Source organism: Cupressus sempervirens, chromosome 10 (assembly GCF_028749045.1).
Source record: "Cupressus sempervirens isolate cs-2001-9-10 chromosome 10, ASM2874904v1, whole genome shotgun sequence".
Lineage (NCBI taxonomy): Eukaryota > Viridiplantae > Streptophyta > Pinopsida > Cupressales > Cupressaceae > Cupressus > Cupressus sempervirens.
The window spans coordinates 918,694,408-918,766,496 of NC_143127.1; the positions used below are offsets into that span (position 1 = coordinate 918,694,408).

At 35.2% G+C, this 72,089-nt stretch overlaps 1 protein-coding gene across 2 annotated transcripts; it reads left to right on the top strand.

Annotated features, from left to right (window-relative positions):
* Nucleotides 1-26,817: 26,817 nt before the first annotated feature.
* On the top strand, nt 26,818-49,371 carry LOC149537005 (disease resistance protein RUN1-like). 2 transcript variants are annotated; one of them, XM_089806814.1, is made up of 3 exons: nt 26,865-26,984; nt 27,116-27,199; nt 46,814-49,371. In XM_089806814.1, exons 2-3 carry the CDS (start codon nt 27,144-27,146, stop codon nt 47,301-47,303), a joined length of 546 nt encoding a protein of 181 aa, XP_089662940.1. In that variant the 5' UTR covers nt 26,865-26,984; nt 27,116-27,143; the 3' UTR covers nt 47,304-49,371. The 2 variants fall into 2 exon arrangements, with proteins under 2 accessions (XP_089662939.1, XP_089662940.1); XM_089806813.1 differs by having other exon boundaries at nt 26,818-27,199.
* Nucleotides 49,372-72,089: the final 22,718 nt, after the last annotated feature.

The window sequence follows — 72,089 nt, forward strand, 5'->3', positions numbered from 1 at the left end:
AGGTACGATTGCATACACCTTACTTCTTAGTATGTAATGGCAAAACTTCTTTACTGCCTTGATCAAAATGAAAGATTGTTTGTCAAGATTGGAATAATTCAACTTGACATTTCTCAAGGGGCAACTCATGAAAGAAATAGATCTTTCATCTTCCTTTTCCTTCTTTTGTGTTAGGATCCCAGCACACGAAGGTTCTAAAGCAAAAGATTATATCTTAAAAGGTAGCTCATTGTTAGGACTTACTAGTATTGGGGTCATGGAAATGGCCACTTTGATATTCTCAAATGATTTTTTAATTTCTAGAATCCATTCTATCTTAGCCCCCTTTTGAGTAAATCGTTAAGGAGATGAACTATTTCTACAAATCCACTTATGAATTTGTGCAAAAAAATTTCTCTTCTCGAAGAAAGACTTGAGTTCCTTCTGACTGTGGGGAGGTGATAGCTTCATAATAGCCTCAACTCTATCAAGATTGATGGAGATCCCAGCTTCAGAAATGACATGACCCAAGAGCTTTCCTTTAGTGACCCCAAATGAACATTTCTTGGGATTGAGAGATACATCATATTTACGACATCTATTGAATACCTGTCTTAGATCAGTAATGTGAGTGCTTTGATCCTTTGAAAAGACCATTAAGTCATCCATGTAGATAACTATACATTTATTAATCAATCCCTTAAAAGCTTCACCTATGGATCGCTAAAATGTAGCCCTTGCATTAATCAGTCCAAAAGGCATTCTTTTGTAGGCAAAAGTTCCCCATTTAGTTGTAAAAGCTATCTTTAGTCGATCTTCTTCATCAACCATCACTTGATTATATCTTGAATATCCATCCAAGAAAGACATCATCTTTGAACCATTCACGATTTGAAAAACCTAATCTAGTGAGGGTAAAGGATAGTTGTCCTTTTGAGATGCAAGGTTTAAGTTATGAAAATCAACACAAAGATGAATCTCCCCAATCTTCTTCCGTACAGGAACCAAATTGGCCACCCAAATGGAATGACAAATAGGGAAAATGATCTTGAAAACCAGTAACTTCTTAACTTCATTATTAGTGGTTTAATGATAGGATTAACCGATCTTTGTCTTTGCTAGAAAGGTTTGGCATCTAGTTTCAATGAGATATCATGGGTAATAATTTTAGGATCATATGTCTTTAGCTCTTTGTACGTCCGAGCAATAGCATCTTTATACTCAGTAAGAAATTTAAGCATATCTTCCCTTTCCTATGCACTGCATGCTTTTCTTATCTGTACCATTCTTGGATCTTCATCAATCCCTAAGTTGTATGTATCACATTCCTCGATCCCCTTTTCTTGGGTCATTCTTCTATTAAGCACTAATTCATCACAATAAAAATGTGTTCCAACTCAACCATCCCCTTAGGGATTGTGTTGGTCTTTAAGTTTAGGATCCCATCTTCATCTTCAAGTTCATCATCCTCAGGTTTGTCATCCAGAGTGTCATCAATTTCTTACCCTTTAAAGTGGTCATTACATGTGATAAACTCAAGTATGTGTTGATCATCCTAAAAGACTTGAAAGTATGTAATATTGTGTGGAATAGATGGAGCGACAACCAATTCTACTAAAAATCTTTCTAATTTTATTCTTTTGACTAGTTGTAATGCACTTGTTAAAATAGCGAGAGCATCTGCTACCATGTTCTTCCTTCTTGGAATGGATTTTATGTTCAAGGCTTCAAAATCATCCATTAAATTCCATACTCTCTTCCTATAAGCAAGTAACCTTTTTTCATTGCAAGAGTATAATGATTTCACTTGCCAAATAACCAATTGAGAATCTCCCTTGATTATGAGAGCAGTAATTCCTTTCTCTAGTGCAAAGAGAAGTCCTCAGATCAATGCTTTGTATTCTATAGCATTGTTAGTACATCTAAATTTTAATTGATATGTTGCATAGAAAGACTTACCTTTTAAGTTGACCAATTCAATACTTGCATTGACCCCTAATTTGCATCTAGAATCATCGAAGCGAAGTGTCCAAATCAGATCCTCTTTGGGTTTTCTAACCTTGTGCGTGTTCATCCTTAGCTTCTCTTTTACTTGAGCTTGGAATGACTATTTCTTGGGGACCCATTGTAGCTTCTTGTGGGGTGGACTTGACAATTCTCTTTTATAACTTCTTGATAGAGAAAGTGTATGTCTTTCTTGTTTGTCTTGAATTTCCCCTATCAGTTCTTTGATTTTGTCAATTTTAGGTTTAAGATTAACGATGATTGAAGTCCAACCTTGACCTTTTATGTAACGTCTTCTTCTCTAAACTTTGATCATTCTTGGGGAAGGAGAAGATAAACCTCCACCATTTGAAGAGGTATCACTATATGAAAAATTTAGATCTTTGATTTCTTCTTCAATCCTTTCCAAAGATTCAGATGAGTTTATATGGCTTTGATTTTCCATGAGTCCCTTTCTTGGAATTTTACTATCCTTTTCTCGCATCATGTGTGTTTAACACCTTTGCAACTACCTCTTAGCATGATGAGCATTCAAACTGTGAATGGCTAACTTTATGTAATTGGCAAATTCCTTAGAGGAGTAAGATATTGGGGTCAACTTCTTCTCCTAAGCATTGTAAATTAGCCACCATACTATCTATGAATTGTGTTGTGATCTCATCCTTTGGGATCGATATCTTGAGTTCTTTATCTAGATCACTTGATATTTTGGTGGGAATCGTATCAAATGCCATCACTTTGTGTGAGCCCAAATCTAATTGTAGGAATGCCACCTCATTTAGAGCGTTGTATTCTATAATCATTGTTTTTAATTTGGGTTTTGCATCTATCTTGATTTGATTGTTCAATCCCTTCCATGGTAACCATAACTGAGTGAAATTCATAGAAAACCATCCTCTTAGGCATTTCATCCATTCTCTACTCAGGAGTAACCCATATGTCTCTGGAATATCAACCACATGTATATCAATGACATCTTGAATCTAGGGATCGATTGTCAACTGTATCCAAACATCTTTCAATACGTCAATGACTTTCACCTTCGTTTTGTCCAATTGTATTACTATTTGATTGGAAGGTTGAGGATTGACCCCTAACCTTTGTGATATTGATAGTAGCATGACATTACATGAGGCTCCTAAATCAATCAAGCAATTGTGAAGATTCTTCCCATATATTCTAATGCTGAGCAAACACGGGGGCACCTCAACCTTGTCTTTAAACATAGTGGGCATTGTTTCTACAATACTAACCTATTGAGATATTATTTTTTGAGGGACAATATTCATGTTATGGGAAGTCTTCATACAATCTAGAGTCTTCATGAGAGCTTCTAATTGTTGTGGACAATTTTGTAACATGGACATATTAGCCTTAGTTCATTTCAAGTCAAGCAAGATTTTTTAATATTGTTGGTACATTTTCTTGGTTTTTATTTTGCTGTCCTCCATATGGTGGCCTAATTGGTGCCAAATTGTTACTCACTCTCAGATTGGGGGGAGTTATTTGTAAAGCTGGAGGAATTTTGTCTGTCATGGGTTCTTTTCTACTTCTCAAATTGTACGTATTTCAATTGTCATTGTGAAAAGAAAACATCTCTTCAGGCTAAAGGTCAGGTTCCTGGCTAAATGGAAATGAGAATTCTTCGTTGGTTGGTTGTTCTACTTGTGCATTATTTGTAGAATCGTAGGATTCAAATAGCATAGCGTTAAATTGTACAAGAAGAGCATTGTCATTTACTTGTGAACTTTGAATCATCTCTTGATTTCCATTATAGTACGAACCATTATTGTTAGATGCATTTTGACCATCATCATACTCATTAATATCTGCATATTGAACATTGTTATTGTTATTGTTGGCAGGAATGCTTCCATTATTCGGACAGGTGTTCCACTATCAGTTCTGTCTTGGAAGCCATTATTATGATCAGGAGGATTGAAATTGTCCCCTCCATTGTTGTTTCTTGCATTGTTGTTCCCATTTTTGTTGTTGTTTCTACTGAAGTTCCTATTATAATTTTGGCCATAATTGTTGTTGTAAGGACCAGCGTTGTTCCTTTGGAAGTTGTTATTCTACCCTTTTGACAATCTTAAACGAGTCAGTTTTTTGTTCATTTGTGACATAGTCTTTTTCATCTGACCAAATTTAGAAACAAAGCTATTATTTGCTTCAACGAGCACTGTTGCCTTTTGCTCAAAGAAGATAGCTTTTAGAGGTTCATACCCTGGATATGTTAGAGTGGGGTTTTGCAAAGCAGGTGCCTATTATAATGGAACTGGATTCATAGGTATGAATTGACTAGGCATTGTGGGAACTTTGACAAGGTATGTTAACATTGCACTGATAGATTGAGCTAGAAGCATTAATCCTCCTCAATTAGGATTAGCTTTCTTAGTGAAAGTAATTGCTTCTACGAAGACTTTATCTAATGTGTCAATATTTTCTGCAAGAAGTCTTCTCAGAAAAATAGCAGTAAGATGGTCCATAGCATTCAAATAAATCTTAATAGTAGCTTCAACTAGCATAGTATATGGCACTTCTAGCTTGCGATATGCCATATGGAAGCGATGGTTGAAGCGTGAAATCGTCTCAGCTGGGTCCCTTTTGATTGATATGAATTGTTGATGTATCACAACTAGGTTGATCAAAGTTTTGAATTGTTCCAAGAATTATTTTTTGAAAGTATCCCAATATCCAATACATCCAGGTGGCAAATTAACAAACCAATTAAAGGCAATTTCCCCTAAGGAGTAGGGGAATAAACAAAGAACCACATCCTCATTGGTAATCTATTTTTGGTTGCAAATTTCTTTGAATACTTTGATGTGATCTTTGGTAGTTTGTGTTTCTCCAAAAATGAACCTTGGGCAAAACTTCTCAGGATTCTTAGGAAGGTCATGGAGTGCACCTCTCAAGTTTATTGGTGAATCTACAACGTTTGCAAAAAGGACCATTGGAGGATTTGGAAAACCTAAAGGTGGTTGTTTTGGAAGTGGAACTATTGGAATATTTGGCAGTCCACGAAGTGGTTGGAGTGGAGGCAGAGTTGAAGAAGATGATGAAATGTTGAAAGGAAGTGGTTGAATTCGAGATATTCCTTTGTCACTACGTGGTTTGTGAAAATGGGTAAGCTCAAGAAACTTGTGTGCACTTGGTGAAGACCTTAAAGCTCACTAAAATGGCGATTCTGGATCAAAATCCTCCAATTTGCATCAACTCTAGAAAAAGTGCACCTCTAAAGAAGTACACTTTCTCACAAAATGAGGTGCACCACAAAATTCAGCTCACCAGCACACCTAAATTTCTCAAAAACTCAATTTTTTTTTTAACTTTGTAAAAAGTACAGAATTTTGAAACTTTGACAAAATTTTCTTCTATTCTGAAAATCAAAATTAGGCCCTCCTTCTAGCACCACTTTTGTTGAGTTGTCATTTTGCACAATGCTTAACAGTAGGAATCCTTTCAAACTTCTCTCTTGAAAAGTCAATCTTGGGGATCAAATCCAAGGTTCTGGACAATCTTACAACCTACTGGAATCCATTCCATTGAAGATAAATGTTTTTCATTCATGAAGAGGTCTTTGCTAGTTCATTTGATTTTGGATGAGATGTAGAATTTGTTCACTGTTTCAAAATAAAACACACCAAAAAGAACTATGTTTTTGTATTTTTTATGTTTTCCAATGAATGGAATCTAATCATGCAACTAATATGAATTCCTAATTTAACAAGGGGTTAGTAAAGAAAATAATAAGTACTTTAAAGGAACTATCATGAAAGTAAAATCCTAATGGACATAAACTACAGAAAAATAATGTGTCTGTGAGTTAAGCTTTCGAAGAAATCGGTAGGTAACCAATGGAAACAAGAGCAACACTTCCTTGATTCCACTGATGCAAGTGTCGATGGCAAACTTAATAATCATATGATATTTCACTCTTCATCAAATTGCAAGGCCACAAAAAGTGCACTCATGGGAGACAAAGAGTTATGCAGGCACAATTTGGTGATTTCTTCTTGAGCTAGATATGTTAGCGGAATTTGTCAAACCATAGCAAACACCGAAATTAAAAGACCGCACAACAAAAAAAAAGCAATAAAATTTTGGCTCAATCATAATTCCATGAACATAAATTCACAAAAAAATGACACATTTAGGTAAGAATCACTACATTCCAAATGCGAGCACCAAATGCATAATATTATTGCAAAATAACGGTGGCCTTTATTACATATTACAATCTCGTATTTATAAGAAATTATCTCCTTAATTTATGTTGAGAGTGAGAGATATCTTCATGCAATTATATGCTTCTAATTTAATAAAACAAACTAATTATATACAAACTGACTATCAAATTGGTGCTAGGTAGGACTCCATCCATTTTTATATCATTAATTAGATGCATGAGCCTTTACATGTCATAAAACAAAGAAATCACAAAAGAGAAAGAACAAGAAAGCCTTCAGTCGATGTAGAAGTGTCTGGAAGTGTCAAAAATAGAAGTTGATCCTTCACGGGGCATCTGTCAGAGTTAAACTGCTGCTAAAATGTGTTTTCAATGCATGGAAAGCTGTAATTTTGGAACTAGTAGTTAATTGTCAGTGCACCTCTAGAAAAGTGCACCTCGAAAGAAGTGCACCAGCTCACCTATGCACCTCTAACTTCTTCAAAATCCTTCCAATACTTTGTAGCCAAAAAGTGGACCAGCGCACCTCAAAGTTCAAAAATGCAAAAATTTCACGAAGTGTCAAAATTGAGATTTTGGCTTCTGGGTTTTGTCCCCCTTCCTAGCAGAGCTATGTCTAGATGCTTGCCCTTGAATTTCTCAATAATCTCGATGATTTTTGCTACATCCGATAAATATAAGGCATCATACTTATCCTTGACCTTTTGTCTATAGTTGTCTACTTCAATACGGGTCTCAGAAAAATCCCTAAGTTTGATATCCAACTCTAGCAAGGCTTCTTCTGTTCTAAACGCCTGCCAGATATCCTCATCACTAGAAGGTTCTTCAAAAATCCTCTTGAACTTCTTTACCACTACCTTTACTGGCATTAATTTCTCTCATTCATCATCCTCAAAAATGTCAAGACATGCATCACTGTAATGTTTCTCTACCTGCAAAATCTCCTCTCGGGCTTGGTCCTTGAGTTGATGGATCTTTGCATGTAATGTTTCCATTACTTTATTACCATCTGCTATCTTTTCAATTCAATCATCAATTAAATCTAACTCATTTACTATATATACATTTACAAGCATTCTATACCTCTGCCCCTTTATGGCCTATAGTACTTATAAATCATTTCCCCATGCATGTACTTCATCCATAATACTGAAATCCTACTTCAAAATTGCTACCATTTTATCTACATTTTCTTGCATAGCATGTAGTAGCTTTAGATTTCCTATATGATAAACACATCCTTTTCCTCATAACTTTCTTGCCATTGCTAACAAGCCTTCAAAAATGGATCCAAACAAACTCCTCCCCCATCTCTTTTGTCAAGTGCAACATTCATAGTATCCTCGGGGTGTTCAAGATCCAAGGGATCAACAAATTTGGCTAAATGTCCTTTTAGGATTTCATTTTGCCTATGAAGTGTCATTAGTTATGCCCCCTTCTTGCTCCAAACTTTTGAACTCCTCCTTCATCCCCATTGTGACCATCAACTTGGCTATATCTAATGTGGGCTTCTCGAGCATAACCTCTCTGATTTGATAATCTTATGGACCCAAATCTTCTACATCAGCATTAGGAGGAGGAATAACCACTTCTATAAATAAATCTTGATTTCGATCAGTGTTGATGAATGCCAATGCTCTTGCCTATCTTGAGGGGGACTTGGGTTTCCTCAAAACCTCAATCAACTCAATCATATTCTCTTCATTGGCATATAATTGTGGCCTTTTACTTCTTATCATTTCTTTGTGTAACCACCTTGGGACTCGTTCCACCGAAGGCTTGCCTCTTAAGTGATGCAGGAGCATCCAGTGGTGTAAGGGAAATCCTGCATCACCTTTTGTTTAATGTGTTTTCATTTCTGGATACCCATTTGGGGCAAATAAAGGTTCCAACGCTCACAGTTCTACCATTAGTTTTCTGAGTTAGAGTTTTATTAGTTTTTAAGCACCTTGGGTTATGTTTAAATGTAGAAAATTAGTTATTTTGTAATTGAGAAAAAATTATGATGAGTTAGAGGGTGTAATTTTGAGGGATGATTGTACTTATAATTTAAAACGCTTCAAAAAAAGAATCAAGTCAAAAGGATTTACGGTTAGAAAGTTATTACAGTTTTAATTTTCTTGGAGACCTCCTAAGAGCACTTCAAAGTCAAATATGGGGCACTACATGGCCTTGTACAAGGCTAAAAAATGGGGAACAAGAGAAGATGGTCCATAGGGCTATAGAGCACTTCTAGAGCTTTCAGGAAATGTACACGGTTTGTCAATTGGAGTTATAGTTCAAAAGTTATGCCTCCCGGAAGTTGGACTACCATTTTTGGATTCTTCTAATTTTACACTGACTTCTAACGTGATTTCTAGAACCTTTTGTTTTGGCAGTGGATGCCAACTGGCATATTCTAGAATGTATTCCTAACACTAAACTGTTTGGGGCTTATTTAAGAACATTTTTGGCATTGTAAAGGCAGCTCTTAGTGGAGTTAGAGAGAAGGTACTATGTGGAGGATTTCTTTCTTTAGAATCATAATGTTGTAAGCCCATAGGGCATTTTACATTGATAATAATATTTCCCTTTTCCTATGTTTTCATTACGGTCCTTGGTTGTGTCTCCATCATTGAGGATGATGGAGTTTGTTCTGCCACCCCTTTTCCCTTGTCGCTCCTTTGCAGGGTTCTTTCCCTTTGTGATGGTTCTCCCTCTATAGTTTTTGTTTCGATGGAACTCACTATTCTTACCTCAATGTCCTGGGGAGCTTGTTGAGGATATTGAACCATTTGCCCTTCCCCAAATACTTCATCAGTTGATGTTTGTTGTGATTCTTCCTCTTGGTCCTTTTGAATTTGTTCTTCTTTCATACTTGGAGGTAGGGGAGTAGCAGAGCCTTTGTCTATAGCAATCACTTACAATGGGGATAGAGGAAAAAGTTCAAGACCTTGTGATTACAGGAGCATTTGAGTCCAATCTTCTTGTTGAGGCTCATTGGTTGGCGTATCCCTGATTTGGCCTCCCTCTAATTCAGTCCCTATGAACATGAAATAAAAATCTAACATCTTAAATATGTCAGTGCTCTCTACATCCTGCTCATCAATCCATTACTACATTTTATCCTCTGATGTAGTTGTTTGCAGAGGTTCTTCTGTAATTGATGGTGGTGTAATAGTGGAACTTCTTCCTCTTTCTTATTTCGTGACTCTAGCTAGTCAGGTTCTCCTTTTTAATGGCACATTCTCCTCTTCATCCTCATCCTCCTCCTCCTCCTCTTCTTCTTCTTCTTCTTCTTCTTCTAAAATTGGCTTAGGAATAAATGGGGAAGGCACTACTCTCCTAATCACCCTTTGCCTTTTCTTGACCAAAGTCTTAATCTTTGTTTGTTTGTTAGGTGCAAAAGGGGATACATGTTCTATTTGTCAAGGTGGAGAGAACTCTTGGACTTCAACTTCTATCTCTATTTGGTTGGGTGCAACAACTGGTGGCAATTGTGGGTCATCTTGAACTTGTGATGCCCTAGTATCCTTGACTCCTTGTACATTTTCTTCTTATTGTGGTGGTGCCGAGATTTCACCTTCCTCTGGCTCACATCTTTGAGGAGGACTCCTCTTTCTTTTGCCCTTTCCTTTTCTCTCCTAAGGATGATAGTATCCAACTGATCGGTCAAGTTGGTATACCGTTTTAGGCCTTATTGGTGACTAAGCTACAAAGGTGGGGATGGTGACTTTCTGCCCTCTACCTTTGGTTGGGCGGGCGTGTGCATGGAAAATTACTGTCTAAAGTATTAGATCAAGTTTAAATGGTTTCTTGATCCAATCCTACATCATTTTGATGACATGCCTCGCCCGATGGTTAATATCATCATTCTCTTCTGTCTACCTCAACATTCATTATGGGTTGTTCCCCAATTTTATCTACACTGAACAAAGGATCAAGCAGATCCCCTAAGTCTTGTTCCAATATCTACAATGGAATCTTTATTTTTAAGGCCTTTTTCACCAAATACAAAGTCATCCTATAATATTCCTTGATAAAAACATCGTAGTCATTTGTTGCATTCATCCAATGGTCTTCAATAGCTTCTTCATGTGTGAATTCTTTTCCTATTAGATACTGTAGTCTCCTGATATTGTCAAAACATGGTTGTGGAGAATTGTACTCTTCCAAGGGATACTGATCCCATTCACACTCAAAAGAAGGAATATCTTGCTTCCATTTCACTTGAAAAGGTCCTATGATCAGAGGCTATGTCCAACACAGTTTATGTTGTTTCCTAACTATGTCACATGCAGACTCAAGTTGTCACGCAATGTCGAAAAGGATGAGTCTATCACAAGGGTACCTTGGAAGCTTCTTTGGGTTGACAGTGATACTAGCTACCCTTAGATATGTAAATGTCTTGAACTGAATGTAATATGCTCCAAGAACTGTTATCTATGCCATTACATCATCAGATAATCTCTTCGCATAATCTCCCTCTATGAATCAAATGATGGCAAATATGAATGCATCATTCATCATTCACGATTCTATATTCTTTACTTTTCTCTAAGAGCTTCTTCTTTACCAACTAAGGGTAGATGATGTATGGCCATGCATTTGGATCTTGCATGCTACCTCTTCTATACAACCCTGGATAATCTATTGCCCTTGCAACTAACAATTATACTAGGTAAGATGTCATACAGAACATCCTTTTATCCTTTACCACTTCCAACTGTTCACATAAATTTTCACTCAAACTAGAGGCCCAATCAAGTGGTATCTTTGTTGTCTTGATGGTCTCAATAAAGTGCACCATAAAAATGTTCAAATGCCTAGCTATTGGCAAACCCATAACTCTACTCAGAAGTATGATTGAGTACCCAATGTCTTACTTCATATATCCTCTGGTCATATCTATTTTGTTGCTTACCTTTCCCAGAGGAGTCTTCTCTATAAGGTAAGAAGATTGGATGATCTCAAAAGCCTCTTTTAAGTTTTCTCTATACCACCTTTTTGCTACCTCATAGGTTATTCTGATAAATTGATCCACACGTGCGAGATGGAATACCCTCTCAATGTTGTTGGGTCATAGATTGAGAACGATCTCTCCTATAACGCTCTTAATAACTCTCTCCTCAGGGACAAAGTGTTGTGCAAGTGTCATAATGAGCTCTGAAGATTGTACTGACATTGAGTGAGATGTTGCATTCACTAAACACAAATGAATCAAAGTGGAAACCATAGCAAATCTCTCAGTGGGTTTGTTACATATCTTCAAGAATCCTCCCAAATCTATGTCCTAACTCAGTATCTCTGATTTCAAAGTTGTCATCATGAAACCTTTATTTTGCTAGAGGAATGCCTTGGAACTTGAAAACCATCAGTTTTAGTGTCATTTTCTCGCTCGAAGCTGATGAGGATACCATAATATCTACACAAAAGGACACCCATTAGTTCAAAATTAAGAATGAAAAAATAATGCTTAGTCCTATTTGAACAAAATTGTGAAATTTGTTTGAAAACACAAAAAAAAAAACCATTTTTAACCTCTCAAAGAAAAATTGCACCAAGAAGGTGTGCCTAATGTGCAATATTGAAATTTCTTTGAAATCTTTCTGAAAATATCAAGTGCGATTAGTGCACCTAGTTAGGTGCACTAGTGTGCACTTGATATTTTGTTTGTTTTGGTTTTTTACATTTTTTATTTATTTTTTTGTATTTTGGGAGGTGTAGAGTAGCGCACCATACAGAGTGCGCTACTGTGCACCCATTACTTAAGGGTCTTGCTTGTTTTAACATTTGTTGTGTTTAAGGTCAAGAGGGATTGTGCGCATCTGACACACTTGAGGAGGTGAACCGATGTGCACCATCACTTATATTTTTGTGTGGCATAGACGAAAAAGAAGATCACACCTCAATGTGTGTGGAGTTGCAGAGCTGGGAGGTGCAAGAGGTGCAGAGTTTTGGAGATGCAAGGAGCAAAAGACAAGTGTTTGCATGAAGTAAGGAGTGAAGGGGAGGTGGGATTTTATAGCCTCCCTAAGGTAACCTTGGTGGGAGATCCACATCTCCGCAACTATGCAGCTGCGCCACTGTGGCTATAAAAATGTCACCTCATTTTGGTGCATCAGCACACCTAAACAGGTGCGTTGGTGCACCTATTTTTTGCAAAAAAGACCTTCTAAAAAAATGTCTAATTTCTAAAGAAAAAAAACTTCTTGGGCAAGACTCAAAGGTAGACTAAGGGGACCAGGAAAGACTTCCAAATGGCTTGACTCCTGGACTAGGAGTCCAAAAGGCCTAGAATTCCAAAATTCCAAGTAGGGGTCCCCCATTTTTTTTAGCAAATGGGGCATGCATTGTGTAACCACAACAATAAGCATTCTCATTCCCTACTCTTGGTCTACTTGGTGGTTTGTTACTTGATAGGTATAGCCCATTATTTCTCTCAGGTGCATTATGTATATGCTTGTCTTTCATGGATATGGATCTCGAGCTATGATACATGAGTTAGTTCTCTAGGGTTCATTTGAGAGATGGTTTAGCATTGGTTACCTCCATTTGAATATGTTGTTATGTTGGTTGAGTTTGGGAGATGGTTTTATATTGGGCATATTCCTTTGATTAGGAATGGTTTATGAGTTTGATCTTCTTGTCAGAGGCTTACATCCATGATTAGTTATATGGTATGTTTTTGGTGTTGTTGAGACTTCTTGGTTGGGGTTTCATGGAGGAGATCATACTTGCATAGATTACATCTAGAGGTGTGTGTAGAAGGACATGGTATAGGTTTGATTTGCATGGTTTCTCTTTGGTCTTGGTTATCTTCCTAGATGTTTGGTTTTTCTTAAATTGGATTTGAGACTGGTTAGAGATTATGATCACCAATTTGTGCTCATGTATGTCATGTGAGAGATGACATGGTTATTCCTTTATCTGTTTCCTTTATTGGTTGTGGAGAGCTTGGGAGATTGTTGGAGTTTTTTTTAGAGTTGTTCTTGTAGGTTACTAGTTTATATGTTGTGGATGTCCTTGAGACTACATGGATTCACTTCTTTAAGACATGAGTGGATTGGTTATAGATTTGAAATTATCTTTTGTAGTGGAAGCTTCTTGGTATATGTGTGGCAGGTATTTCTCTTGAGGCTTGTGATTGCAGGTTACAGATTGGATATGTTGATGATGTGAGATTCACTTGGTATACCTTTGGAGGTATGGATAGTTGGATGGGTTTGGCACTTGCTGTGGTTGCTATTTCAGCTATGGGTATTTTTACAACTATGGATACGTGTGATTATCTTTTGATCAAATTTTTTGTGCTTGGCATTTCAGTTGGTACACAATTTTATGATCTTCTAATGCAACAGGTTAGGTGGCTTTCTCTTTGGATGGCTTTTATGTATGTTCGATGGCAGTGGTATAATAGGAGGTGAGATCATTCATGTTTGAGATGTTGGATACTTTGATTTTGTTTTAGATACTAAGATGGAGCACTTGGTTTACTTTGATCCATGATGGTGGATGTGCTAGGAGGGATTTGTTCATTTATGTGGCTATAGATTGACCCTATGTAATGTATACAACAAGTGGGAGAATGTTGAGATAATGGTTGTTGCACACATTGCATAATATTGTTATATTATATTATTTTATTTTATTATGTAATGTTGCACCTAGATGGACGTGCAACATGTAAATATTCCCATGGGATATACTTGATGAGTTGTAATGTAACATTGTGATTATATTCCATGTAATTATTTAATATTGGGGAAAAAATTAAATTTCCAATATTAAATGTGGGGTCAATGGGTTAGGTAGTACATGGTTTTAGCACATGGTTTATGTAATACCACTTGATGGCTTTGTGGGACTTGCTACTATATAAACAATCACAAGGGTAGTTTTAGTGACAAGAAAAAAGGCAGAAAGGGAAAGAGTTGAGCGGGACAAGTCTTGACAGGTTAGCCAAGGGAGCATTTGTGAAGGTTGGAAGCATGGCATGGGATGTGTGGATTCATCCTTGTTAGCATGGATTGGTTTATTTTGGATATGGCTTTGAATGCTTCCATGGTTGTATTGCAATGTTGTCTTGCTAAATAATACATGGTGATGGATGCTTTTGGAGGTTGGGTGTTTTCCCTCAATGAGGGTTTCCTAGGGTATATCTTGTGTCACAATTTTGTGAGTATGTTGTCTATTCTCTTGCATGTGGATTTTAATAATGTATTTATTTCAAATCTATTATGGGTTATGTGGAAATGGTTATATTCTTTGTTGCAAGTTTCCTTATACAAATCCCAAAATGGAGGGTTTATAAGGATTTTGAAGCCTTTATTGGCTACATGCATCAAATGAATTTGTAACACCCTTCAATGGATTGATGGAACCTTCCCCTTTCTATGTAACGACCTAATTTCATTGCTCTTTCACATGCAAAAGAAACCATGCAATTATCTTGCTTCTTATACATTTGGTAGGCACATTTCTTCATTCATCTCTAGCTGGATTGACCATCAACCTGCCTAGAGCTTGCTGGAAAAATTTACAAACTGACTGTTACAAACTCCAACCTTTTGCATCTTAAAGTCCAATTATTCTACCTCCTTTCTCCAATGTTTCATTAGTTTTCAACTATGGTGATAAGAGTTAGACTGCATTTTGTAAAAACTATCTAGTTACAAGGAAAAACTGGAAGCACTTAGTAAATTGAATGGAATATATACAAAACTCAAAGGAAGGAAAACAAGACCTATACAAGGACAATACTAACAATAATATATATCTCCTATTTACAATAAAATTTCCCATTCAATCACAAAAACATGTGAACAATAGGGGAATACAACATTTTCACAGTCAAAAACTCGGTTTAGTATTCAGTTTGAGCAAATTCTTGTCTCTAGTCTATACATTTGCCTTTGAAAAGGCTTATATGTGATTTAAATATGATTAAAAACTTAAGGAAGGTGAAAACTAACTATTATTTCAAACATCCTACCTATTTTCCAAAGTTGCAACATTGCAACTTTTCAGTTTTTGCAATTTTTGCAAAGTTGACAATTGCATGACAACTTTCGGCTTCCTTGCCACAAATGGAGATAAAATGCATGTCTTATGGTGTTTCAAACCTTGTTACACCTCACTCTACCTTTCTTCATACTTGTGACCTAATTGTGGTTGTTTGACCACCATTGACTACCTTTGACCACTTAGAGATAACTAAGCAACCAAGACAGTGAACAAATTTTAATCAAGGTTTTTTTCTTGCCATATGAGATATGATGATTTTAGTGGAAGTATCCTCTTATAATATCTTGCTCTTTAATAAGCTTGACATAAATGAAATTTAAAATTTTAATAATGTTCATGAGGCTAAAGCAACTTATGGAACTTGTAAACTAGTACACACCTTTGGATAGGATGTCAAGACATTTAGATTAGTTGCAGCTTCTTATTTAAATTGCTCTCCAACTATGGATTTTTTTCATTAAGTTTACAATTCTACCTAATTGATTTTGTTCAAATAGGTAGTTTGACTTTCATGCTTCTAAAGTATCCACATAAATGAATTTTAATGTTGTTATAAGTCAAACATTCCATGATAAAATGATGTTTGGTCTCAACCACTTTCATATTGCATAATAGATACATGCCATTTTTCTATCTCTTAATTAACTATTGTTTTAATTTTGAGGTTGGTGATGATAATATGCTTGATTGAGAAACCCTTATTAGATATCTATGACCCAAAATCAAGTCTTGCAAGCCAAAACTGGGGTTCTCCTGCACCATTCTCCCCAACAAAGAAAACAATTGTCATGGGAAAGAAAGGGTAAGTAGTTAAGGATTCATTCCTCTCTTCTTGAAGTTAGTTTCAAGGCCCTTTATACATTTTTAAATCTTCTAGATTGAATGTAACCAAAATCTATGATGACTTTACATACCTTGTTGAGAATCTTATAATTAATATTGATAATTTTTTTGTATTCTATTTCTATTTCATGGCTATCTAAAGTAATTAAACTCTTCATTGTATCTGCATCATACACTTTGCTTTCTATATGTGAGTTGATCCTATTAGTGAACATATTCAAGAGAAATTGGCTATTAATATGTTGGATATCCTTTACTATTTATGTTTCAAAGAAAAATTAAAATATTATGCTTGAGTGGACCAAATTAATGGAGATAGTATTAGATGTTAGCTGTGTCAATCTCTCGGTTTCATGCAATGCAGAAGGAAGCCCTAGTTCAATATGCAATCTCAATTGATATGCATAAGACATTAGGCAGAGCTAAAAAATGTAACATGTTTGTATTTTTTATATAGGTCATTAATGTAAACATGGTGCATTTTTAAAACTCCACCTATTGTCCATGCATATAGAATGTTGTTGCACGTGCATTCTCGATTCAGAGTGGTTGAATCTTATTTTGGATGGGAGGGAGAGGAACCAAAGACATATGGATGCTTAAGTGGCTATAGACAATGATTCTTCACTATTTACATTGTAGTTCTATCACTAAGTTCCTTATTTTGACTATTGCTACATTTTACATTTTGATGTTATGAAAAGTAATGTTTTGTTTCATTTGTTGAAATGTGTCATGCTTTCATTCACAAAAATTGATCTCTACTAATTGCAACCATATTGGTAACATGTTGATCTTAGTCTTGTTAAAGTTGTTGTTATGACAGTATAGATCCTAATATGCATATAACACACTCACCAATGCAACAAAACTGGAACACATCTTGATGAAACTTTTCAACATCTTTTGTAATGCTAATTGATCATGATTTTGTTTCATTTGGTTGCAAGGTATCGAGCAGCAGAAATGAATGAGAAATTGAGGTTATAAGGTAAAGAAAACATCTCTCCATCTTTTGAGGGTAATTCTAGGTAAGGACTAAATCTATTTATGGTTTGAATCTAGAAGGAAAGTATCGATGATAATATTTTTTCTAAGATTCTTGCATAATGTTGTTTTCTTACATGTTTGGTGCTAAATGAGGGACGTCAATCGATGATCTTCTCCTTCTTATTCCAATTGGATAGAATGTTATTAAGGCTTCTCTAACTATAGTAATCTATAAAGGATAATATAAAAAATATAAAAAAATTTGGTTAACCCCCCCTGAAAAGAGTTTGAATCCCATTTTATATCTTGCAAGGATGCAAAGAGACGCACCCCTCCAAGCATATATCGGTTGGTTATAAGTGGGCATTACACATAATGTTTAAATAAGGATAATTTTTCTCAACTATTTGTAAGATACAACTTCTCACATCATCTACCCTTACCAATGTGGTGTAGGAGCACCCTAGGGTCTTGTTTAGATTCTAGTTCATTTTGGATTGTAGGTGGTTCTAGCCAACCACCAAGGTAATAAGGACCGTTGATAAGGTCCTAAGTGAGGTGTGATGTGTGTTTGTAGATAGGATTTGTTAGAGTCATGCTTGTGGTTTATTTTCAGTAAGCCTAATGGTGAGTCCTAGAAAAGTCAACATGGGTCAAAGGTTGACCAAGTCTCCAAAATGGAGTGGTAATTATACATTTGATGTTTTTAAGTGTTTTTATGACCATATGATCTAATTTGGGTTGAATTGTGCACGGGAGGATAATAGAAATGTAACATTGCAAAAAGATGTAAAGTTGCTCATGACAACTTTGCAACTTTTCAAAGTTGTCATGACAACATTTCCTAAAATCTAGGAAATAGCTCTAAAGGAGTCCTAACCATGACCTTAGGGTCTGAACATGAGTTTTTGACATATTTAAGGTTAGAAAAACCCTAATTTGGGAGTTAGTTATCATATTGTATGATTTGCATTAGGAAAGACACTGCATTTTGTATGACAGGGAGACTTTTACCTTCATCTAGACTTTGAATGGATTGAATGGATTAATGTGAGGCACTGAGGTGTTGATTCTTGTTTTGTAGTTAAGTTTTGTGGATTTAATTTGAAGATTTTGAATTTTTCTTTATCATTTTACAAAATCTTTAATTTTATCTAGTTCACTATCTTGAACATCGCCAGTTATGTAAATATGAGCCCTACTTGAATTCTTGTGGTTGAAATTCAATGACCACTTGGAATAAAGTAAGGGACACTATAAATAGTGTAAATATGTGTTTTGAGGTTCTTGTTTGTAGGGGAGCTATTTTTGTCATCAAGCCCTAGGCGAGTGTAGAGGCATTCTCGCTAGGAGTTTGCATAGAACAGTAACAAGAAAGCTTGCAAGATTGACTGGTTTGTGCTAGTCAATGGTTGCAATAAGTAAGGGGCATGTGTCCTTGATAAGTGACTACAATGAGAGAAGTAGTGAAGTTGAATAGAGCACCTAATGGAAGCCAAAATCCCAGACTGGTTCACATGCCCTAAAAAAATCCAAGAAGATAGGGGTTTGGTGAAAGACCTGTGTGTAGACACATTGGAGATCTAAAACCTAGGAAATCTTGAAGCCTAGGAAGTCCTTAGAAAGGATCCTTAAACAGGTTGGGGGTGTAATATCCCACCAGGGAACCCAAAAGAAATTAACCTAAAGTTTTGCTGAGTTTTCCAAACATTTTTTTTGAAAGATAATAACCACAAGAGATAATATAGTGGAAGCAATAACTCACATACATACAACCATCATAAACAAATTACATCTCTTTAGGGTCCCATGATGTTGAATCACATATATAAATAAGTTTTATTAATACTAAATCCGATACACAACAAATCCACATCAAAGAATTATTACAAGCGCAATTCCAATTCAATAATATATAATTAAATAAGATGCCACTTGGCAAAATTAGAATGCATGATCATCCACTATACAAGTCATAGGGTATGAAAAGCTCAAAGAAATATACATCATCCATAAAATACATCATCTCATAAGATCACTAATAAACAAATATAGTATAACATAATATAACCATCCAATAAAAATACAAGATGAGAAATAAACTACACAAGTGCATCCAACAATGACATCTAGTTGTTGGATCTCAATGGTATAAGAAAAATGCACTACCTCCCAACCTTGTGGAACCTAAATGGCCCACTCACATCGTGATGAAGAGATAATCTTAAGTCCCATACAGATATCAATCCACTAGACATAACCAACATCTAGGTCAAGGAAATCTTGATAGCAATCTATCTCAAAGGTACCAAGACACAGGTATCATCTAATCCTAGAGGAAAAAAATACATGTAGGAAATATACTATGTAAGTGGGCAAGTGTCATCACATGAGCTGACTCTAAGGTTACCCTGGTAGCCTCTCTAGACTTCGGCCCCCTAGTGTCTCTATGCGACATCAATTTCTTTTTGTACAGACAAGGCATACTAACAAAGCAAGGTCGCAACCAAGCATCTTCTCTACTCCCATCCTAGCCTATACTAGCACTCAAGGCATGGGCGAGGAAAAAAAAAGACTCTTATTAATTCATTTTACTCTCATTTAATGAAATATTGTCACTTATTAAAACAACTGACAATGGGTCACCCAGGCAACCTCTTTAGAGCTCCGACCTCCATTGCAAGCCACTTCCCAACATACACATAGATTACCTACCCTAAGCTCATGAAAAACAACTCATAAGATCACAATTTTTACCTCAATACTTTACAAGCAACTGGAAAGCACTTATAGATAAAACATAGTATTCACCTTAGTCCTTTACAAGCAACAGGAAAGCACCTAAAAACCAATCATAATAATCACCTCAGTCCTATACAAGCAATTGGAAAGCATCAGAAGAAAATTGATCAAAAACTCAAAGGTTACACTAGAAAAGTCTCACCATTCACCTCAACTCTACACAAGCAACTAGAAAGCACTAACAAGCACTAAACAAATCTCATCATAGAAAACATGTGACACATCACCGTGGTAAGGTATAAAAGATCATATTCATAACATCATCATAGAACAAAATCCCCCAAGCCTCTAGTAGACATCTTGACTGGTCAACGTACTAAGTCAAATCTGAAACTCACAACATTAAACCACACATCACATAAAGTACATACAAAAGTAACTTTCATAATTCATTAGGTATTGAAAATATAAAAGTTCAATTGTCACTATGGTTTCAAGTTTTCGTTTTCGTTTTCAAGTAGTACAATTTGATAGTGTTTTTTATTACAACCAAGGTTCACGTTTTTTGTTATACAAGTCTCAAATTTGCTAAAATTTACAAAATTTCCCTTATAACTAAATCTTTTTTCATTTTAAACCAAAATACACAGTTTACTGCTAACTTATAGAACTAATGTCTTTATTAAATATTATAAAATAAATACATTATTATTAAATTATAAATAAAATTATACTAATTTATTAATAATTATAATCATTAATTCATAATATAATAAAAATATATTAAAATTATTAATAACATTTAATATTAATTAATAATAATTTAAAACTATATTAAATTTTTTAAAGAATAACAACTATATTAAAAAATAATAATAAATATATTTAAAAAATGAATCGCATGCGACATTTGTAAAGGCTCAAAGGTCACTGCTTTGGGAGCCCTTAGCTGTCGAGGTGACCTTGCTTGTCGTAGCAACTTCGACTGCTCACATCCTCTTTGGTTGCCTTTGTAGCCAAGTTGTTATCACAACCAAGGATAGGGAAGTGGTGACCTCGATCCCCATTAATATATATTTAAATTTTTCTATATGTTTTTTTTATAAAACAATAAAAACATAACCCTCCTTCTAAAAGCACAATTTCACGATTTTCAACTGAAAGACAAAGCACAGATTCAAACTCTAGGGTCAAAATCACGAATTCATGTCACTTAATGAATTTAGAAAGGTAAACAACTCATATACTTGTCCTACTTTCTAGGACAATTGGCTTAGGGTCAGGGTTTGGACTCAAGAATTATCTCCCCTCTTTTAGCATTAAGATACTATGATAGGGCACACTCATCGTGGCTATTCAGGGAAGTTGATACCTAGTACCTGCAATCTTCATAAAATTTGAGCATGTACATATTCATATAATATAAACTAAACAGGCAATGGTGGGAAGTGGTGCATCAAGTAGATCTCAACTAGTAGGTGACTATGATTCCCTCCCTCAACCACATCAAAAACATCAGTCATAAAGCAAAGCATACAAGTACACCATACACATGCAAGTATGGGGTAAATAACCATACGAACTACATATAAATCATCTATCTATCTATCATCATGAGCTAACTGAAAATCACTAAATGAACATACATATATCATTATCGAAAGGATAAACATAAACATATGAAATAACCATGTATCAAGTAGCTCATCAAGTATATCAACTGAGTATGAAATAACATCCAAACAAATCGGGTAATCAAGTATTGCTAATCATAAAATTGGCCTAAAAGACTCCAACAATCCAATATGAAAAGTCAACTAGGGGTAGGCATTACAAGGGGTTTGTTTGGAGAAGTTGAGAGTTATTCCAAGAACATTGATTTTAGGAGGCCTAATTGGACTAAAAGGGCTACAAGGCCTAATGCAATGCAAGGCAGGAGAATCCCCAAAGGAGATGTCCTAGCCTCCAACAAATAACCACACAGTGGAAATAGAATAACAATGCAAGATCTAATACCAAATTACAATAATGTATTCATAAAATAATTGTTACATGCAATGTGTCAGACTGTAAGGCCTCCCTGGTTACTGCCAAATACAAAGCAATTACAATAACAATTCTACAAGATCCCTTGAGATCCAATCTAAACCCTAGCTAGTCCAGATCCACACTCTGGCAAAAACCTCCAAGGAAGATCTAAACTTGTGCTCGCAAGCCCACTAAGCAATCTCCTTGTTTTCCAAGTCATGGCTACCAGCCCTTCTCAAACTTTATCCAAGATTAAAGTGTAAATTGCCTCACATTCAGCGCTCTGTCCACACACTCTGGAAATATTTTCTTACTCAGCTATTCCATCTTCCATGCTCTTCTTTGAGCTAGATGATTAATCACAATCCTGTTGTAAACTGCCTCACATTCGGTACTCTGTCCACAGTCTCAAGAAAAACTCACTCTTCAACTACTTTCCACACTCACCTCTCTTCCGAATGAATTATTACTAAATACTTCACAACCCCTACGTATACAAATCTAAGCCACAAGTCAGCCCAAAATGCTAAAACTAAATAAACCTAACATTAAATACTTGAAGAGCCACAAGTCAACCTCCAACATAAATTAAATATCCAAAAATTGATACCCAAGAAAAATTGCATTATCTCCTTGCCTCAATTGAATTAGAACTTGTGCTTCATACTGAAGGTAGTACTTTAGGTCCTCTACAACCCCTTAAGGGTGCAAATGTAGATTCATTAAGGATATTTGCTCATCCATCCAAAAAGTCATGTACAAAAACCCATTGCGCAAACTGCCAAAAATTGATACTCTAGGAGAATTGCTATATCTCGCAACTTATAATAAATTAGGACTTGCGCCTTTGACAAGTAAGCCCTCTTCAATCCTTGAAATGTGCATCCTCTCATTCATTAAGAATAATTAGCTACATGACTCGCAACAAGCACCCAGAAACCAAAAAATATAGCTCCAACAACAAGGTAAATATGGCTCTAACTTCAACATGATAACTCCAACCTCTATGCACACATAGGAAAAGGTTCCCCAATGTGTCTCCAACACATCATTAACCATGAAAAACATCACACCACCAAAATGCAATCTCGATGCTCTTGCATCAAAGCCTAAAACTTGAAAAGCAAGAACTCAATGGAAAATCCAAAGAAGAATCCATCCAAGTGGATCAAAATGGATTGAAACTAAACAGGAGATAGCTAGGACACCTATTCCTAGTCCCAAGATCAATTTGGGAACATAGTGGCTAAGTTGAGCCGATGAGTGCATAGTTGGATTGAGGAACATAATTGAGTGTTTGAAGTTGGTGGTGAATTCTATAAGGAGAAAGGGGATCCTAGGAGTGATCTCTGAGTAGGGTACCCTAGTAAGACCAAAGAATAGGTCTTAGGAAGAGCAAGAGTGCTCTTGAGAGTTAGTACTCCCCAACATAATGTCATTGTTCATAACTTAACTCCTTAAACACCAAACAAATAGGATTCTTATAATTTTTTTATATAAAAAAACTAGGGCTTTCGTTGGACTTTCAATGACCATTACTCAATCTATCGATGGTCATTGTCGTTGATGACATGGCAACGTCATCGAAATCTCATAGGATTTTGATGATGTTTCGTCAATGTTTTGACGAGGTCTATCATCGATGGCATGGCAAGCTCGTTGATACCAATCTCCTAATTGTCAAAGTTTCGACATTTCCTAATAATGATCTGACGCTGCCTCGTGATAGCGATTGAGATCATTTTTGACAAGGTTGTCCATTGATATATAGACAACCCTAGATTTTGTCAAAATTTTGATGAAATTATAGCGACACAGTTTTTAGACCATTGTCTGTCGAAATATCAACCAATCCTCATTGAAAAATAGGTACAAATTTATTAGTGAGTTATTGGATAGTAATATTGGACTCTCTATTTAGTGGATGTAGCCTAGGGATTGGGTGAGCGACGTAAAATCTTTGTGTTTTCTGTTCGATTTATGTTTGCTTTATTCCTTTGTGTTATTAGTTATATTTGCATGTGGCTACTATTTTTTGTTTGAATAATCCTAGCATTTTGTTGTGGATCCACACTGAGAAAGTTTTCATTTTATGTAATTTGGCCTCTTGAAAAAGTTCAATTAAACTATTTACCTGTAGTTTGTCTTAGTATTAGTTGCAAATATCTTCATAAGTTGCACATTCCTTGAGAAAAAATTGTTCCCACCACCCCTTTGTTGCAAAAATTACAAGTTCTTTCCTCCCATACCTCTTTGAGAACTTTCCATTTGTTGGTTTCACATTTCTGATGATGGGAATTGGTCTCCAATTGAGCAATTAGAATTTTGGCTTTTCCCTTAATTACATATCATAAATATTCTTTATCACCATGTTCCCTTGTGGGGTTAAATTCTTCATCATAATAAAATTTCTTTTCTACCTGTTTGTTTTGTCTACATGACAATTTTGAATTTCTCTAACACCCACTTTTTTAACTCCATGTTAGTGTTTGTGAACTCCTGGGGATTTATATTCTATTTATTTAACCACTTGCTAGTTTGTTTCTTCTACATTTTTTCCTACATTCCAACTCCTCTTCAACCACCATCTTAGACTAGCAATGCTTACCCATAGTTTCCACTTTTTAAAAGTATCTCAGCAAGTGAATAATTACTGAGGCTTCAACTTGAAACTAACCCACCTCTGCTAAGAGGATCTTGTAAGGAACCGTTGTCTTGAACTTAAGGTTACTAGTGATAAGATGTTTCGATTTTTTTTTTATTTGCCACCATTTTTAATTTGATGCATTACTCCCCCAACCTCACATCCATAAAGAACAACCATAACCACCAAAAGACCAAAGAGTCTTCTTAGTCTTCCAATCCTGCAACTCAACTTTCTTACATCTATTCTAGAGAAGGTAAGAGGCTTACCATCTTTCCTGTATTCTCTTTGATCTACATGTCTCCCAACTTAGCCTATATAGTGGGAATTGATTCCTATATATTTGTACTAGTCTATAATCTAGAATGAGATGCTCTCAAATAGAAAAATATGTTCTTGCTTTTTCTCTTTCAAAGAAAAAATCATGACTTTAGTCGTAAAGGTATTAACTTACATCCTTACCTCTTGTCAAAAGAGCGCCAATTTTTTTAAATGCTCACTCAAATCTTGAGCAAACTTAGTAATAAGAATAAGGTCACGAGCATACAAAAGTAATCTAATCACGTAACCTGCCAAATGTATGCCTTCTCCATTGGTCATGTTTAACCACTCTTCCAATTTATTGATGTAAGACCAAACAAAGTAGGGGATAAAGGACACCGTTGTTTAACACCAATGTCACTCTCAAAGCATTCAAACATGTCCTCCTTAGTTCTAATTTTGGCCTTAACTCATTCATATAGCCTATAAACAAAATCCTATACTCGTTTGGGACCTCCAACTCTTCCATTCTATACTAGAACTTATCCCTATAAAGCGTGTGAAGAGCTTTCTAAAAGTCCACAAAATAACAAAAAACTTCTTCTCCTTGTTTCTCTCACACATTTTAAATAAGATGTCTTAGAGTGATGTAATGGTCAATGATAGAACATTTTTGTATGAAGCTTGTTCCTTTGCTATTCTCTCTTCTTTTCTCTCCAATCATTAATTCTACACTTTAGCATGCTTCAAAATATTTTTTCTCAGAAAGAGATTGACCATATTAATATAATAATTAATATAATTGTTAATTTCACCACTCTTGTGAAGTATAATAATTAATATAATTGTTGATTTCACCACTCTTGTGAAGTAGGAGTTAAACCCTATGCACATTTGGCTCCTCTAAACTATTTGATGAAACCAAGGCAATTATCTTTAGGAGCTTTATGTACTCAGGAAGCAACCCGTGGCTCCCATGCTTTCCTACGTGAGAGACATGGAAGGCCTCTTACCTACTTCAGAGCAGGTGCAAGAAAGTGGAGTTGTGGAACTGGAAGACTAGGAAAATCCTATTTGGGCTTTTGGTGATTCCGGTTGTCCTATACATCAATGAAATATGGGGGAGCAACGTATCAAACCATAAATGGCAACAAATAGAAAGAATTCAAAAATATTTCATCACCACCAACCTCAAAGTCAAATCAACAGTTCCTTATGAGATTCTTTTGGCTGAAGTAGGCATGTTCCCAATGGAAGCCTATGTAGTTATTTGCTTGCTCAACTATCTAAATAAAGTAGAAAAGATGGATGCATATTGCTGGCCTAAGTTAGTGGTTGGGGAGAAGCTAGACCATCAAAAGAAGACATGGAGGAAACAAAATAATAAATGACTCAACAAATAGAACATTGATTATCAAGAGTGCCTGAAAATCAATACAAAGATAAAAAAGCAGGTATTAGAAAAAGTTAGGACTGCCATGTGGACAAATCAGATAGGTAGAAAAAAAGGCTTACTATGTCAACAAATTTAATCATACTTGCAAGCACGGTGACAAAGAGTACCTAGGAGCCGACATCAGAGGAAAGGTAAGAATCTCGATAGCTCAATTGAGATCTGGTTCACATCACTTGAGGTGGGAAACCAATAGATGGAAGATCCCTAAAGAAAGGTGGGAGGAGAGAATTTGGAGGTTTTGTAATGAGGGTGTAGTGGAGACAGAGTGACACTATATTAAAGAGTGTACGGCATATGAAGACATCTGGGTCCAATTCATGGACATGATACAAGTGAACAATGTAAAAGAGCCTTTTGAGAGACCAAGACTTCACAAGGTGGCCGCCTTGCTATTGCAGCTCCACAAAAGAAGAGAGAACCTAGAAAAATCCCAACAAGATATTCAGTGGATCTCTTTTTTGGTCCCATAGACCTTTGGTCTTGTGGACATTAGTAAAACTCATTTCATTTCATTTCATTTCAAAAGGAATAAATGAGTGTGAGCTCGAGTCCATTTCATTTTCATTTCAAAAAGGAATAAATCAGTGGGGTCAATGAGCTCGATGCACGTTGCCCTAAATTGAACATAGGTGCAGATTCAATCTATAGAGCTTAGTACACTCCAGAGAGCTCGGAGTACGTTTCCACCATTCCCTTCCATATTTCTGATCAGGAAACTTAACGTTAACATTTTGCGCAATTTATTACTACAAGGCAGGTAATATGTGAAACTGGGTGTAATAGTTTGAGAGGCCGTCAAACTGGCGATGGGTGAAGCGATTGTTATGAGCTTTGATCAGGTTGGTGTCTTATCTAGGTCGCTGCAATGTTGAGTACCTCGGGCTTCATTATTACTCTCGTTTATTATGTGAATCCTGAAGGGTTTTCAGTACGTATAAGCTACCATTTCTGAAATATAATAGCAATTCAGATAGATTCCCGAGAGAAGAGAGAGACAAATGAAGGCTGTCCTTCAACAGATCTGTTCTCGCTCAGGCTGGACTATAACCGAAGGGTAAGTTTTAAACCTCATCTTCGGGTTGCTTTTCTGTTTTGTTGGTTTGTTACTCAACGACTGGATAAGGATAACAGGTGGCCTCTATGCCTTCATTCAACATTTCCATTATTGAAATATATTTATTTTAAGATACGGTCTTGTAGATAGGGTTTGGCTTTTCATTTTTTTAGTTTTCCCGATTACAGTCATTTAAGACAGGTTTTCAAACTTTCATGGAAGGAGCTTGTTTCTGTTTTATTTTTATAGATTTTCTTTTTTGAAGAGCCTTGCAACGTAGGATGTTTCATATGAAAAATATAAGATTCTAGTTGGAGAGGGGAGTTGAAAGCTTACTAAAACAACTTTTATTGTTACGTGTGTGTATATATAGAGGGATTTATAGAAATGGGTTTGGCCTTGAGTATAATTATTAAGAGCCCTGCAAACTAGGATATCTGAAATGAAGAATATAAATTTAAGCTGGTGAGCTGAAAGTTTACTAATAACTTTATTGTTATATGTTGTGTATATCTTATGCGGGAAATTGTAACTTGAATAGCCTGCAGTTGAGACTACGAAATAGGCCGCAGTTGATGCTACAAATGGGGGATCTAATCACTGGCATCGAAGTTTTGCATTAATTAGAACAGTTCGAACTTGCAAGTCTAGGTGTATAAAATCTGTAAGTGCAATGGTCTATTGAGTACAATAGCTTAGTAGAGTTTTGAAAACTTGGCAGTGACAACAATACACTTTAACCAATGCACTATTCCATCAAGGACTGAAAAAAATATTATCTCAAAGTTTGAGGCCAAACAAAGAATGTGTTTGACAAACAAATTTAATCTCAAGAAAGCCTCTTGAAAATTTCTTTTATTCAACAAGTAGACGTCAAGGAGTTGGTTTCATAGGTAACCTCTCCCCATCACGTGTTAAAGTATTTTTCCAGAGCCTTTAGAATTGCCTATGCTTCCATATTGATATAACTTATATCCATATAGGAGGAGGAGATACTGATTGAAGCCTTGGCTATGCTGAGCAACACCACCGATCCTTACACCACATAGATTGCCCCCGGAAGAAATATTAACACTAATGTTAAGAAAGCTACGAAAGGACGGAAGCCATTTTCCAGTTTTATGCAGCTTTTTGTGAATTTGGATCCTAGTAATGGGCCCATTTTGCAAGGAAGGTGAGAGACAGCTATAAGAGTTTAATCAAATGCAGATTATAAGACTTAAAATTTGCTGACTAACACATTTTCATGAGCAGCTCATTTAACTGAAAGACCAACATCAAAAGAATTAGGAGACAATGCACAAAATATGATGTGGAAACCCAATGCGGATAAAACCACCAAGATAATCCAGTCTCACAAATCCTTCTGTCCAATTATTATTTTAAGAGATTCAACCCTAAGGAGTAAAAAAACCCCTCTTTCTTAAGAGCATCAACTCTTTTCCATCATAAGCACCAACCTATACAATCTGACCATCAATTCAATTCTTTCAGCCATCAACCTTTACCAAAAGTTAAATTAATAATCTGAGAGTAACTCAGATTATATATTCTGAGTCCTTCCTTTTACAGATATAAAACGATTAAATGATTAATACACCTGCTTTGTAAACATATTCACTGTAATGTTAACCATTCTTTTATAGCCCGTCTTCAAACTTTCATGATTAGAATAAAGTTCCTATATATCAATATCAGTCTGCACACAACCTTTCATAATCAGAATCAAGTTCCAGAATACCAATATTTGTCTTAACATACTGAAATAGACAAGGGCTCTTCACATGCAAACTGTACTACTTTTTACAGAGAATGTTTACCTGTATACATCAATAAAATATCCGATATAAACTATGATCTTAGAGCACTAATGACAGATAAAATATACCTGATAATGTCAAATTACCCTCTTCCAGCAATGTTTTCTTCAATAGCTCTCTTCTGTGTCAGTATGACCCTTTTCATATTCTTCAATATCATCTCATTAATGATATATGAGCATTGAACTATTCTTAGCTGTAAAACTTTCTTGTTATGCTTTTTCCTTTTTCAACAATGTATCCCTCCAACTGTTTCTTCATCAATGAATCATCAAGTCCTTATAGCCATCAAACTGTTGAAAAATTTAAGGAGATCAAATTTCCATAATCCATTGTATTACAGCAATTGTTTCTGGATTTGATTGTGTTAAGATTCCACCATCAACATTTCGAATCACACTATGTGGTCAACATTTCGAATCACACTATGTGGTCCATCATCAGGATTTAAGAGAGCAAGAGATGCAAAACAGAGTGTTGAAAAATTTGGTGAAGAAGTTATTCAGTTATAAACTGCTTATAATGGCACCCAGTTGTCTTCGATACTTATAATTTTGTATTTGTTACTTTGTTACAAAGTCTAAATTAATGATCTTTGTCAGTGTGTACAGCTTGTAAATTAAATCATATATTTGGATTTTTATTACTACAACCTTTATCAGTATTCTTCAGCCCAACAATCTGCTGTCAATGCAGAGTTAATATAATTTGGTTTCTACAGGTGCCAAACTGAATCCGATAACTGAATATGGAAGGCATACAAACTTTTATGTATTATTGTTCATTAAATAGAAATAGTTATATCACTGCCTGACAGAAAAATTTACACATATTTGTTATACTCATGGTACCAATGATAATTAACTCAGCCTGATAGGTGTAAAGCAACTTCCGCTATTTTATAATGTTACAAATATGCAAAATTTATTCAGATCTTGGTCATCACCATTAACCTGTTGCATATGTATTTGGCCCTGTAGATATCAAAGACATATATCGACATCCTGAAAAAAGTTACTTGCCTTTGTAACAATGAAAAACATCGTCTGGTTAACCCTTAGCAGATCCATCTGTTCAACTGATTCCAGTCCATCTATATTTCCAAAATTGATGAAGACAGCCATATCTGGTTGAAACAAATATAAAGAAATATAAAGACAAGGAGTTCACAACAAATTGAAGAACGCAGGTTCTGAAGGCATAGAAGACCTGTAAGTTCAATCTTCTCTTCACACCAAACTGCTGAGCACAGGTTCTGAAGACATACAAGACCTGTAAGTTCAATCTGTAAGTTTCAGCATATACAGAGGATGACATGAATGCTTAGCATTTTCTAGGCTTCGAGTATCTTCATTCGTTACAACATATTTTGACATCAATAACTCTTCCAACAATAACTAAGAAGGTACTGTGTTACTGGGTATGCCCTTATGGCATCCTGCACCTGTACTGGGTGTTTTTGGGTATGGGTTTGCCCAGGAGTACGCGTGGCTACCTGCCTGTGCATTTGGTTATACCACGGTACATACCTGGGCATACCCAGGCATACACGGTGTACTCAAAGGTGTTGAGTGCTAAAAAGTAAAAAAGTAAGTAATAGATGAATTTTGACCTTTTTTTGCACCCACAAACCCTAAAATGCCCTTAGAAGCATCATTTTGCCCAATTCAAAGGTCATTTTGCTCTATTCACTTTCTCCTTTCTCATTTACTCTAAAGTGTCACCACTTCTATCATTGGGTTTTTCTCACGTCGAACACCTTGTGCAGCTTACCATTGCTGTCTCACAAGCCTGTTATGGTCACCACTCCCAAATCCCCGCTAGTTTGTGGGATCTCTTGTCATACAAGGCATTTGATTAGAATGAGGGGTAGGGAGTGGAGACCAGAATCAAGAACAGACAACTGAAATTATCATTATTTAATGCCAATTGATAAAGATAAATATCTATTATTTAATATTTAACTATCAATTGGCATTTAATATTTTGGCATCTGGTATTGATTAATAATGAATCATTTTATCCAATGTATTTAGTTTCTTCTATTTCTTTAAATTTTTGTGCATATACACACATCCCTTCCCCCCACCCAAGGGGATTTTTTCCCCCATACCCACATTCTCATACCCGTGCGCTCTCATAAAATGACTTGCTATCTAATTCCCTGAATGCAAACAAAAAACTGTGTGTGCGTGTCTATATATATAATATATATTACAAGATTAAAATTATAGAACTGGTTTATTCAATGTCCATCCATCCACTCATAAAGGATCAGCCACTTATATATATATATATACACACATCCCTTCCCCCCACCCAAGGGGATTTTTTTCCCCATACCCACATTCTCATACCCGTGCGCTCTCATAAAATGACTTGCTATCTAATTCCCTGAATGCAAACAAAAAACTGTGTGTGCGTGTCTATATATATAATATATATTACAAGATTAAAATTATAGAACTGGTTTATTCAATGTCCATCCATCCACTCATAAAGGATCAGCCACTTATATATATATATATATCATAGAACTGGTTTATTCATGTCCATCCATCCACTCATAAAGGATCAGCCACTTCAAGCACAGATCCGCCCATATGTAATGGACCTTTTTCCTACAAACACTTGCAATCATATCTGACTCCGTAAGATCTGACTCTGAACTGGAGTATTAATTCAATGTTCTTTAATAACTCGTTGAATGTATGACTAGACCTCAAGCAAAAAGGACAGGTCGAACAAACATTTAAAATGAAGAACTGGCAAAAATTATTAACAAGAGTGATACAAAGTTCCAAATGTCATGCATGAAAATGCTTTTGTGAAAGAACTGGAATAAACATTAATTTTTAAAGTTGTGAATACAATACTCATGATCAAAGATTTTTTGATATTATTCCTCAACAATAATAATTAATATAAAGAAAAGAAGGCAAAAATGTATTTCAAAATTAGTTAACAATGTTATTTTTTCATATTGTTTTTTACTGTCAAGAAGAAGAAATGACAACAAGGCCATTTAATGTTTCTGCAGGAAGTAACCACTGTAGATTTGAATGAAAAAGAGGAGGCAGAATTAAGACTTAATGGGTTTAAAGTTTTTTAACTGTAAAGAGAGTAGAGAATCAGTTATGTTTGATTGAAAAATACTTTAAATTGACCACACCATTGAAGCAAGATTCTACATACTTGGGGAAACATATTCTTGTGTTTTGAGTAGTTACTATTACGATAATAGATAGTTTCTATTAGTATTATTATTTATTTAATGGTTATCTATTGTAATCTATTGTAAATATTAGAATGTTTCTATTATTTAGTTTTCTCTCTCTAGAGTAGAATGTTTCTGTTCTTTACGATTGTTTCCTAAGGAAACATCATTCATTCTTTTGTATATATTGACCTCTCGGTCTTTGTTAATAACAAACAAATATTTACCAATAATTTTGTAATTTTTTTTTTGGTCGGTAATAGTTTTTTTTATTATTATTAAAATAACATTTCTACATTATTACAACTAGACTTTTAAAGATTAGCCTTTCCTTCACATATATATGTTTCATCACAAAAAACCTCCTCCTTAGCTTTCTAAAGCTTACATCTTTTACCTCCAAGTCCTAAACAACCTATACAAATTTATCACATACTCCTTTGCTTTACATAGATGGAGAACAACAAAAAAAATCAAACGAACAGACTGTCAGCCACCTGTCCTTCTATTATCTTCTCCTTTCTTCCACCTGCAGCTCCCACGCATGGCCTTTATGACTGTGAGGCATCTCTCCTTCTTCGTGAAAATTTCTGCTTCTTCTACCTTGGCCCAAAAAACTGCCAAAACTCCTTGATCACTGAATTGAGTTGCAGCATATATATATATTTTCGCTTTCCCTTACATGAAATCTCCATCGACATTTTCGTGCTTCAAAGCCAAATTTAAAACCGACAAAATTTCCCCCTTTGCTATCCTCATCATTCTTCACTCCTCCACCCTTATAGAAAATTTGACCCACACCACCCTCTTGATCCTTCTCCCTCTTGCACTTCTCCACTTCCTTGGGTGGGCAATGAAGAAGCCCAACGCCTTCCTTCCCCCCATAAAAACTTTAATTTCGCCACTAGCTTAGCCCAAGCTATTTTTATCTTGGCTTTATAGACATCTTTGTCCACCCCCGTTGGCCCCCATAGAAAACCGACCCTTCCAAGTTTCTTGCCCTCCTCAATGTTCTCATAACATTTGCTATAATCGAACCCTTTACCTGGCCATGCCCACTCTAACAGGGAATCAATTCCCACAATTAAGTCCTCCGGGAACAGACTTTTCATAACCCATTCCACTTCTTCCACTGGGCATGCTATCTCCAACCCCCATGCCATTACTATTGCTGCTATATCCCCCTTTATCTTCCAGTGATGTGAGTATTTTTGAAACAACTCCCCCACCGTCTCCTTAACGGCTTCTATCACACCTGGCAATGGGCACTTGAGCAACAGTTTCAACCTCTTGTCCTGCACTGGTCCGAACAATGCTTTCTGCTATGTGTTTGTTTTAAAGGTAAATGTCGCTTCCATTCTTCCTTTCTATTCAGTCACTTTCAGTTCTGTAAATTGTCGCTCAAACTTTTAGAAAAGGCCTTTTCTATCTTTGCTATATAATGCCCAAAGATAGTCTCCACACTTGTAGAAACGTCACATCAACATTCCTAAAAGATCATGCCTTCCCTGCTTTCGCATCTTGTCATGATGAATACATTTATTGCAGATCTTTCAAATCTGTTCATCTGACTTTTCTGACAGTCCTTTATGATGTCAGTCACCTTCCAATCACCTCTTTTTATAAAAAACTAAAAAAACTCATCAACTAATAAATGCTTAAATTATCTTCGCCCATTCCTTCCCAACGGCTACATATTTCAAAATTTGACCTTCCATCTTCGCTTAGGCCAACCGCCCATTTTGAAAGGGTGTCCGCTTCTCTATTTGTTTCCCTAAAGACATGACGAATTTGAAATTCCTCAGTCATTTAACTCTTCATTTATACACACTAACATATTTTCTAAGTGCCATGTAGAGATCGAATTATTTCTAACAGCTTGCACTACCACCATCGAATCTCCTTCTAAAATTATTTTATCTCCTCCATATCTTTTTGCACATTTTAATGCCAAAAATGCAGCCTGGAACTCTGCTTCATTATTTGTTCCATCCGATAACCTTAAAGCTCCAAAGGCCATAGCCTCCCCTAAATGATCCTTGATAATGCAACCTGCTCTTGATTTTCCAGGGTTTCCCTTCGATGCCCCATCGAAATTAATTTTTAACCAACCTTCTATGGGAGCTTCCCACTTTGCATCTTTCCTCTTATTGGCTTTAGAAGTAGATTTTCCTTTTGTCACTGCCATTCCTATTTATATCCTTGGCCACATTTTCTAAATAGCTTTGTCATAATTCGTAAACACGCATTTTGACATATTTTTCCTAAACATTTCAGCATTAACAACTTCTTCGATAGAATGATCAATCATTTCTAAAAGCTGGTCAATTGTCTTTGATAATTCGTGAAAAATCCTTCTATTCTTCTCCTTCCACACCTCCCAAATGAAAATTGAGGGGTTCACTCTCCATATGCATTCAAATAAATTTCTCCTTCCTAATCTTTGCCATGAAATAAAGAAGGCCTTAAGAGAGGGGCTTCAAGGTCCAGACCAGCACAATTTCCCCTGAAGACATCTCCAACCTGCAATATCACAATTTAACAACAAATGATCAACACTTTCCTCCTCCCTTCCACACAACACATTTTGTAGGGCCTTGAAAACCCATTTTTCTTCTTCTATCCCCTGTTAGGATTTGGCCTTGTATTGCTAGCCATGAGAAAGTTCCCGCCTTTGGAAGTAATTCTTTACTCCAACATAAATGCCCAGCATCAAAACATTCTTCCTCATGTTCTAAAATTTCATATCCAAGTTTAATTGAAAACTTACTAGAAGCTGCCATACACCACCTTATCCTATCTTCTCTATTAATTATGTACACCTTTCTTCTTTTAAAGATCTCCCTTAGAGATTGTTATTGTCCTTCAGAGAGACCTTCTACTCTCCAATCTTTCCACTCCCACTTTTTCCCAAAGACTCCCTCCCTTTCCACAACATAGTTTCTAACTTTCCTGCCCCACAAATCACATAATTTCTATTTCAACTCTCTATCCCCTACCTCTTTATCTAAGGATTTGTTCCCATTCCATGAGTCCTCCCAAAACTTTGCCCTATTACCATTACCTATGACCCATGAAATATGGTTTGTTACTACATCCCTGCATGAAAGAATAAAGTTCCAAATTGCTGAACCTTTAATCGGATTTTGAATTGTTAAAATCCTTATATTCTCATTAGAGTCTAAATATTTGGCCTTGAGGATCCTAATCCACAATTGCTCTTCATCATTTGCCATCTGCCAAACCAACTTTGCCCCTAGAGCAATGTTCATTGTGTTCGAGTCTCTAATTCCAGCACCTCCAAACTTCTTAGGTTTGCAAATTTTTTCCCATTTAAGTAAAGGCCATTTTTTCTCCTCCCTCGCCCCACTCCAAAAGAATTTCCTCATCTGCCTTTCCACTAAATTAATCACCTTCTTTGAGAGTTTTAAACACATCATAGAGAAAATAGGCACTGCTGAGACCACTGATTTTAGCATCAGAATCCTTCCTGCAGAAGACAACCATTTACCCTTCCATCCATCCATCTTCCTAAAACATTTTTCTGCCCATCCTTTCCATACTTCACTTTTATTTTGCCCTTGAAATAAAGGGATCCCCAAATACCTACTTGGAAGACATCCTTGCTTTATATTCAGAATTCTTCCAATAGCTATTCTTCTATCAAGAGGAGTGTCGAAAAAGAAAAATTTCAGACTTTGCCCAATTTATCTTTTGTCTTGAAACTTTTCCATAGATTTCCAAAGTCTTTTTCATCAATTTGGCTTCCTGCTCCGAAGTTTCACTAGTTAAAAACATGTCATCCACAAATTGCAAATGTGAAATTGGATCCACTCCCCTTGCCACTTTTACCACTTTCCAAAGACCTTGAACCCTTTTTTCTTTAATCAGCCTCCCTAAAACTTCAGCCAAAATTATAAATAGGAAAGGAGATAAAGGGTCCCCTAGCCTAATCCCTTTTTCTAATTCAAAAAATCTTTGGGGACTGCCATTAACCAATATAAAGAACCTTACAGAGGTTAAACAACCCTTTACCCATCTTATCCAATCCTCATTAAAACCAAATTTATTTAGAACTTTGAACATAAAATCTCTATTTACCTCATCATATGCTCGCTTAATATCTAACTTTATCATCATTTTGCTCAAGTTGTTTGTTCTTATTGAGTGGATCATTTCATGGGCAATAATCACACCTCAAAAAATGGATCTTCTTGGAGCGAAACCACTTTGTTCCTATGATATTACAACATTCAGCACCATCTTTAGCCTATTGGCAATCACCTTCGAAATGATTTTATACAGAGTGTTGCATAAAGAAATTGGTCTGAAATCTTCAAAAGTTTTGCACTCATCTCTTTTTGGAACTAACGCAATAAAAATATTATTCAAATCTTTTAGAACAAACCCCTCTCTTGGATTCTTCCACCATCCCCCAAATCTCCTCTTCTATACAATCCCAAATGAGTCTAAAAAAACTGCCTGTAAAGCCATTTGGCCTTGGACTTTTGTCTTTACCTAAACCCCATAAGGCTTTTTTAACCTCTTCTTTTGAGACCTGAACGTTTAACATTACATTTTGCTTTTCTGTAATACACCCCTGAATGCATTCCAAAACTTCCTCTACTAAAGCCTCCTCCCCTTCCTCCATTCTTCCTCTATCTTTGAAAAAATCTACTGCCTCTTTCTTTATCATCTTTGGATCACTAATCACCTCTCCTTCCACATTCTTAATAGAAAATACTTTGTTATGAGCGCTTCTTATTTTAACTGAATTGTGGAAAAACTTTGTATTCCTATCCCCTTCTTTCAACCATGTTTCTCTAGATTTCTATCTCCAGAATACTTTTTCTCTCATAAGGATTTCATCATACTCTTTTTTTAGCCGCTTTTCTTCTTGGAAATCCTCCTTCTTCATCCCCTTCCGAAAATAACTTTTTATTCAAAGTTGTAAGTGCTTCTTCCAGTTCACCTTTTCTTTTAAAAATGTCTTGCAAAGATTCTCTATTCCACACTTTCAACTTTCCCTTTATATGCTGAAGCTTCTTAAAAATTTTAAAAGCTTTATTTCCTTCCCATTTAGGGGCCTCAATCCACCATTTTTCCACCATCTCCTTAAACCCATCCGCCCTAAGCCACATAGCTTCGAATTTGAAAAGACATTGGTCAAGAGCATATTCTTCCTGGATTCTTAAGCTAATAGGGAAGTGATCTAAGCCATAAATAGGTAGAATTTCAGCTTGAACAGACCAGTCCACTTTTGTGTAGTCCCCTCGAGAAGGAATCTATCCAATTTTTCAGCAATGTTAACAAACCCTTGCCTCCTATTGTTTTAGGTGAAATCCCTCTGTTTAAAGGGAATATTAATGAGACCATTTTCCAATACATAGGTTGAGAAGTCCTCCTGTTTAGTTGACCTCCAACCTTTTCCTCCTTTTTTTTCCTCTGGGTAGAGTATAGCATTGAAATCTCCCCCTAAAATAGTAATTTCATCTTGTAGGACTTCCAAAACCTCTGTTAGCGTCTTCCATAATTCTCTCTTCTCTCTGCTTTGAATTGGACCATAAACATTAAGAACATTAAATTCCTATCCTAATTGTTTTGAAGAAACCTTCATCCACTGCCAATTCTTACCCATCTGCATTACAGTTCCAGGCACTGTCTCCTAAAACACACATACCCCCTGAGGCTCCCTCTATAGCGACCCACTCACTGTTCCATCTACATAACTTCCTCTTCATCCCCTCCAAACCATCCACCTTTATCTTTGTTTCTTGCACTAAAACCACATCCAGTTTTGCTTGATCAAAGCGCCTTTCCCAATCAAGTGCATTTTGTCAGGGGCATTACATCCCCTGATATTCCACCAAAAGATCTTCATCCCTTCCGGGAGGGGTTCTTCCCCCTTCCCGTTCTCAATTTACTTTGATCTCTTGTACTTCTTGCAATTTGGATCAATGCATTAATGGTTCTTCTTCCCCTTTTTTAGCTCTCCCCGATATGGGCGTTACGTTTTTTACTTTTTGTTTTCTCTATGGTTCTTTTTTCTTTAAGGGCCATAGTTTCCTCCACCCCAAAGAAATCTTCTTCTCCATCAACATCCCTTTCATCCTCTTCCTCATTCAAGCTTTCCTCCGAGCTTGACTCTCCTGATCTAACTTTCAAGTTTCTTTTTGGAGAGATTTCAATGTCCTTAAAACACTCTCCCATTCCACCAACCATTTCTCCTTCCAACCCAGTCATATACCCTTCATTTTCCTCCCATTCCCTCTGTGTTTCTTCTGGCCTTTTTGACAACACTGCTTCCCTACACCTCTCCTCTTGAGACATTTGAGGTTCTTCTAGGTCCTTACATCCCCTTTGTTCACTTCCATCCGGAATCCTATAATCAGCCCTATCCTCAATAACTGGCCCTTGCCTTTGTTATATCCTTTTTATTTTGACACTATCATTTAGCAGTCTCCTCCGCTGGTCCTCACCCCCGTTCTTTCCTATTTGTAGTGTCTATTGTGAGCCCTTGCATCTTTCGTCATCAAAAGTTCTATCCTGTGCCATTTCTTGTCTCTCAAAAAACCCATACCCTTTTTCTTAATAGTTATTTGCTCTTGTTTTCATCATCATTTCATTCTCTACCTCTGCATTATCCCTTTTCATAAGAGTTTCAGTCTCTTATTTCTCTACTTCTCTTATCCTGGCCATCTCTATAACCTTCTATAGTAACCTTTCCTCTTCTTTACCCTTATGACGTCCTTCTTGTTTACAACTTTTTGAGTCACGTTCCTCACAAAGACAGAACTCACACACCTTCAACCCTTCCTCCAAAGACATCGGCTATCTCCAGACTCCCCATTCACTAAAGATCTCAATCACGAGGATTGGATGGCAATCATTCCACATTATACATATTCTTGAGAACATTTGAAGAGTTTCTCTATCCACCATTTCAACCACCTTAATGAATGTTCCTAACTTGTTCCCAATCACTTTATAACATTGTTCCTGCCAATATTCCTGTGGCAGATTTCTTATTACCACCCATAGAGGAAGTTCCTTTATTAATTCTTTTGCTGGATCAAAGTTGGGGACCCATTTTTTCATATAAAACCCAAATCCCTCCATAAAATAAGGACCACTATTCAAGATCCAATCCCTATCTTGCGCTATATCTACTATGACCATGCAAAAATTATTTTCTAATGCTTTAAAGTCTTTCACTGCACCCCATTTCTTATCACACCAGGTTTTAATCTTACCTATTGCTAGCCTTGGACCACCCCACTTTAGAAATAAAAGCATTGCCCTCTAGAAAGTCAATCGTCTTCTTCATCGAGCCACTTTTCAGCACTACCCTTGCAATTGTGCATCGAGTCATCTGCTGTTCTTCAATCAGTTGCTTCTCCTGGTTTTCCACGGCCTGTGGTTTTCTTAGTCTTTTGGCTATTTTGTCAAAAACCACTTTCCCTCCAAGATTTACTGATGTGAATCTTTGCATCGGGTGACTTCTCAAGCCATTTACACCCAACCTCTCTCTTCCATTTTGCCATTTTTCCCCATTGTTCTGTGCCACTTTTTTCCATTTAAAGCTTTCTTGGTAGTTTCTGTTCCCATCTTGCCATCTCCCATTCCTATTCCCCTAGTAAGACCTTCCTTCATGTCTTTTGAACGGCTCTATGCCCCTTCCAAACTGCCCAAACCTCTCAATATTCTTGTTACCCTCTGCAAACCCTCTCTCTAATCCATTTCTCCAATGCTCCACCATTAATAATTATTTCGTAATATGGTATCAGAGCCAATCGAAATTATTTTCATGCATATCTGCTAGGGTTTCCTATGACAAATCGCGTTTTTTTGAAATCACCATTTTCGCCTTTGCAAGTTTTTTAGAGTTGCTAGTTTTTTTCAGGCATTACTTTGGTGCTTTTTGACTGCAAATTGTCATTTTTTGCCTCGATTTGCAGTATTTTTATGCCAAAATACCCACATTTTCTGCTGGTTGCTGCGTCCAGTTTATGCCCCTTGTTTTGGACAGGATTTCTAGTTTATTTTGTGGTGTTTTAAGCACCTTGGGCAACACCTAGGGTTTCTTAAACCCTCAACACCAGATTAGTGCCCAGAATCAACATTATTTTATCCAAATCTGCCATTATTTTGAGGATTTTTCGCAGCTAGAGCCGTTTTTGGTCCAAGCCCTAATTTTTTGTATTGAATTGATTTTTTTTTATAGGTTCTTGGTGGCTTTTTCAAGATCTCAATTGGGTTGTTGACTGCTTTTTTTGGATGCTTCAATTTTCAAGCTAGCAAATCTAAACTTCGACAACATATTCTTTTGGGTTTTTCAAGCTCTCTTTTGGGCACCTATCATTCATTTATTGCCTTGAAGTACGTGCCTTAATATATTTTAATGCTTTTTTCCTAAAAAACGTGATATGTTATCTCTAACTAATATTTTGCTCGAGGGAATTCAGAAGTTCAACGATTGCAATTATGGCATGTGGAAACAACAGATGCTAACCATCTTTGAATATTGTAGCAGCGATTAGGGGGTTTTGGGTAATACAACTCAACATACTCAAGTTGGTCCTGATCAAATTGCATGGGATCAAAATAATCGGGAGGCAATGATGCTTCTCAAATTATCCGTAGCTAATGATCAACTCCCTTAGCTTGTATCTGGCAAAACAACTGCCTAGATATGGGAGCATCTCAAGAAACTTCATGAGACTTTAGACAAGAGCAAAGCCTTCTTTCTCAAGAACGCTGTTTCCTATTATCATGGATGAGCGAAAATTGTTCTAGGAACACCTAAATAGGATCCAAGAAATCCGCGATCAGTTGCTTGCCATTGGACTCAAGATGGAGGAAGAGGACATTGTGGTCATAACTCTCAAGAGTTTACCCAAGTCCTATGAGCATTTTATCAAGACTCTCAACATCACTTCTATTGGTGTTGATCTGAACTTCACAGATCTCTGAACACTTCTGCTTTAGCAAGATCGATGGAAACAACAGTTCGGTAGCAGTTCTAGCTCCACCTCCACAGAGCAAGCCTTTGCCGCTAAATCCTTTTAGAAGAATAAAGGTAAGTCTCATTTACAATAGTCTTTTGAGCAAAAGTCCTTTGCTCTAGCATCAAAAGGTTCTAAGAAAAAGAACAGTCAATGTAACTACTGCCACAAGTATGATCACATGAAGGTTGAATGTCGGAAATGTATAGTTGCCCAAGCTAAGCAATTTGGTTTGTAGCCCAAGGCGAACAATGTGGCGAAAAGACGTGTAGATCATGTGAAGTCTTTTGCTTGGTACATTGATTTAGGTGCCTCCTGTCATTTCACCCACCATAGAGACTAGTTCACTAACTACCAACCTTTTTAGATTCTGTTATTTTTGGTGGGGGGAAGAGTGCTCTATTGTCAGCAAAGGCAACATTCAGTTTCAATCTTATGGGAGGAATCTCATTTCCTCGATATGTTCTACGTTCCAAGGATGGAACTAAATCTTCTCTCAATTAGTCAATTTTTGCGACACTCTCCACAGTTGGATGTCACCTTCTGTTCACATCAGTTCACCATCATTGATAGGGGCGACTTAGTCTATTGTTGCAGTGGGTCTTGAGGATCATGGTCTTTTTAGACTTACTAATTTTGGCGATTATCGAGACTTAGCTATGGCTGGTTGGCATCTAGCACTTAAATGTGCATTATCTCTCTCAGCTTACTTGGGAAGAGCTTGTCCTCAGATTGTCAAAGATTCAGACTCATCAACTTGGAGTTTGTGATGCATGCTAGGCTAAGAAGCAACATCGCACACCTTTCACTAGTGGCGATTCATGGCGAGCTTCTCAGGTACTTCAGCTTGTTCATGCTGATATCTGCAGCCCTATGGCTACTCCTTCAGTTCTTGGGTCTAGGTATTTTCTGTTGTTTGTTGATGATTTTAGTAGAAAAATGTGGGTATATTTTAAAAAAAAGAAATTAGAAGCGTTTGCTGTATTTCAAAAGTTTAAACCTTTAGTTGAAAGAGTTTGGGAAATTTTTTATTGCTCTTAGGTCAGACAATGGGGGAGAATTTTGTTCCAATGAATTCTCTAGCTTCTGTGTACTTATGGCATCAAGCGTCAGTTAACCACACCCTACACACCACAACAGAACAATATAGTTAAATATCAAAACATAACACTTACTGAGATGGTTTGATTCATACTCGAACATAGACATGTTCTAAAAACGTTTTGGGCAGAATTAATTAACATTGCAATTTTGTCTTTTGAACCGATCACCCACAGTAGCGGTCAAAGGTAAGACTCTAGAAGAGGCTTGGTTAGGTTGCAAGCCTAGAATCAGTCGCCCGAAGGTTTTTGGCTCTTTTTTTTTTGTTTGGATCCTTGATGCGTCCCACACCAAGTTGGATGCCAAGAGTTAGAAACTCATGCTTGGTGGATACGGTAGTCTTCACAAAGCCTACTGCTTGATCAACACTGAGACATCTCGTCTTTTGTATAGTCGTGATGTAGTCTTTGATGAGCAGTGATGACCATTCATGACTATTTCTCCCATTCTTGATCCAGTAGACCAGCCTATGAAGGTTCATGATTTGGGAGTTCAGCTTCTATTAGGTCCACTTGACGGGAGGGCTCCATCATCTCTTGCAACTCTAGTTATAACAATGATTCCTATATAGACACCTCCAGTTTCTCTAATCTCGATTCTTTTGATGAGGAACTTGATCATAGAACATCTCTTCATACTAATGTTGGTCGTTTTCCTCTTCAGGCTAAGTGGTGGGCTAAGACACTTGCCGATCCTAGAGATGATGAGCTCATTGATAGGAGAACTTCTCGAAAAAAGAGCAAACCTACAAAGTTTGTTAACTTTGCTCTCATGGCCAACATACACAGTGTGTTTGAACCTCAAACATATTTTGAGGCAAAAGGAATTCCAGATTGGGAACATGCCATGACATTTGAACACCAGAGCCTATTGAAGAATAACACTTGGGTTAATCGTCCACCAGGGAAGAAATCCATTGGTTGCAAATGGGTTTACAAAATCATATACAAGTCTGATGGTACTTTGGATAAGTACAAAGCTCATTTAGTTGCAAATGACTTTTCTCAGCGTGAGGGCATTGATTATGAGGAGATCTTTGCTCCTACTACAAAGATGAGCACAATCAAATTAGTCCTAGCTCCATCAAATGAACATCAAGAGTGCTTTATTGAATGGAAGCTCCATCAGATGGATGTCAAGAGTGCTTTCTTGAATGGTGACCTACAAGAAGAGGTCTACATGACACAACCTCCTGGTTTCAAGATTGCTGGCAAAGAACACCAGGTTCTTAGATTAGTGAAAGCTCGCTATGATTTGAAGTAGGCCCCTAGGGCATGGTACATGAAAATTGACAAGTACCTCAGTGATCAAGGCTTCAAGAGGAGTTCTTCAGACTCAAACTTATATATCAAAACTACTGACCAGTGACATCATTCTTCTGGTCATTTATGTGGATGATTTGATTATCATTGGAAGTTCGACATCTTTGATTCAAGGAATCAAACAAAGTTTATGCCAGTCTTTTGATATGATTGACCTTGGGCTCATGCATTATTGCCTAAGTGTTGAGGTTTGGCAACAATCTACTGTTATATTCATTTCTCAGTCCAAATATGCCAGGGCTCTATTAGACAAGTTTTATATGCAGGATTGCAACCCTAAATCTACAACTATGGAGAAAGATGTGAAGTTATAATTGAAGTCTGATTCTCCTCTAGTTGATGATACTACGTACATGCAACTAGTAGGCAGCCTCATCTACCTCTTTGCTACTAGACTTGATATCAGCTTCGTAGTCAGCTACATCTCACGTTTTATTGCAGCTCCTAAGGCTGATCATTAGATGGCAGTGAAGCACATGCTTCGTTATGTGAAGGGTACTACTGATTATGGATATCTTTTTCTCGAAGTTCTAATCCTAAACTCAGTGGGTTCATGGATTTAGACTGGGCAGGTTTTTTTGATGATAAAAAGTAACTTCTGGATATGTGTTTAGTTTGGGTTCCGGTGCCATCACATGGACTAGTAAGAAGCAATAGGCCATTTCTCTCTCCTCCACGGACGCTGAATAGAGAGGGACAGTCAAGGCACACTGAGGCTAAATACAGAGGGACAATCAAGGCAAGTTGCGAAGTTGTTTGGCTTTGTCGGATGCTTGGGGATATACAGATGTCACAAACAGACCTATCAACTTTGTTCATTGATAACCAAGGTGTTATCAAGTTAGCCTAAAATCTAGTCTTCCGTGAACGAACCAAGCATGTGGATGTTCACTGTCGCTACATAGGGCAGCTGGTTGAAGACATGGCAATTGACTTGTAGTGGATTCATACAACGGATCAGATTGCAGACATTCTCACTAAGCCTCTTGGTCTAGATAAGTTTGTCCAATTTTGAGGACAACTTGGTGTTGTGGATAGATTAACCATTAAGGGAGGGTATTATGATAATAGATAGTTTCTATTATTATTATTTAGTAAATTTTAATGGTTATCGATTGTAATCTATTGTAAATATTCGAATGTTTCTAATATTTAGTTTCCTGTATCTAGAATAGAATGTTTCTGTTTTTTACGATTCTTTCCTAAGGAAACATTGTTCATTCTTTTGTATATATTGACCTCTTGGTCTTTGTTAATAACAAGCAAATATTTACCAATTACTTCATAATAGTTACATGGCTCTTACTTTATCTGACCTTTTCTATGAGAATATTTTTAGTCTTGATTGAAAAATACTTTAAATTGACCACACCATAGAAGCAAGATTCTACATACTTGGGTCAACATATTTTTATGTTCTAAGTAGTTACATGACTTCTTACTTTATCAGGCCTTTTCTAGGTGAATATCACTAGTCTTGAAGTCACTGTGGATCCCCGAAGACCTAATGGGTTTAAAATTGTTGAAACTGTAAAGAGAGTAGAGAACCCGATATGTTTGATTGAAAAATACTTTAAATTGACCCCACCATAGAAGCAAGATTCTACATACTTGGGTCAACATATTCTTGTGTTCTGAGTAGTCACATGACTTCTTACTTTATCAGACCTTTCCAGGAGAATATTACTAGACTTGAAGTCCCTGTGGATCACAGAAGAATCAGAAACCTGTGCAATCATTTGCGGTTTCCTGTTGCATCAAGGGCTATTTTGAAAGTGGATTGTGTGTAAAGTAAAAAATGTAGGCAAAAATGCCATTGATATACATAGCATTAGAAAATAAATTCAGAAATACCTGGCCTTACCACGTATCTTTGGGCAGCCTGCAATGATTCTATGGTTAGTGCTCTTAGCCATCGAGAAATAAATGTGTTAATCCAAGAAATTGTTAAATCTGCATGTATGTATACCCTCATTTGTAAAAGTAAGTGTATCTGAGAGGAAATCCATGTGCCACGTATGATGTGTAAAGATCACACATTAAATAAGTACCAATGGAGGGAGTTTTGTTTGTGCAATAATATTTGTTAAAAATAGCTTCCTCAGAGAGGATATATAGGAGAGTTTTCAAGGCCACAATAAATAAATTAAAAAAAAGTGATTCAAGGCACAACATCATCCAAGTTTCGAGCAATTACAATATTACATTTCAAAAGCTTTATGCAAAGTTTTTTGATTGATTCATATCAGTTTTGTTTGTGCAATAATATTTGTTAAAAGTAGCTTCCTTGAAGAGGATATATAGGAGAGTTTTCAAGGCCACGATTAATAAATTAAAAAAAGTGTTTCAAGGCAACGGTATCCAAGTTTCAAGCAATTACAATATAACATTTCAAAAGCTTTATGCAAATATAAATCAATCAAAAAATGGAGCAAAATGAATTGTTATAGTAGTCCACCTGGTGCTAAAAAATCGTTCTATTTTTTTTCAACACGATCCATTGAGAAATTTTAATTTATCTCCATAAAGATTTTCTCTAGTTTTAAAATTTCATTTCTGCTTGCTTTATGAGTTGTTTTATAGTTAATTATTCAATTGCTGTGCAATAGTTAACATGCATGCCTACATGGCCCAGCTATTTTTCAAATATAATTGTTTAAATTTGAGACTTCCTGAATTGCCAGTTTAACAAGCCCCAATGTACACACACTTTTTGAGACTTAATTTTTTTCGGGTTTATTTGAATAGAATGTAAGACCTTCCATTGGTTGTTGGACTGCTCTACAATTCAATTATTAATTTTGTACATCTGACATTTATTATTATTTGAAACTTCTATTAATTGTTAAGGCTCAAACTTAAGGCCCCACATAAACTGTTAGGATGCTTTTCTGACCAAAATAGTTTTTCAATATAATTTATTTTCTGCCCTAACTATTTTTACTCGATGCTCTTTTTAATAATACATACAGAAATGTTCTATTTCCCAACTTCTCTTTCATTCCGTGAATATTTTTATGCTCCAACTTTTCTAGTAATTCTTTGTGGAGAAGTAGCTTGGGGATAATGCTAGTATTTTTGTGATTTCTATTGATGTACCTTTTTTAAATTTGTGAGAAGTTGGTTATTACTAAGTTGTTTTTGTGCAGTTTGGAAGCGCAGCTTGGGAAGACTCTGGCAATTGACCTGATTAAAATGTTGGGCACACTGCTGTCAGAAGTTACCAAGCGCCCACTAGGAATGGACAGTGTGAAGAAGATCTTTATCCAGAAATTAAATCACAATTCAGTGGAAGAGGTGGTTAAAGTTGGAATATGGGGTATAGGTGGCATCGGCAACGCTTCGGTTGTGAAGCATGTGTATAATCAAGTCTATGGTTATTTTAGTGCTGCTTCCTTTGTATTTAATGTCCGTGCCACTACTGCAGATACCACGGGCTTTGCAAAATTGCAGAATCTAAGATTTAAAGATTTAACCATATATGATGAAGATGTGGATAGTGTTGATAAGGGCAGATCTATGTTCAGAAATTGTGTGGGGGAGAAACATGGGTTGCTTGTTTTGGATGGTGTGTTGGAAATAGTGGGTTTGGCTGGGGATACTGGCTGCCCTTGGCAGCAGAGTTATTATAACTTCTGAGAAGGAACACATTCTCAATTTCTCTGCCCTTGGCAGCAGAGTTATTATAACTTCTAGAGACAAACACACTCTCAATTTTGCTTAAGTCTCATCCGAATGCATCCATGTGGAAACTTGCAAGGGGCATATCTTTTGTTGGGAGAGTTTGAAAGCCCAAATAACCTCTCTGATACAATTGGCAACCTGTCACAGTTGTGGTACTTGTAATAGTGGGGCTATAAAAGGTTAAATATCTCCTTGATACCATTGGCAATCTATCACAGCTGCAACCCTTGGACTTGTGCCAAAAAAAATCTCCTTGATACAATTAACAACCTATCACAGCTGCAACACTTGTACATGCTTGGGTGTGAAAGTTTAAGCAACCTCCCTGATGTCATTGGCAACCTGTCTGCAGTGCTTGTTCTTGGGACGGTGCAAAGGTATAAATAAAACTTCCTGATACCATTGGCAACCTGTCACAACTGCAATATTTGCATTTTGAAAGGTGTGGAAGCCTAAGTATGATCTTTGATGCAATTGGCTGTCTGTTACAGTTGCAGCACTTGTATTTTGGAAATGTGAAAGTTAAAATAGTTCTTCTGTTACCATTGACAACCAACCACAGTTGCATCATTGAACTTGAAAAGATATGAATGGTTAAACAACCTTACTGATACATTGACAACCTGTTCCAATTGCAGTACTTGGAAAGGTGTAAAAGGTTAAATGATCACTAGATACCACTAACAATCTTGTACAACTACAACACTTGGACTGGTACCATTGTCCAGAATTAGGTAAGCTTCTTGATACCACCAGGAACCTTTCTTAGTTTCAAAACTTGTACTGGGGATGGTTTTAAAGCTTACAAAACCTCTGAATGCCATTGGCAATCTATCACAGCTAGAACACTTGAACTGGTAATTGTGCAGAGTTAAATGACCTTGCTGATACCATTGACAACCTGTCATGGTTTCAACACTTTACTCCAGAGGGTGTAAAAGGTTGAAGAACCTCTTGATTCTATAGACAACCTATCACAACTTCAGCATTTGTACTTGCTAGGATGGAGAAGTTAAAGAACTCGTTTGATGCCATTGGCAACCTGTCACAATTGCAGCCCTTGGACTTGTGTCTGAACACTTAACTTCCCAGATACAACTGGCAACCTGTCACAGATCCAGTACTTGGAGCATGATTACAACACTTGGATCTGTACTATTGTCTAGAATTAAATAACGAGTCTGATGTCATTGGCAACTTGTCGTACCATAATGCATGGACATGAAAGTGTCAAAACTTAAATAACCTCTCTGATACCATTGACAATCTGTCACAGCTTCAGAAAATGGATTTGGAAGTGTGTCAAACTTAATATTACTCCTTCATACCATTGGCAACCTGTCACAGATGCAAGACTTGTACTCGGAAGTATGTCAAAACTTAAATAACCTTCTTGATACTATTGGCAACCTGCACAAGTTGTAGTGCACTTGGAAGTGTCAAAATATAAATAACCTCCTTGATTTCATTGGCAACCTGTCACAGATGCAGCATTTGTTCTTGGAAGGGTGTGAAAATTTGAATATCATCCTTGATCCTATTGGCAACCTGTCACAACTGCAGTGCTTGTTCTTGGGAGGGCATAAAACTCAAAAAACCTCTGTTACCATTAATAGCCGATCATAGCTGCCTTGCAAAGGTGCAGCATCTGGACTTGTGAACATGTGGAAACTTTATAGGCTGCCGGATATATATAATTGGCAACCTGTACTCTAGGTATGCATTATCAGATCTTTCATGGTGATCAATGGAAGGACATAATAATTCTTTGACTTTAGACAAAGACACAAAGACACAATCAATGACTTTTTTTATGGCTTCATTTGCACATGCTTTCGTGCTTTGGTTTGCTTATCATTGTTATATATGTACTGCTATTTGTTAGTGGCAAAGTGCTTTTATTTTGCTTCTAGGATTCTCTCTTCCTAGAGCTTATTACTGTAACTACTCTATCTGCTAATCCTTGATATGGTTGTAGACATATGTTGACATCAATATAATTTAGTTCCCTGTTTCTTTTTCATGCTACTACTAGAGGCAAGAATTGCAATTGATTAAGTGAAATACTAAGTTTTTTCATTTTTCAAATCAATTGAGATTAAAGTGTTGGCAGTGGAGGTTTAAATATTGTGAAAATATCACCAGTTTAGTAAATATGGCGGCGATGACTATCAAATCCATCAACACAACATTGTTTCATCATTAATCAACACAACCATATTTCATGGATATAATTGGTTCCTATTGGCAAGATAATTGTTTAGTTTTTGTTACCTGATTTTGTATGTTTTTAAATACTGATTTGACAATTGTATTTGGTATCATGTTTTCATTGGTAAAATAAACAGTTGACTCGTGATTGAAACCAGGCAATTATCATTTGACTCCACTTATTTATGGTTCTGTTCATTTATTTAAATGGAGGAACAGAAATGAGCATATTCTTTAAAATAGCAGTGAATGGCATTGCGGAAGATAACTAGGGGCCTCATCAGCTTTTCAGATTTTCTTTAGTTCAGACAGTGGATCTAGTTCCTGGAAAGAGAGTTCTTGTGTCATCCCTGTGCTTAATAGGTATTTTTTCAATAATCAGTTCAAAGCTTATTTTGTGAGTTCAGCCATTTCAACAAGAAAAAGTTTTTACATGATCCAATCATAAAACTGGCATAAGGTTTCGTCATGTTTGAACTGCAACCTCAGCCACCATCCTCGAGCAACTTGGAACCACGAACACATGTATAACCTGGGAGACTTGGGACCGTAAGTTAAAAGGCAACAATCTGGGAGACTCGGGCTCATAAGTTAATAGACAACAATTTTTCTTTTTAGCAAAGCCAATTGTATCTGTATTGCATGGGGGTTCCAACAAGGCATTGTTTCTCTTCATCTGCAGTAGTTGCCCTCATTCTTTTCAAGATGCCTGGCATCCATATTATGAAAGGTGTCTACCAGGGTATCAGGAGGCAGCTTCTGTCTTACACTTAATTAACAAGATGTGTACTCTGAATGAAGTTTCTTATGAACACCTATCAGTCATTTTGAATGAAGTTTCTTATGAACACCAATCAGTCATTTTAAAGCTTGTTTGCCTACTATAAGAAGTTTCATCATTAATGTGAATCTGCATTCCATTTTATCAGTTTTAGGGAAATTTAAATATGAGCTATTGAAAAGTATCTTTATTGGACCCACACGATATCACTAGCTGACAAGTTTGTATGCAACAGTTATCAAGCCCTCTGGATGGCAACACCTACACGCCCAAACTGATAACTATTGCAAAGCCTAAGTGAACATCAATTAGTATAATAAACTAATAGCTGGTAACAAAAAGTGTGGTTCAAAGAATTTTTAAAGGACAAAATATAAAAATATCCTCTTTTTGTTATATTTGCCATAGCGTGAGCAACAAATTTTCGTCGAAGATGTGCTAAATCACACATGTAAATAACAATAGGAATGTCCATGTAGATTTCAGGCATCAGTCTCAATCTGGGAACCAATTTGCCAGCTTCCACAAAAAAGATCAAAACGATATTGGCGACTCAAGAAATGGAGGAAAATCTACATTTAAGGAAACAAGGGTTTCTAATCAACCCTTGCTCAATCAAGAAAGAATGAATTTATCTTTATCTTTTAGAAACAATGGACCAATGGATCTATCTTTTAGAAACAATGGACCAACATCTGCTGTTGGAACCAATGAACGGTTGGGTTGGCAAGCTGCAAAGGGTCGGTTGAGGTAAAAGCCTCTAAATCATGAGGCATTTGACTTGTAATAGTAACTCGAAGAAAGGTGGGAATTGGATAATTCCCCTCACCTCCAAAGTACCAGACTTTGCATCCAATGTTAATCAGATTGCGTTGGGAAAGATAGATAATCCTCATGTCAACCCAATATTGGTAGGTTTTTTTTGGGTAATCGTTGTTGCCCTCACCTTGAGAAGGTGGAAAATGACCATCCTAATTTAGCGGATATGCTATTTGTGGAACTTTGTTCTCCGAAATTGAATTTTTGATGGAAAAGTTGTTTGTCGAGAAAGTTGTTAGTTTGGTCAGAAAAGTATAGATCCTTCTTGTTAATTATTTATCGATCGATTTTTATCTCACTTTACTTTAAACTCTTGTTTTGATATTTATCAGTTGTTATCTTCATTTTAAACTATTGTTTTTCTTTTTTTTTTTTAATTTAAAAAAAAATTACTTGCAATCTCTTTTTTAATTGTAATTTTTAAAATTGATTTATAGATTTTAGTTTTTAAATTATTTTTAATATTAGTTTAGTTTTTTTTATAATTACTATTTTTTAGTTTCTATAACTATTTTAGTCAATAGAATATTTGCTATTTTTATATATTATTTTTTTGTATTTTTCTTATTAATTTTTCATAATGGATTTTTTATGGGGTTTTTTAAAATGTTTTTTTTTTTCCATATTTGATAAATGGAATTTAAATAAATAATATTTAGTAATCAATTTAAAAGATTTTAGTGAATATTATGTTATTTAAATTGAAAATTATTAATAATTTAATTTGTTCACATAAGATTATATTTTAAATCGCCACTTTTAATGATTATTTTTCTTTTTCTATTTATTTAAAAAATATTTATTTAATCTCTATAGCTCTTGTTGTGATCTCTATTTATTTAACTTTTGATTTTTAAAATTTATTTAGGTTTTAGTTTTTAAAAAAAATATTTGTTTAGTTTTTTCTTAAAATATTATTTTTTAGTTTCTATAATTTATTTAGTCAATAGAATATTAGTTAGAGATGACATTATTTTTCATTTTATTTTTTTGTCTCTTATTAATTTTTCATAATAGGTTTTTTGGTGGGATTTTTAATTTTAATTTTTTCATATTTGATATATTGAGTTTGAATAAATAATATTTATTAATCTATTTAAAAGATTTTGGTAAATATTATGTTATTTAAATTGAAAGTTATTAATAATCTAAATTGTTCACATAAGATTATATTTTAAAAAATAATTTTATTATCGAGCACCTATCGACTTATCGTTGCAAGCACAAATGCATGCAAATGCTGGTTTGTAGGGTAATTTCATTTGTCTTTCTATGGCACAAAAACATCCCTAACAAAGTCCTGTATCTAGCATATAATGAAGTTCATAGAGGAATCCCATAATATGAATTGGAGCCCATTGCGATGATGACAATATTTATACACAAGGTTTGTGGATTATTGTAAAAACTGTGGCGTTTTCACAAAATGATGGGCAACGAATCACCCATGAACAAAAAATATCAGCTGGCTTATGGACTCCTTTAAGGATCACTTCCTTATCTGATAATTACCTTTTTGTGGATTGTCAAGATATTTCACTAAGAAATAATTTATGAGTTGATAAATTGATCTTCTATGAAGGATTCATTTAAAAATTCATTGAAAGGAAATCCAAACTTTGAACCTTTGTAACTTTAATTATGTCAAAGCACCTAGATGGGCCATCATTACCAATTCATATGTAGAACTTTTGTGTAGTAAAATTTTAACTAAAATATGTAGAACTTTTGTGTAGTAGAATTTTAACTAAAATATGATCTCCATTAAACAAATTCAATAAGATTTCAATTGGGCAAATTCATAGGTGTAGAATAGAACTTTGTGTTCTAATGTTAAGATATTAGTAACTTAAGAGCTTAATAAAGTAAACATAAGATCAATCAAATTAATTACTATTTTAAATTGAGTTTTTCATAGAAAATATAAAGTGACGATTTTTGTGAAGGATTCGATTAAAATTTATTGTATAGAAACCAAACTTTGAACCTTGTAACTTTAACTTTAATTTTGTTAAAGCACCTAGGTGGATCATCATTTCCAATTTGTCTATAGAGCTTTGACATAGAATGATTTTCTATGAAAGATTCAATTTAAAATTTATTGAATGGAAACAAATCGTTGAACTCTCTAATTTTAATTCTCTTAAAGCACCTAGGTGGTCATTCACGAGTTACTTATAGAACTTTTACATAGCATAATTTCAACTAAAATAGGATCTTTGTTAGACAATTCATAAGTATAGGACATAATTGTGTGAATTCCTCTAATGTTAAGATATTAGTTAATATAGAATTCATAGGAGAATGTTGGTGGTTAGTCCAGTAAAGCACCTAGGTCGGTCATCATTCACGATTTTCCTATAGAACTTCTACATAGAAAAAAATCAATTAAAATGGCACCTTTATTAGACAATTCATAGGTATAGAACATAACTGTGTTAATTCCCTTTAATGTTAAGACATTAACAAATTTGATTCTTAATATAGAATTCATAGGGGAACGTTGGTGGTTAGTTCGATAAAGGGTAAGCTTCACTTTCTTGTCTATGCACGTATTTGTTCAATATGATTAATTACATACAAAATAATTTAATCAATTTAAAATTGACATATACTGATTATTACATATTTAATTCATTATTAATTACAATAAATTAGGTCTTGCTTGCACATAAGAGCCTACAACACAACAGTAGATTGTGAGCCTCTTATCTGCGAGGTCGAGGGTTTGAGTCTACTCGAACTTAATAAATAATAACAATAATTAGTTACAATAGTAATTAATCTTGGCTTGGCCTCTTACCAATAAAAAAAAAATCACACGAAGTTTATGTGAGAAAGGGAAACAACAAAAATGGTTGAACCAACCAAAGAACCATTCTATTTAATTGTGGACACGATCTTTTCATATGTTTTTTGATCATATTATTTTTATTTGTTTTCCATCTAAAATAGATGACAATGGTTAATAGTGGGCTTGATTTTTTTAGGTTTACTTTTAATATTTAAAAATCAATTGTTTTTGACTTGGGGTCTAATAACCACTCATTTATTGTTTAACCAACATATATTTAAGTCATTGTATACATATAATTTAACCAATAAATATTTGTTTGATTGTCAAGACATATCACAAAAAATAAAAAATTATATATATATATATATATATATATATATATGTGGTACTCATACAATTTATGACATAGAATGTTAGTTCCACATAATAAGTCAATTAATCATTTAAGAAAACTTATATATTTAAGATATACGATTAAAATAAGTTTTAACTTAGACTTAAATTTATTTATTACAATACTATATGATCAATGACGACGAGGGTGATGGCAGGGGCCTGAGAGTGCATACCATAATTCAATAGAATGCTTAATACAATCAATAGATTGACCTATTAATGCTCGATATATCTACTAGACTTATTGAAGACATAAGATGTTGCTAAATCATGTCCTAAATTTCAAAGGGGAACACTGGTTGTTAGTCCAACAATCCCCCCTCAATGTTAGCCAAGAGGATCCAAAACTATGACCAAACTTTGATACCACTTTTTAGAGTGGTGGTTGTTGTTGTTGGCAATATGGCTAGTTAGATGTCTGAAGTATTTTCATTTATGGCAACATGTATTTAGTATTTCATTTATGCAATCATAGTTATAAAATTTTCTAAGTGTTAGATAGACTGCAATAGTACAAAGAAAGATACGACATGTACAGACAACTGAGTTTGAGTTAGGACATGCGTAGTTAAGGATCGATAGATGACAATGTGGTGATGACATATGTCAATGCACTGAATTGTACGGATGGTACGACACAAGTTACAGTCAAGATACCAATTTAGGTATTTAACAGAAAAAAACAAAGCATATCAGAGAATTGGATTGTATGAATTAAGGAATTATTTTGATGGGCTGACATCCTAGATGCTTACCCAAGTCATTTTTATATTTGGTCAAGCGTGTGAAAGCATTAAGGCTGACTAAGCAGAGATTTATTAGTTTGCGAGATATAAGTAAAGATCATATCTTGCACAGATAAAGCATGGCGTGTTGTGATGTGAGATGAAGTAGATGTGATGCGAAGTCTGATGTATGATTAGAGCAAGTGCAAGATACAACAGTAAGACATTATTACCTACTCTTGTGAAGAAACTAAATTGTATAATTGCATGTTAGGGCAGTGGGCTTTTCTTGTATACATTTTATTTGTTCTACCAAATCTTAATAGGGTTGAAGCAACTCCTAACAGGGTTGAGGTTTTCAATAGGGCCTAGTCCTCTAACAAGGACTCAAGACACTATATGTATTTCACAAACTCCTAATAGGGTCAATATCCTTAATATGATTATTAGTGAATCATCTTGTGGGTACCATCCCCATCGAGGTTTTCCCCTTGGCTAGGGTTTTCCTAGTTAACAAATAATGGTGTTATGAGTTCTCTTTGTGCATGGTTATATTTACTATTCAACATTATTGGTTTACTTTCATATGCAAGTAATAAAGTAATTAACACTATTCAATTGTGGACAAAAGTTTGTAGAATACTGATTCACCCCCCCTCAATATTATCTATTTCTAATAGTTGTTGCACTAAAATATCAACTTGTTAATGCCCAATACAACCACTAAACTTATAGAAGACACAAGAGGTTGTCAAACCATGTTACAAATCCTGAAGAGGGAAGTTGGTGGTTAGTCCAATATAGGTAAGATTCACTTCCTTATCTGATAAATACCTTTTTGTGGATGGTTAAGATATTTCACTAAGAAATAATTTACGCGCTGATAAATTGATTTTCTATGGAGGATTCAATTTAAAATTCATTGAATAGGAACCAAACTTTGAACCCTCTAACTTCAATTTTGTTAAAGTGCCTAGGTGTGTCATAATTCGTAATTTGTTTGTAGAACTTTTTCATAGCAAAATTTTAACTAAAATAGGATCTTGTTAGGCAAATTTATAGTTATAGAACATAAATTTGTGAATTCGTGTAATGTGAAGACATTAGTACCTCTGGAGCTTAATATAGAAAACATAAGACTTATCAACTTAATTACAAATCAATTATTGTACAAGCTTTAACCAAAAATCTATACTAGCAACATTCAAGGTAAGCTAGCTATCTTTAGGAGTCAACACCAAAAAAATAAGATAGAGTTTCTTCAATACCTAACTAACACAACATGTTTTGAACAAGAATATTTTTTTGCTTACTTCTTACACAAGGTACAAAGGAAAAACTCAAAAGGAAACTAAAAAACTTCTTCTAGCGAGGAGTTTCAAACCATATAAAAAATGTCTCTTATGAGCTGGGATAAAATATGTAGACCATACATAAATGGAGGCCTTGGGATTAAAAATATTAAGTGATAAAACATGACATTGGGAGCTAAACTTGTTTGAAAAATCTACCAAGAACCTAATAGAAATTGGAGTAAAATTCTTTTATAGAAATATCTTCAAAACAATGACCAATTCATATTTTCTACACTAGCAATCCTTCTAGAGGATCAAGAGCTTGGAACTTCATACTTGAATGCAAGGAAATTATTAGATGACAACTTACATGGGATATATGATTCAAGAATTCAACTTTCTTTTGGGAAGATTCTTGTGGGGAGGGGGATATGTTTAATTGGATAGCATGTTATTCCCTAGAATCAAGGATGGAAATGGAAATCATTTGCATACACTCCACTAAACATTGTCAAAAAAAAAAACTTAATAAGCTATTTAAAATCAATATAAATAGTAATAAAAAAGAGGGAGAAAAAACTTATATGGACATGTCCAAATAGCGAATCTTATAAAGTCAGAGATAATTATGATACATTGGTCAAAGCCCAATAATGAATCTGATTCCTCTTTTATATCTCTATATACTCTTCATGCAATTATTCTAGAAAATCTTACAATTATGCCTTCAACCTTTTCTTGATAATCTTTCCTTTTATCTACTCATTTGTAGATATGCAAATGAAGTCTGATATACACTATAGCTTTCCTCAAATGCACTCTACAACTTCTTAATACATTTTCCCAAGAGTGTCTCTTCCACTTTCTTAAATATTGGGATAGAGTATTTCTTTCCAAAGATAAAATGTTTTTACAAGCTTCTCTAGAAAATAGAATCATAACCACAAAATGGTTTAGGAAACATAGTTATGTTGGACCCTCTAGATGTGCTCTATGCGATAAACATGAAGAGACAATTGACTACATTTTACTAAACTTTCCTATGCCTTAGAATGTTGGAATTGACTGAATAAAAAACTACATTGGAAATCATCTAGGACTAATAATTCAATTTTGCATAGAAAAGGTTGGCCAACCATTCAAAGTACTAGTCTCTATCACATAATCATAAAGATGGCACCCTGAATAGTTGTCTGAGATTTATGGAAAGAACATAATAGACAAATATTTTGAGAGAAAAATATGGAAATGAAGTGTCTTAAAAAATAGATAGAAGCAAGTATTGTAGAAATAATGAATAATAGATTAAGGAACATGAATTACATTGAAGGCAACTTTTCTTATTGGGATAGTATGATGAGGAATGAATGACATGATCTCATTGCCTCCCCTCATTTTGGAAAAGCTGGAAAGGTGAGAAATAGGGAGATGGACTCTTGTAAATGGACTAATGCTCAAATTGGTCTCTTATCAGTCTCATCTACTCTATATTTGGAGATCTTAAACATGTGATAAGCTTTAGATTTGCATATTAAAAATAAACCCACATCATTCTAGAATAGTCATCAACAAATAACATGAAGTATCTATTACAATAATAACTCTAAGTTCCCATAGGACCACACAGATCAGTATGAACTAGATCTAAGACACTTTCAAAAGAATGATTTTTATTATCAAAACTAGATGTAGTTAACTTTCCAAGATGACATTCTTTGCACATTACATTGTCTGGTTTTACTATGTTAGGAAAACCTCTCACTATCTTTATCTTACTCACTTTGATCAGGTTATCAAAATTAACATGAAAAAAACCCTCTTATACCATAACCCAAAAACTTCCACCTTATCAATCAGACAACTCTTAATAGTAGAATTTAGATGGAACAAGTTACTTTTCTAGTTTGTTCAGTGATAGCAATCACATCTCCTATTTTCCCAAAAGTCTTGCACACACCTCTATTGTACTCCAATATCCTCCTTCACCAATATAATTCAGCTGAGGTATTCTAGGAGTTCCCATCTGCTTTATAATTCCATATTCTTCACAATATGCAATAAATTCATGTGAAGTGAACTCATCTCCTCTATCTGATCTAAGGTATTTTTGGCTCTCACAGGTCTCCTCTACTCTATCTTTGAAGATCTTAAACAAGTAAAAAGTATTAGAATTGCATTTTAACAATACATCCCACATCATTCTAGAATAGTCATCAACAAACGACATGAAGTATCTATTACCATAATAACTTTGAGTTCCCATAGGACCACACAGATCGATATGAACTAGATCTAAGATACTTTCAATAGAATAATTTTTATTGTTGAAGCTAGAACTATTTAACTTTTGAAGATGACATTCTTTGCACATTACATTGTTTGGTTTTACTAAGTTAGAAAAACCTCTCACTATCTCTATCTTACTCACTTTGAACAAGTTATCAAAATTAACATGAAAAAACCTCTTATTCCTAACCAACAATCTTTCACCTTAGCAATCAGACAACTCTTAATAGTAAAATTTAGAGGGAACAAGTAACTTCTAGTTTTTAAAGTGATAGCAACCACATCTCCTATTTTCCCAATAATCTTACCCACACCTCTATTTTACTCCAGCTTTTATCCTATGTTATTTAGCCAACCAATGCTTAAAAAAGTGTAATTTAGACCATCAACCCATTAAACATTATCACAAATTTTTTTATTTTTCAAAGTAACAAACCTTTTACTAATTACTACACACAAAGTATCATTGCCAAATCTTATCAATCCTCCATTATTTTCTTCCATTTTGATGAAATTACTTCTATCTCAAATCATATGATGAACACACCCATTGTCAGTTAGCCAATCTCTATTATGATTCATGTTGGACACTAATGCTTTTTCACCTTCTTCAGTGGGATAGATTCTTCAACAACAATAGACACAATTACTTCTTCATCTCTTCTATAAGATTCCTCATCAATAATACTTTCTTTAGCTAGTAGGTAGCATGATTTTTTGTTCTTATCTCTGAATCTTCTTAGCTTCTCTTTCTTGTGTTTATCAAATCATTTAGAAACAACATATCCGATCTTGTTACATGAGAAACAATTTAGAGGCAATTTACCCTTATACTTACCACTTCTTCTAGGTAGCTTGTTAGCAAGAAATACTTCAAAATCTTCTTGTTCCTGTTCTTCAAACAACAAAGATTTATAATCATTAGAACAATGTTTCATAGAATAAGAGTTATCAAAAAATACCTTTCCTTTCCTTATTGGAGAAAGACTCACAAATGACTTAAATGTAGCTTCAATATTAGGCATACTATTATCAAAGTTATTCAACTCAAATGCAATCAACTTCCCCATTAATGCATAAAGAGTAATGATACCAATACCTAAATATCTGACTTCTTGAATGGTTGAAAACCTAATAGTATATTGAGGTAAACAAATTCTACGTATTTTTCTTACCACACATTCAAGAGGTCCACTGACTTCTCTAATAACAACAACTACATTCTTAATTCTTTTACTATAATATTCATTGTTCTCATTTTCTATCATCCTTATTTCATCCAGCCTTCCTTTCAGGCTATCCACCTTAGCCTTTTGTAAATGTGAATCTCCATCATAAACTCTCTTCGGTTTCTCCCATATGTCATAAGTGGTCTCTAAATCTTAGACATTGATAAAATATGCATTAGAAAGAGTGCTAGCTATTTCATCTATAGTAGTTGTATGCTCTTGTTGTATCCTCAACTAATATGCATTAAGAGTTCCTTCCCAAACAACATATCTTGTAGTTAGATGATTCCAATACTTCTTACCCATACCTTTGAGATAAAGCTTCACTTTTCCACACCATATTGGATAGTTAAGCCTTGTGCAATTATGACATACCTTTCTTATTATCTTTAAATCTTTTCCCTTAGCTATTAAGCTTCACCATAACAGAGGACTAGAGCTTTGATATAAAATGTTAGTCCTACGGGATAAGATTACTAGGGGGTGGAGTGAATTAGTAATCAATTGATTACAAAAATTTTCAACCTTTAAACCTTTATCACAAGTATAACTTAATAAAAAAAATGAAATCTTCAAACACATAAGTTTATCCACATAGTTGATACACATATTATGTATCATGGAAACCTAACTTGGGTAAAAAATCGTGGTGGGGATTAGCATTCACAAATTGTGGAATCTTCTAAAGTACACCTTGTGAGGAGCTCAACCTTGTTAGGAGTTATAAACACACTATTCAATTTTTCTCAGTTGAGGGATTTACCTCTAGCCTTTTCATGAGCTTTAACCTATTAGGAGTAGCCTAGTCAAAGGAATTTAAAACACTAATCAAAATATCACCTTGTTAAATGATTTACAATAAGAGTTTTTCTAGGATCCACTTGGTATAGAGATTTCATTGTTGTAATTATAAGGGAACAACATAAAGAATGATATATGGAATAGAACTACATCTTCTTGATTAGATCCACCAGATCTCAAACAAACTTCACAAAATAGTCAATTCTTTCTTGACTAGATCATAACTTGTACCCTTGTACTACACTTGTAGAACCATGATCAACATTAAAAATATTCAACTTCCACAACTATATATTGGATTTTCAAGTCCATTGCCTTAATCAAGCCCCAATTTTGAAATTGATATAAAATTTAACTATGTCACTTTGATCCAATGTGCCACATGACTAATCTCAAACTATAGAAGACATTTTCAAGACCACACCATCCAATACACTATTTTACATAAAATTTTGTGTTAAGAGATCAAACATGTTTTGAGCAAACACTTGCTTCGACTAGAATCTTCTATATATGTTGTAATCAAACAATGTGATTCCATATCATCACATAAAATCATGAAGACATGTCACTAGATCATGAATTACTAAAATGAATCCATCACAACCTCAACACTGATCACCAATAATTAATTTACTAAATATTACTCAAGAACACAATACACTTTAACTTGTTCAACAACTATGTCATTGCTTCATCGATCACCTATCCTTCACATTGATCATATTATTGAGTCACGATCATATATATAGATATATATATATATATATATATATATATATATATATATATATATATATATATATCACTTGAATTGTATTTATTACTATCTCATGTAATTTATCTGCTTGACTCGTCAAGGCTTTGACAAACCGATCAAATTACCTATCACTTGTCACTAATTGTTCTAGTAGTTGCACTATCAATATTCACCTGATCATACCTTTCTTCACTTCCATAGAATCTCAGTCATACCATGGTCCTTTAGAAACATTCCTAATATCTCATAATGATCACTACCATTGAAACTCACTACAACATCTTGTTCATCATGTTTATGCCTGACAACATACTAGGAACACTAGTTAAGAGTTGACATCAAGGACAACACAATAATTGATCATCATAAATACAATTCAAGTGATATATATATATATATATATATATATATATATATATATATATATATATATATATATATATATCACTTGAATTGTATTTATTACTATCTCATGTAATTTATCTGCTTGACTCGTCAAGGCTTTGACAAGCCGATCAAATTACCTATCACTTGTCACTAATTGTTCTAGTAGTTGCACTATCAATATTCACCTGATCATACCTTTCTTCACTTCCATAGAATCTCAGTCATACCATGGTCCTTTAGAAACATTCCTAATATCTCATAATGATCACTACCATTGAAACTCACTACAACATCTTGTTCATCATGTTTATGCTTGACAACATACTAGGAACACTAGTTAAGAGTTGACATCAAGGACAACACAATAATTGATCATCATGAAATCAAATCTATAACATGACACCATTGAACATCACCTACCATCACACCATCATTATGCTAACACCACATACACATGCATGCATGCATGCATACATATTTACACACACACACACACACACACACACACACACACACACACACACACACACACACACATTATTGGAAAGTAAATCCACCAAGATAACTGAGAGGGTGGGGAGTGAATCAATTATCATATCAATATAACTTTTATCAACCTTATTAATCCTTAAGCATGTGAAGAATATAATAAAAAACAATAAGAAGATACACATACACAACAACACCAGATATGTTAACTAGGGAAATCTTTGATCAGAGGGAAAACCACAACAAGGATGGTACCCATAAAATGATGTACTAATATAAAAGTTCCTTGTAAGAGGATGGACTTTGTTAAGAGAAAATGAAGTACATTTAGTATATATCAGTCCCTGTTAGGAGACTTTGAATCCCTGTTAGAAGATTCTAACCCTATTAGGAGACTTTGAATCCCTGTTAGAAGATTCTAACCTTGTTAGGAGATTCTAACCCTGTTAGGAGTTGTAGAAGGCAAAAGGACCCACTATCCAAAACACTTCAGGGAAAGACCATTGAACATATTATCCAACTTATCTCTATATTATTCCTTACAAAATAATAGAAATGAAAAAAAATGAACTCCTTCTTTGTCCTTTTGACTAGACCAAACCTCTTCAGATCTCAATACCAGATCTACAAACTCACATTACACTGATCCCTTTGATCGCTTACTCTGCTAGTCTTTACAAAAATAATACTATGTTGACATCAATGACAAAAAAAGTCATGAATGCAACATTTCAATCATGCTAAAAAACTCTCCAATGCTTAGGATTCTCCCCCAAAGGAGTATCATCAACATTCATGGTAACACATATCTATAAACACACAAACACACACACACACACACACACACACACACACACACACACACACACACATTATTTACATAATTATCTATACATATGCATATACATATACATATACAAAAACACACACACATTATTTACACAATTACATAATCCCCAAATGCAATAAAAACAAAGATTTTTTGGGTTCCATAATGTCCCACAATGCATCCAAGAGAGGCCAGATGTACATGACCAATGGTGGACATAATTGGGTAGTGACATAAGGGTAAGTGCAACAAGTTGTGGTGCCAAAAGAGAATTATAAGTGGCCACTTTTTTTTTTTTTCTAAAATTAACAATTTTCGAACTTCGACAAGAATTAGAAGATAGTTGCGCTCAAAATTTTAAGATATGACAAAAACAAAAGTAGTAGTCCTTTGAATCTAGTTTCTAAACTACTAATATTTTTCCAAAATGGATTAGTTTTAGGTCCTAAAAAAAGGGGGCCACAGAAAATGGTATTGCTTTTAAAGAAAAAAAAAACAACATAATGCTAAGTGTGGCCTTCCTAAAATCTTAACTTTGTTTTTTGAAATTCTTTAATCGCTCTGGTCAAAAATTACCTAACACCATGTAGTTTATCCAATTTTTTAGGTAATTTTATAATGAGTATTTTTTAAAAATGAATTTTGTAATTGGACACATCCCAAAAACATGAAATACTTGTGTGCTCCCCCTAGAAATGATTGAGAACTAATCTAAAACCAAAACATTTTTTTTCAAAGTGTGTAGAATGGAGTCTAGTTTCTAAAAAACTAAGTTGATTCAAAATTCAATGAACAAGTTAAATCTACACCCTAATTAGTACATGTTGGTTATTGAGAGAAAATGGACATACATTTAAAAGAAATTATAGTTGAAAGGCTTGAAATAATATGAATTCAAAATAAATTATATGGTTATATAGCTAACACAAAGATCTATAATTTCAAGTAACTTGATAATATTGATGCTCAACCACGAGGAAACTTGAAGGAGAGCACACAAGACAAATCAATCATTTTTTGTATGCTTGTTGCAAAACATGTCTCAGACCAGTTTAGAGACTCCAAACCTTTGGGTTGGATCCCAAAGGAAAATCCAAGCCTTAGGCTTGGTAGAATCCAAATCTTTAAAAAGCACATAGAGTGCACATGCTATTTAAAGAAATTTTAAATTTGAGGTTTACATAGCACACATGCACTATAACACATACATGCTATAGTGCGTACACACTTTGTAACCCTTGTATTTCAATAGAGAGGGAAGGAGAGAGGGTAGAGAGCGAGAGAGAGTAGAGGATGGGGAGAGAGTAGGAGATGAGAGAGAGAGAGAGAGAGAGAGAGAGAGAGAGAGAGAGAGAGAGAGGGAGAGTAGGGGATGGGAGAGGGTCAAATAGGGGGAGAGAGAGATGTTTGAGAGAAATATATAGTAAAAGATAGGAGTGGGAGAGAGATTTAGCTAGAGAAATATAGAGATCAAGATCAAGATAGTATGTATGTATATAGATAGATAGAGAGAGAGAGAGAGAGAGAGAGAGAGAGAGAGAGAGAGAGGGAGAGGGAGAGGGAGAGGGAGGGAGAGAGAGAGAGAGAGAGAGAGAGAGAGAGAGAGTAGGGGGTTGGAGAGGGTGAGAGAGGGTGAGAGAGAGAGAGAGAGTAGGGAATGGGAGAGGGTGGGATTGGGTGATAGAGAGAGAGTAGGGGATGGGAGAGGATGGGATAGGGAGAGAGTGAGGAAGAGAGAGGGGAAGAGAGAGAGGGAGGGGGAGAGGGTGGGAGGGAGGGAGAGAGAGAGAGAGAGAGAGAGAGAGAGATAAGGGAGTGGGAGAAGGGTGGGAGAGAGGGAGGCAGAGGGAGAGGGAGAGGGAGAGGGAGAGGAGAGAGAGTAGGGGGTGGCAGAGAGAGAGAGAGAGAGTAGGGGGTGGGAGAGAGTGGGATAGAGAGGGAGAGAGGGAGAGAGAGAGAGGTGTTAGAAATAATAGTCCACCAAGATAACTAAGAGGGGGGGGGGGGGGTGAATCAATTATGCAATTAAAAAATTTATCAACCTTAATTAATCTTAACTATTCAATCAATGTAAAAAACAACCATAACAAGATGCACATACACAATTAGACCAGATTTTTTAACTAGGGAAACTCTGGATCAGAGGGAAAACCTTGGTGGGAATGATACCCACAAAGATATATATATATATATATATTCCTTGTTAGAGGATGGACCCTATTAGGAGCCTATAAACACATTCAGTACATAAGAGTCCCTATAGGAGAATCCTTGTTAGGAGATTCCAACTCTGTTAGGAGTTGTGCCAACCTTGTGAGGAGTTGTAGAAGATAGATGGACCTACTGTCCAAATAGCTTCTAGGTCAAGACCACTAAACTTCACTATCCAACTGATCTCTCAATTCTTCCTTGCAGAATAATTGTTTGTACTGTGCTTTATCCTCTTTCCTCTGTCCTGTCAATTAGACCAATCACTGTTAGACCTTGTAGACTAGGTCACAACCCTCAGATCCAAATATCAAACGTCGGATCTTAAAGTAAAACCATGGCAATGAAGTTTTATCCAACTTCACTCTACTTTTCTTATCCTCGCATATCAACTTGTTTCTCTTATGTTATGCTCTTCATGCTTCATGCAATCATTTGTACATAACAAAGGATTATACCAAATTCATAAAACAATTTCCTTGAGTCGGCTAATACACCTTCTCAATTAATTATTATAGGACCTCATAAGAACATGTTGTACTTAGCGATAACATCAATTTTTCACCTTGTAACTTGAATAACTTTCTGTACGTGTAATATTATGACAAGCGAGCTTAGCCATGTCATGTCCAACATGTCTTCTACATGCCTTCAACCTTCCTTCTCAGAATAAAAACTCTGCTGAGAGATATAACAAGTTTACTAGAACATGCTTTTGTAAACTCTATCTTAGAAAAATTTTCACCAAAACTTGCATAACTTCTTCCAGACTTAATATCTTTTGCACCCAATGTTAGCTGCATATGCTAGACACTTAGTAGTATCTCCCATTAACCTCACTAGTGAAAATACTCAACAATCTATTCATACCAACTTGATCTTTACCACTTTTCTTCTATCAAATACCACAAAAAATTGCTTTGTTGACATCAATGACAAACATAGTCATGAATGTAACATATCATCATGATAATGATCCAATCATGTTTCTACAATACTCCCCCATAGGAATATCATCAATATTCATGCTTCCAATAATCTCCCCATTTGGCATTGATGGAAACATAGATGAAAAACATTTAGCTCCAAGAATACCAACTATTAAAGATTGTTGTCTTTTCTTTTCAAATCCTCTTCATCAATCATGCATGCTTCTCCCTATTGATATATCTCAATGTGCTCTATATCAATTTTTTTTTCATGCTATAATCTCCCCCCCCCCCCCCCCCCCCACATTGACATCAATGTCAAAGGTTTTAACAACCATCTATCATTGCAACAACTCTCTTTGACCTACTCAAGTGTCTAAAGGCACTCTTCAAAACAACATCTATCAAGAGTCCTAGATGACTCTGCCCATCATAGATACTCCTCCATATAGGAAGCATCAACATTCAGTCTAGAAAAACAATAGTGCTCTGTATCTTTGGCTGATGCACTCTTTCATCATCTACTTTAATGTAGGTAGGGGCATAACCCCTAGCATACCTCACAAATACTCAAAATTCTATTTGGGAAGAGTCTTGGTAGAAATATCTGCAACCTTCTCTTTGGTGTTTACATACGCCAATTTGATTTCCTTTTCTGCAACTTTCTCTCTCAACATGTGATATTTGATAGAAATGTGCTTAGTCTTAGAATGCAACACTGGATTCTTAAACATATTTACTAGGCTTGTATTATCACAATGTATGAAAACAGGTTCACTAAATTCTATCCTTATATCCTTTAGCATATGCTTCATCCAAACAACTTGATTACAATTTTTTACTACTGCAACATATTCTACCTCTGCTGTACTCTATGAGATACAATCCTACTTCTTTCTTAACTTAGAGACCAATCTTCCTCCAACAAAAAATGCTCCACCATTGGTGTTCTTTTGTCATCCATACTGCCTGCCCAATCAACATTAGTATAAGCATATAAAGTGAAATCATTATATTTGTTATACCATAACCTAAACTTTGGGGTTCCCTTCAGATATCTAAATATCATTTTAACTACTGCATAATGTGCTTCTTTGGGATCATCTTTAAATCTTTCAAAAATTCCAACTACATTCTCTATATCCGTCCTTGTGTGAGCTAGATATTGCAATCCTCCAATCATAGATTTGTACTTCTTTTGCTCAACAGTAGGTGTCTCACCCTTTGTAGATAACTTGTGTCCAATTATCATAGGTGTTCCAACTTGTTTACATGTTTCCAACCAAACCTTTTCAATAGATCTTTCAAATACTTAGTTTGAGAAATAAAGATTCCTTCTTTATCCTACACAATCTGTAATCCTAGGAAGTATTTCATTTCCCTTATCATACTCTTTTAAAATTCCTTCTTCATTTCTTTTGTAAACTTGTCACTTTCATTATCATCTCCTCCAAATATGATATCATCAACAAATATTACCAAAATCATCAATCCATCATCTATTTCTTTCCAGTATAGATTACTGTCTGCCATACCTTTGATAAATCCAAGTTTTTTCAAATGCTTGTCCAACCTTGCATACCAATTTTTGGGCACTTGTTTTAAGCCATACACTGTTTTCTTTATTATGCATACCATGTCCTTGTCATGTATTAAAGGAAAACCTTTAGGCTACTCTATGCATACCTCTTCTTCAAGTTCTCAATTCAAAAATAATGGCTTGACATCCATCTGATACACTTTGAATTTCTTATGTGTTGCATAGGCTAAGAATAACCTTACTACTTCAATTCTTACCACAAGAGAATAATTTTTTCATAGTCTATTCCTTCTTGCTGTGAGTAACCTTTACATACCAATCTTGCTTTGTTCCTTACAACTTCACCTTGTTCATTCATCTTGTTCCTAAACACCCATTTTGTTCCTATCACATTCTTGTTTGCTGGTCTAGGGACCAATTCCCATGTTTCATTCTTCACTATCTGATACAATTCTTCTTTCATAGATTGCTCCAATAGTTATCTTTGCAAGACTCATCTACATTCTTTGGTTCTACTTGAGATATTAGAAATAGTTCTTCATTGATTCTGTGTCTTGTCATCACACCTTTATTTCCATTATTGATGATATGCTCTAGTGGATGATTCTTTGTCATATTCTTACTAGAAGTAGGAGTTGTTATCTCAAATATTAGTTCAATTCTAGGTTCCAAACTTTGTTCCTACCTTTGCTCACCTTCATTCTGTAAATCATTTTTAGTCTCAAAAAATACTTCATCATTCCTTGGTTTAGTAAGAACAACATTCTCATCATCATAATTGTAGTCAAATATTCTTTCTTGTATCCTAAATTTCTCATCAACTTGTACACTTGCACTTTCAACAATAGTCTTAGTTCTCAGATTATAACATCTATAAGCTCTACTTTTCAATGAATAACCAAGAAACATACCTTCATCACTTCTAGCATCAAATTTACCAACATCATCATCTCTTTTGATATAATATTTTCTACCAAAAATTTTGAAATACTTAACTGTAGGTGAGTGACCAAACCATAGTTCATAAGGGGTAGTGTTTGTGTCTTTCTTGACCTGCACTTTATTCATAGTGTAAAATGTTGTATTCACATCTTCTCTCCAAAATGTCTTGGATACATCATTCTCAGCTAACATAGCTCTTACTACTTCTATTACTGACTTATTTCTTCTTTCTGCAATGCCATTTTGTTTAGGGGATCTAGGAGCTGAAAGTTGTCTTTTAATTCCATTAGCTTCACAAAAGATGTTGAACTCATTTGAAGTAAACCCTCCTCCTCTATCTAATCTTAAAAATTTAATATTCATACCTGATTCATTCTCAACTCTATTCTTGAATATCTTGAACTTGTCAAATGCCTCAAATTTTTCTTTAAGAAATGCAACCCACATCATTCTAGAAAAATCATCAACAATAATCATGAAGTACCTTTCACCATATAATCCTTTAGTCTTTATAGGACTACTAAGATCTATGTGTACAATCTCCAATTTTTTTGTAGTAGTAAACTTCTTGCTAGGAAAATAAGCTCTGTTACACTTTGCCAATACATACTCTTTGCAAATTGTGTTAGTAGGCTTTATAATCTTAGATAAATATTTGACTGCAAACATATTACTAGTTTTCACAATGGTTTCAAAGTTTATATGACAAAATCTCTTATGCCATAACCAACTGTCATCTACCTTTGCAACCAAACATGTCATTTCAATGGGATTCAACTAAATAATATTACCTCTAGATCTAGTTCCTATTCCAATTACCTTTCCATCTTTGTATTTGATCATGCATATCTTCTTTGTGAACTACAATTGATAACCTTTATCCACTAGTTGTCCAACACTCAAAATGTTGTGTTTCAAACCATCAACAAAATATACATCCTTAGTGTTAGTCTTAACATCAAGAGTTATAGATCCAATACCTTTAACATGGAAAGCTACATTGTTTCCAACTCTGACAATGCCTCCATCATAATTTTTGAAGTCAACAAACTTGTTCATATCACTAGTCATATGATGTGAACAACCACTGTTAATTATCCAATCAGATTTCCTTTCCACTTGTGATATCAACGCTATTTTTTTGAAATTTCTTCTTTAATAGCTATAAATCCTATTTCATCATCACTGGCACTTACTACTTGTTCATCAGATTCATCTTCTTCATTGGTATACAAACAATCTCTATCTCTTCTAGGTTTGAACTTTTCTTTATACTTTTTCTCTCTTTAAGGACACTTGGATGCATAATGATCAAACTCATTACAAGTCCAACATTTAATTATTTTCTTACCATATTTTTCTCTTCTTACAAGAAGGGTTACTCATTCTATCTTTCTATCCTCATCAGATGTGCTACTGCTAGCAAACTCTCCTTTAGCACTTGTGATCCATAGTTAAGTGCACTCAAGCTGGAGTAGTACTGGGATGGGTGACCTCCCAAGAAGTCCCGATGCTTCACCCCTATGAGCATCACCTAGATCCAATGAATGCTAAGTGTTCCATTTATTCTCATGAGAGATGGATTCATGTTGAATCACTACTCATGAAACATGGGTCAATGAGTTTGACTCAAAATCACACAGTTAAATCCTGATAGCAATATCACAATTTGACTTGCTATGGAAATTATCTCCTACTTATCAACTAATGAGCTTAAAGGGATTTCTAATGAATGGTTCATAAGGAACAACACTTGGTGAAGGTTTTGCAAATGAGATTACAAGCTTTGGGTTTAACCATGGAGGAAACTCCATAGTTAAGCATACTCAAGCTGGAGTAGTACCAGGATGGGTGACCTCCCAAGAAATTTGAGTGCTTCACCCCTGTGAGAATCAAATAGATCCAATGAGTTCTAAGTGTTCCATTTATTCTCATGAGAGATGGATTCATGTTGAATCACTACTCATGAAACATGGGTCAATGAGTTTGACTCAAAATCACATAGTTAAATCCTGATAGCAATATCAGAAGTAGTAAATTTTGTAAAGTTATTGTTGATTCTGGTTCAACTGATAATTTGGCTTCTAAGGAGATGGTAGACAAGTTAGGATTGCAAAAAATACCTCATCCTTACCCCTACAAAGTGTCTTGGTTAAATAAGGAGCAACATGCCTTGATTAGTGAACAAGTATGGGTAGAATTTCAGATTGGGGATTATAAAGATAAAATTCTATGTAAAGTTACTAAAATTGATGCTTTCCATTTAATTTTAGGGAGGCCTTCGTAGTATGATGTAGATGCTAGGCATGATGGAAAACAAAACATTTATAGCATAACCAAGGGTGGAGAAACCTATGCTATGAGGCCACTTCTTGATCATGGAAACCATAGGGTGATTAGTGTCATGATGGTAGGAGGTAAATATTTTTTGTAGAAAATTAAGGAGGAGAAAACACCATGCTTTTTCATCATAGTTAGACCTAAGAAGGAAGTCAAAGTTATGCCCTAGGCGAAGAGTATGAAACATCAAGTAGGACCTAGAGAGGTCAGGGAGTTGTTGGAACAATATATGAGTGTTGTTATAGGAAGGGAACCATAAAGTTTGCCACCACAAAGGGAGATAAGCCATTGCATAAACTTGATACTTGGTGCTACATTACCAAATAAGGCTGCCTACAAGCTTACCCATGAACACAATGCAAAATTAACAAGGCAAATTGAAGAATTGCTAGCCAAGGGCTTTATAAGGAAGAGTGTTAGTCCTTGTGATGTACCTATCATACTAGATCCTAAAAAGGAAGGTACACAGAGGTTATGTATAGATTCTAGAACCATTAACAAGATAACTATTAGATATAGGTTCCCCATGCCAAGAATTGAAGATTTTTTGGATTGTCTAGCAGGTGCAGGTCGCTATTCAAAGATGGACTTAAAGAGTGGTTACCATCAAATCATGATAAGGGAAGGTGATGAATGGAAAAAAACCTTCAAAAAAAATGGGGGACTATAAGAATTGCCTGTGATGTCAATTGGCCTATCCAATGCACCTAGCACATTTATGAGACTTATGAATGAAGTCTTAAAGCCTTTTATTAAAAAATTTTGTGTTGTTTATCTAGATGAAATTCTTGTTTTTAGTAGGAGTAGGCAGGAGCACCTAAAGTATTTGGAGTTAGTCCTTGAAAGGTTACATAAGGAGAAATTGAAGATAAATTTGGAGAAGTGTTCATTTTTGCAGGAAGAGTTGGTGTTCCTTGTGTTTATCATTTTCAAAAATCAGTTAAAGATGGATCCATCCAAGGTAGAATCACTTCTAA

What these genes read in the sequence shown, in the direction of transcription:
- LOC149537005 (XM_089806813.1), top strand. Translation starts at nt 27,144, where the DNA reads ATGAAGGCTGTCCTTCAACAGATCTGTTCTCGCTCAGGCTGGACTATA. An exon ending in GGCTGGACTATAACCGAAGG is followed by an intron (nt 27,200 to 46,813) that starts GTAAGTTTTAAA and finishes GTTTTTGTGCAG; the next exon opens with TTTGGAAGCGCAGCTTGGGA.